General features: G+C 45.9%; 3 protein-coding genes and 1 long non-coding RNA gene across 5 annotated transcripts in view; 2 read left to right on the forward strand and 2 right to left on the reverse strand.

Moving 5' to 3' along the window:
• The window catches only part of LOC311605674 (actin-like protein 9), a 2,034-nt gene extending 1,690 nt beyond the window's left edge, over window positions 1-344 (forward strand). Inside the window, exon 1 of the mRNA XM_084796381.1 lies at window positions 1-344. This exon is cut by the window's left edge and continues 1,690 nt beyond it. Within this exon, the coding sequence (XP_084652507.1) occupies window positions 1-304 (304 nt within the window). The 3' untranslated portion in view covers window positions 305-344.
• Window positions 345-14,449: 14,105 nt separating this feature from the next.
• NFILZ (NFIL3 like basic leucine zipper) lies at window positions 14,450-15,359 on the reverse strand (the record flags this gene model as incomplete). Its single annotated transcript, XM_084794665.1, has 1 exon — window positions 14,450-15,359. One exon carries the CDS (start codon window positions 15,357-15,359, stop codon window positions 14,523-14,525), a length of 837 nt encoding a protein of 278 aa, XP_084650791.1. The 3' UTR covers window positions 14,450-14,522.
• A 413-nt stretch (window positions 15,360-15,772) lies between these two features.
• LOC311605100 lies at window positions 15,773-44,310 on the reverse strand. The gene is made up of 3 exons (XR_014781791.1): window positions 44,264-44,310; window positions 41,527-41,652; window positions 15,773-15,851 (listed from the first exon to the last, which is right to left on the reverse strand). It is a non-coding gene; the product is annotated as an uncharacterized lncRNA (long non-coding RNA).
• Window positions 44,311-66,819: 22,509 nt separating this feature from the next.
• The window catches only part of ADAMTS10 (ADAM metallopeptidase with thrombospondin type 1 motif 10), a 30,632-nt gene continuing 25,362 nt past the window's right edge, over window positions 66,820-72,089 (forward strand). Inside the window, exons 1-2 of one of the 2 annotated variants that reach the window (XM_084797028.1) lie at window positions 66,820-67,128; window positions 71,979-72,089. The exon at window positions 71,979-72,089 is cut by the window's right edge and continues 76 nt beyond it. In XM_084797028.1, coding sequence (XP_084653154.1) covers window positions 72,078-72,089 — 12 coding nt within the window. In that variant the 5' untranslated portion in view covers window positions 66,820-67,128; window positions 71,979-72,077. The remainder of the gene's footprint in view (window positions 67,129-71,978) is intronic. The other variant, XM_084797027.1, reaches the window with a different exon arrangement.

Here is a 72,089-nt window from a genome sequence, read left to right on the forward strand (position 1 = left end):
GGCTATGGCTGAACAGAGCCTCCTCAAGGTGCCTCCGGAGCTGCGGACCCACGTGGCCCAGAACGTACTCCTGTGTGGAGGCTCTTCACTCTTCACCGGGCTGGAGGGTCGCTTCAGGGCAGAGCTACTGCGCTCTCTGCCCCCCGAGGACCACGTGGTGGTGATGGCACAGCCCAACAGGAATTTCTCCGTGTGGATCGGGGGCTCCATTCTGGCTTCCTTACAGGCTTTCCAGTCCTGCTGGGTCCTGCGGGAACACTACGAAGAAAGTGGACCCCAGGTCGTGTACCAAAAATGCTACTAACATGGGAAAAAGTGGGAAGGGCTAGGGGAAGTAAAGCTTTCTTGCCAAAAAAAATTCAGTTCTGTTATCTTTCAGTTCTGTCTCATGTTCTAGGGCCCACCCAGATGAGTCGTGTTTTCACTAAACCACTAGCCCACCACCAACTTACTTTTCAACCCCAACCCCTTATCTTCAAACCCTCATGCCCCTGATATTCTCTCCTCCAAACATCGCTGGCTTGAAACTACCCTAAAGAATCCATGACCTTTCCATCAATACACTAATTCGAATCCCTTTACTATACTCTCCTCATTTAAAAAAAAAATCTAAAACCATATCTATTTTTTCAGTTCTGTCAATCCACCTTCTAGGTATCTTTAGCCTTTCCACTATCTATGGCACCATCCTTGGGTTGGGGAAAACACACATTTCCAAGATAACCTCAGAATCTGACATACAGAGAAAGAGAGAAAGGGAGAGCCCTCCTTAAACATCTATGGTCTCTTAAGAGGCCTTAAATCATCCTCCTTGATATAATTCCTCAGCCCCTCCAAACCATTAGCCCAAAAAATCTCCATAAAATGTTCTACAAGCCACACCCCAGAACTTTTCCAGGAATACTCCAACTCTACTCACCTTCCATAACTGAAACCTCACTTTTTATCCTTTCAAACACACCCCTAATAGTCTTTTTTTTCTTTAATTAGTTCTTCGAGAATTTCATACATGTATACAATATGTCTTCATTTTACCTGAGTGTGCACATGCACGCACACACACACACACACACACACACACACACACACACACACAGATACCACCCCATTTCCTCTTCAGTGCCCCTATACCACACTTTTCTTCCAACCTTATGACTTCTTTTTGTAGCCTTCTGAGTCCACTCAGTCAGTACTGGCCATGTGTGCATGAGTGTAGAGCCATCCACCGTCACACAGGCATTCCAACAGGGGACACCTCTCTGTAGAAAACTCACTCTCCCTATCCAAAGCTACATGAGGCCCCTCTTCCATCTATGCTGAAATACTGAATGGCTTGGTCTTGCACACAACCACAGCTGCTGTGCATTCACAAATGCGGCGGTCCTGGTATGTCCTGAAGACTATTTCCTGGCAGTCCTCCCAAACTGCTGGTTTTTAAGATCTTTCCGCCCCCTCTTCTGCAAAGTTCCCTGAGTCATGTGAGGAACAGTGTGATATAGATGTCTCATTGAAGGCTGAGAACACCACATTTACTCAGTCTCTGCACTCTGGCCATCTGCAGGGTCTCTCTATTGATTGCCATTCACGGCACAGCGAATCTTCTCTGATGAGGGGCAAAAGCTGCATGGATCTACCAGCACTAGAAGACAGGAGGGGTGGCAGGAGTGTGGGCCACACACTCTTGGCTACCCAAATACAGACCCTCCCCCTTGGTGTTCTCCAGACCCCACACATGAATACTAAATCTCCACCACCCTCAAAAGTCTTCCTTAAATGGCCTCTAACAGATCCCCTCTCATCCAAAACTCATCCCTGAAACTATGTTCTTGCTGTGCCTGGAGTGGAAACCTAGCACCTCCCATGAGGCCCCTGGAGGCCTATAGGACCTTCTGTGCCAAGTCTGCAGTACATACTGTGGGACATCAGGACCCCAGCCAGAAATGGGGAACATGCGTGTCAATTGTTGTTACAATAAACAGATTTCCCTGGAGTTTTTTCAAGGCTGCTATCCCAGGCCTTCTTACCCCTGAGCTTAAAGTGTCATTCTGTCATGGGCCACTCTCTAGATGCTCGCATATATATACCTTGTGTCTCTGCCTACATCCCTGACAGCTTTTGTATTGTGCTGTGATTGTGTGTGCATGTGTATGTGTGGGGTACATGCACATATGTATACATGGATTACAGGAGGATGTCCTTCTCTGTTGTTCTGTCCTTTGTTCCTTTGAGTCAGGGTCTCACTGAACCTGGAGTGAGATTGGCAGCTAGCAAGTTGTAGTGGCTCTTCCTGTCTCCCCATACACACCCACAGCACTGAGGTTGTACACCTAACGTTTTACATGAATCATGGTATTTTTGTTTTGTTTTTTTATTTTTGCTTTTCTTTCCTAAACAGGATTGCTCTCTGTAGCCCTGGCTGTCCTAGAACTCACTGTTTAGCCTAGGCTAGCCTCAAACTTGGAAATCTGCCTGCTACTGCCCCCTGAGTGCTAGGATTAAAGGTGTGTGCCATCATGACCAGCTATACGGAGTATTTAACATAGACCGCTACATATACTGAGCAAGCATTCTTACTCACTGAGCCACCTCCCTAAGTGCTGTGCCATTTTTAAAGAGGGGGGGGCCTCTCGTATTGTCCGGGATGCTCTGGAACTCCTGGCCTCAAGGGATCATTGTGTACCAGCTTTTCACATACATGTGTATATAGGTGTGTACCACTTCCAGACGCTCTTGATTTTGTTTTGTTTTGTTTTGTTTTAAGATTTATTTCTTTTATGTATGAATGTTCTATCTGCATGTACACCTGCAGGCAAGAAGAGGGCATCAGATCCCAGTATAGGTGGTTGAGAGCCACCATGTGGTTGCTGGCAATTGAACTCAGAACCTCTGGAAGAGCAGAGCAGACAGTGTTCTTAAAGCTGAGCCATCTCTCCAGCTCTTTTTTTTTCTTTTTTTTTTTTTTCTTTTTCAACTTACAACTTGATCACTATTTCACCTCCCTAACTCTTCCCAGTTCCTTCCCACCTTTCTACAAGTATATTCTCTTTCAAAACAAACAAAATATCAGTATGGCAAAAAAAAAAAAAAAAACAACTCCAAAATGAAACAAAAAGTGCACAAAAAGTTCCTTTCTAAACTTCTATCTCTGTGTTTCCCTGAACCATTCTCTACCTAACATAGATCATAGACAGCAGATCACACATACACACAGATACACACATACAATAACACATACATCACACACACACAGATATTACAAACTCACACACAGCACACACTTTACATTTACACATACACACACACACCAGACACAAAAATACACACACAGAGATACTCTCATACACACAACACACTCACACACACACACTCACACATAAGACACAACCACATACATCATACTCAAATACAATCACACATACATCACACATTCACATGCATTAAACACACACATATTGCACACATATCACACAGTCACATCACACACATATATATCACACATACACATCACACACATACACTTGTACAAATCACATTCACACACATCACATACTCACACTTATACTCACACACGTCACACTGAATCACACACATCGCACTAAACCACATACATATCACACATCACACACAAACACTTCACATACACACACTCACACTCATACATACCATACACCTATCACACACACATTCACACATGTGTATACACACACACATACACACACACACACACACACACACACACACACACACACCTTTCCTCTCTCCCAGCATCAATCTTACACGATAATTTCCTGAGAGTATGAAAGTGCTTATTTGGGGAGCGCTCTACCTTAGCCCACAAGCCTGCCATCAGAAAACAGGGGTGCACAAGAGAGAACTCTAAATATTTGTCTTTATCAGTATGGGTTATCTCACTTAGTGTGTTTTCCAGTTTTACACATTTCACTACAAATTTCACAGTTTTATTTTTATGGTTGAATAAAAGATTACATACAGGTAAGAAAGAAAGGAGACAGGAGGGGAATCAACCAAAACTAAACATAAAAGCACCCTGAGGAAATATGTTACTTTGTATGCTATTTTTTCTTTTTCCTTCCCTTCCCTTTTATTAAAAATAGACTCTTTTCTCGTGTATCCTGATTACAGCTTCTCCTCCCTCTACTCACAGTTCCTCACCGTCTCCCCCCCCCATCCAGATCTGCACCCTTTCTGTCTCCCATTAGAAAAGAACAAGCTTCTAAGAGGTAACAACAAAACATAGGGGAAATAAAATATAATAAGCTAAAATGTATGCTTGGTTTTTAATGAAAACAAGATGTCGAATGAATTTTTAAGAGGAAAATGAAAGGAACAGGAGAAGAGAGGAGGAAGGGAAGGAGGGAGGAATGGAGGGAAAAGGGAGAGAAGGAGAAGGCAGGACCAGGCTAACTATATGTTCTAGCTAAGGCTTGAGGTCCACCCTAAATCTGCCTCAAGCAGAAAGCAGGCACTTTTTGTTCTGCCCACCAGGGGGCAGCACCTTCCAGTTTCCAGTTTTAGAGACCAAGCTAGCTTTGATTTAGCATGGTGGTTCTCAACCCTCCTAAAGCTGAAGCCCTGGGCCACTCAAGTTGTAGTGACTCCCAACTATTAAAAAAAAAATTTTCCTTGCTACTTCATAACTTTAATGTTGCTACTGTGATGAATTGTGATATAAATATCTGTGTTTTCCAATGGTCTTAAAGCTATACCTGTGAAAGGGTCACTGGACCCCGAAAGGGGACTTTAAAGCCAAAGGTTCAAAGGCAAGGATGGTAACATCAGGAGGAAATTCTTCCAGATGAGAAGTGGGTGGAGAGTGAGAAAAGAGAGAATCTATATGGGGGAGGGAGAGGAGGGAGAGGAAGAGGGAGGTGGGGGCAGCGTGTCACAGGGGAAGGCATTGAAAGCCAGTACTGAAGTTGGGAGGGTCTAGGAAAAACGGGAGGTGAAGGAGTGTGTGGATTTCACCAAAACATGTGTGTCTGAAATCATCGGACAATGAAAACAGGCTGTCCCTGCGGCCACTAGAAGTGGGGAATGCTCAGAAAACCCACTTTCCCCCAGCGTGCTGGGACACCAACAGGGTCCTCCTTTAAACTAAGCTGAGATTCCCCCAATGCTCATAATTGCCTGGGTTAGAAGATTCATCTTACGCCCTCCTAGACACGGAGCATTCCCGTTGACATTCTCCTGGTGGTGAAGAGTTCACGGCTGAGCACTAGTAGAACTCTCACCCCCTCGTGTGAATCGTTAGGCGCCACACCAGACCCTAGCCCTGTTTATCTAGAACCCTGAAGACTGTCACATCTGCCCACACACACGCACCCTAGACCCCATGTGCTCTCGGTCCCAGAGTGCCTCATCCCCTCAATGTATCATTAAAGTCATTCACAAACATACGTTCACCACACATAGCGATCTAAAGTCAAGACATGGGGGGGGGATCTCTGCCTTCCAAGTCCTTGCGTCAGAGACAGACAAATTCTATCACTTTTAGACCAGTTTTCTCCAACTTCCGGTGAGCTAGCATCTGTCCCTTCCAGAGATCCCCAAGGCCACTTATTCTGAAGACACAAGAATCCATCCTCTAACGCAGCTTCTAATCCCAACCCAGTTCTTTGTCCTATAGGAAGCATTAAGAGTGTGATGTGTGTGTGTGTGTGAGTGAGTGTGAGTGAGTGTGTGTAAGTGTGTGTGTGTGAGTGTGTGTGTGTCTGTGACTGTGAGTGAGTGTGTGTAAGTGTGTGTGAGTGTGAGTGAGTGTGTGAGTGTGAGTAAGCATGTGTGAGTGTGTGTGTAAGTGTGAGTGAGTGTGTGTAAGTGTGTGTGTGTGAGTGAGTGTGTGTGTAAGTGTGAGTGAGTGTGTGTAAGTGTGTGAGTGTGTGTGTAAGTGTGAGTGAGTGTGTGTAAGTATGTGTGTGTGTGTGTGAGTGTCTGTGTGTTATGAATGTGCAGGTGGAGGGTACACACACTTGTAAATTTGTGTAGAGGCCAAAGACGTCCTGATTTACTTCCACTACTTTACCCTCTTCACTTGAAACAGGGTCTCTTGATGAATCTGAAGTCTGCCATTTCTGCTAGGCTGGCTAGCCAGTGAGTTCCCAGGATCTGGCCATCTCCTGTGTCCCAGTGCTGGGGTCACCGACACGCACAGCCATGCACAGCCCTTACATGGGTACTGAGGCTCCAAACGCAGTCTGCTGTGCATGCATAGTAAGCACTCCTATGCACTGAGACACCTTTGCAGCTCTCTTAGGACTCCGATCACTTCAAGGGGACCATATCAAAGGACTTAGAAATCCTAAGTCAGAACATCCTGTTCCCTGCTCAGAACTTTCTGGTGATGTTTTATAAGACGCAGACCCAGTTCTGCCCATCTTTCCACACCTCTCTTTAGCTGTCCTTCCCATTTCCCTCTGCTTAGCCATGCTTGCTCTTATTTCATTTAGTATATAGGGCGTGTGCCCCACTCCAATTTATTTTGGAACCTTCACCCTCAGGACCTGTGAAGGTGACCTTTTGAAATATGGTTAAATGAGAGCACAAGGGTGGGCCCTAGTTCAATCTGGCTGTCAGGAAACCTAACAAAAGATTAGGCTGGGTGTCATTGTGTAGTTCAGGATAGATGGAGGCAGGAGAGTCAGAGTTCAAAGTCATCCTTCCCTATCCAGTCTAAGACCAGCCTGGGCACAAAGGGGGGTGGGGAGCAGTTCGAGAAAGGCCTCAGTCTCTAAATACTTGCCTGCAAAGAGAGAGAGAGAGAGAGAGAGAGAGAGAGAGAGAGAGAGAGAGAGAGAGAAGAGAGGTGAAAGAAGGAGAGAAAGAGAGGGGGAGAGAGTAAAAGAGAGTGAGGGAGAGAGAAGAGAGGGAGGGGTGGGGAGGAGGGAGGGAGGGAAGAAAGGAGGGAGGTGAAAAGAAAGAGGAGGTAGACAGAGTAGCATATGATGTCATGCCCCTGTCATCTTGGCACTATCGAGATAGAAGGAGAAAAATGTGGAACCTTGGAAATTCCTGGTCTACATGGCAAAGTTCCAGGCCAAACAGAAAACACAGAGAGCGCTTAAAGTCCTGAAGGTTTTCCTCTACCTTCACACAAGTACAGTGCATTGCATGTAAGCACTCACACACACAAACGCACAGAGACCCACACTAAAATTAATGAGGAAATCAGTTCTGGGGAGAAAGCCCAGTGGGTAAGACTGCTTGCTATTCTTCCAAAGGAACTGCGTTTGTTTCCTAGCACCCACATCAAGTGGTCCACAACCGCCAGAGGATCTGACACCATATTATTATCTCTCAGCACCCCATGCCCCACATATGTGTTCATATGCATTCACTTAAAATTGAATAGTTTTAAAAGATTGCTGGCTGTGTTCTCCTCATGCCAGTCTCTCCTTTCACCTCCCCTGTCTTTCCCCACCCCCTTCCCTTCGCAGAGAAGGGGAGACCTCCATGGGTGTTAACCTGATTTGGCATTTCCTGTTAGAATGGGCCAATCTTCTTCTATTGAGGCTAGAAAAGGATGTCCCATTAGGGGAAAGGAATCTAAAAGCAGGCAACGGAGTCAGGGACAGCCTCTGCTCCTGCTGTTAGAGATCCCGTGAGGACCAAGCTGTTACATATGTGGGGGGGGGGGGGGGCGCCTAGATCCATCCCATAGATGCTCTCTGGTTGGTAGTTCAGTCTCTGTGAGGTCCAGGTTGGTTGATTTTGTGGGTTTTCTTGTGGAATCCTTGACCTCTCTAGCTCTTTCAATCCTTCCTCCCCTTCTTCCATAAGATTCCTGGATCTCTGCCTGATGTTTGTCTGTGGATCTCAGCATCTGTTTCCATCAGCTGCTGGGTGAAACCACTCAGATGCCTGTTATGCTGGCCTCCTGTCTGCAAGTATAGCAGAAGATTACTAATAGTGTGAGTGATAAGCATTCTCTCGTGGCATAAAACTTAAGTTGGTCCAGTAATTCGTTGGATAGGTGGAAAGTTTTATGTGTGGCTTGGTGTCCCCCTCCCTCTACCTGAAGTTCCACTTGGCTACAAGAGGTTGCCCCTTCTGGTTCCATATCACCTGCTCCTAGGAGTCTCAGCTAAAGTCACCATCATATACTCTTGGGAGCCTCCCTGTCACAGAGGACACACACACACACACACACACACACACACACACACACACACAGACTTCAAGGCCACTGACCTTTGCCCTGAAATGCCTGTGAGATCCTCTGCTGTGGGATAAGAATAGGATAATGTGTTCCTGCTGTGAAGTAATTAACCAGCCCAACTCTTGCTTCTCTAACAACTGATGGGAGTAAAGCAATTTTCTCCAGCCTCTATGGACTCCATAAAGCATGAGATAAGTGTAATGTGCACTATTACACACCTTTGATATCCACACTTATAAACCTTTAAACTCCCTTTGGCACTGCATGACTTTTGGGTCTAAGGACATAGTCTTTCTGCTAGCAGTGATAATCAATTCATTTAATTAAAATTTGAATTGAATCTAAGTCTATGGTCTTTCCCAATGAATTTGAACAACACAACACATGCATCATGCCACATTTGTGTGTGTGAACAGGTGGGCATGGACACACTCATGCACATGCATGTGGGCAAATGTGCACACACACACACAAGGTAAAAACATAATTTAAAATTTAAACAAGCAAGTGTTTGAAAAATCTGTGGAAATTTTGAGAATTCAAATTTGTTTCTCATTCAAAAGGAATGTCCATTGGAATTCTACTCTGCACGGCATTTTGACAATACCTAGAGTGAAAACTAGCACCCCTAAAACACAACCTAGAGTGAAAACTAGCACCCCTAAAACCCAACCTAGAGTGAAGACTAGCACCCCTAAAGCCCACAGTTATACTCCAGAATGTCCAGCCCAGAGTAACATCAACACACTACGTCCCACAGGATAAACCTGGCTGCATTTTTAATAATGCTTCTTTTTAACATATACATTTTATATTATTACACATGAGTAAAATAAACTACATACGGTAGGAAGAACCACAAGATAATCAGGAATTATATAAATGTTGCATTCATAGTGATTTAGCTATGTGTATTTGGCAAACTTGAAGTAAACATCTTTCCTCTCTTGTTGGATCTAAATTTCTGAATGGAGATTAATATGTATCATATCTCATCTCTGTTAACTTATAACGTCTGTCTTGATCTAAAAACCTCTTAGCCCCTAACCTACTAAGCTTAATTGAAAGATTAAACTGTCTGGTCTTCAAACCCATCAGAGACTTGAGAAGGGATAAAACTTAAATACCTGAGTGGACCAGGAGTTCAGGTTAGCAGCTTCCAAAATGGAAAAATGACTGAGACAGTTTACTACCTGAACAGTCACTCTCTATAATGTTGGAGCATCATTCAGCCTTCTGGCCCACTATATCTGACAGACATATTTATGATGCAGGAACTATTGAAGACTTGCTTACCCTGTCTTGGCAAAGTTTGGCGGTCAACTCTGCCTGCATCTAAACATGCCCATTTTTAGGGAGAATTCTGTCTGTGGCAGAAACGAGAACACTTTGCCCAGTGGCTTGTTTGCCACATTCGTAGCCAACTTCATAAGGAGGTTCTTCGATGCTCCTCATCTTCTTTGAGGCAGGCTGGGTGTTGCCAGGAGTTAACTTGTCTGGTTTTCAGAACAAAAGAACTGGACACCAATGCTGATCAGACCTGACAGGACTCATTCCTCTCAGCAAGCTGGACGCTGACATCCTGCACCCTCCATGTTCCAGCCCCAGGTGTCTCAGTTGCTGTTACCCATCTGAACTGGACAGCTTCCAGGACAACATTGTAGAAAGCTTCTGATCCCAATTGGTCCAGCCACTCTGACTGTCCCACACAGGACTCTTATTAAGCCTGGAATTCCACAAAATTGGAAAAATGGACTACAAACACTATATACCTGGCTAACTTAACAGTTTTCCCCAATATTTTTGGGAGGCCTTCAAAGGTATTATTTGCCTTAAATCAGCCTGAAGAAACCTTAAGAGAATGAAGTCCCATTTCCTTTAAGTGAGGTTGGATAAGTTTCTGTTTGCTCTCTTGGTCCACAGATGCTTATTTTCATTGGGAGTTGATTATAAGTATTATTGGTCCTTTACAGAGAGGAAACTAGGTTTGGCACAGGCATGTATCTCTTTTCCTTTCTCTTTCTTTTGTAGGTAAGGAGATAGGAGTTGAAAAGAAAGAAAGGGGGATATAGCAATACGGAGGGAGAATAGGACAAAAGGTAGATTACTGAATCCACTCCTCATCTTCAGGCCCTAAATGTTACTCACAAATAAGGTTACTTTTTTAATTCAATGGTATTAAATTTTGTATATTGATGCAAATCATGCTCATGTCAAAAACTAGCCGAATTTTATCACAAGAATATATATTCTAGATAGCTAAATAAGGTCTTCAAAAACCTCAGAGACTGACAGAATATGGCATTTAGAGATATTTTTATTACTCTAAAGATTCTTTGCAATCTTTAGATTGCAATTTTAAAAAGTTGTATTTGAACAGATTTTTCCCAGCCTGTTTATTTTGTAAGTGTTTGAGAGGTGGTTGTTATTTAAGGTTGTTATTTGTTGTAGGACAGGCTGGCCTTAAACTCACTATATATCCAAGGATGATTTTAAACTTAATGATCCTCCAGTCACTACATCCACAGCGCTGGGATGAAAGGCATGTGCCACATGCCCAGTTTTTGTGGCGCTGGGATGAAACCCAGAGCTTTGTGTATGATACTCTGCCTGTTTATATGCTATACCTGTCATTGCTACAGTGACAGCTGAGGCTGTCTGTACTGCAAAATCAAATTTTGACTAATGTCTACCCTAGATCCCTGCTTCTCTCACTGTAATGAGCATACAAATCACCTAGAGATTTATTCAAAAGCAAATTCTGGGCCAGCTATATGGCACAGGCCTGTATTTTCAGCACTCAGTGGATTGAGGAAGGAGGACATGAAGTTCAAAGTCATGCTTGGCTACAGAGCCAAGTTGGAGCATGCATGTATGTGCATATACATGTGAAGGTCAGAAGATAACGTAATTGTCATTTCTTTGGCACCTCCCACCTTTTATTTGAGACAGGTCTGGAACTGGGCCACAGTTGTCTGGCCAGTGAGCTCCAGGTATTTGCCTGTCTCCTCTTCCCATCTCCCCATCGCAGCAAGGACCAACACACTGGCTCTTCACATGAGCTGTGAGCATCCAACTTCAGGTCCTCACACTTATGAGACAAGCTCTTCTCCTGACCTCTCCACAGATTAGAAAGCAAATTCTGATTAAGCAACTGTGGAAGGGGTTCCTGAATGATGGGGATATGGCAGCCTGAGGATTCCAATGTGAGAGAAGAGAAACCAGACGAGGGCTGAGGAGATGACTCAGCGGGCAAAGGGCTTACTGCGCAAGCATGAAGACCTGAGTTCTGATCCCCAGCAGCAGGTAAGTACTGGATAGGTGTGGTAGCCTGCCTGTCATCCTGACTCCTGGCAAGTGGAGACAAGGAATTCCAGAGCAAGAGGGATAGCTAGACTGAGTGAGTCAGAGAACTGTACATTCAAGTGAGAGAGCTAGCTCCAGAATATAAGATGGAGAGTGGTCAAGGAATACACCAGACTTTAAGCTCTGGACTTTACATAAATACACACACACACACACACACACACACACACACACACACACATACACACATACACACACACACAGAGTCTCACACACATACACACAGTCACACACACACACACATACACACCACACACACACACACACACACATACACACACACACATACACACACACACACACACACACACACACACACAGCTTTTAATGGGAAAATGGAAGTGGGGCAGAAGTAGAGGAGAAAGCCCTGGGGACTCACTCCAATCCAGAGAGGTAGTAACTGGGTCCTGGCCTTGTTGAATTAGGGTGACTGAGAACTAGCCCAGCCTCCACGTCTAAGGCACAGCTGTTTCCCGACAGCTGATGGCCCTACTACCCAGGACCATCCAGAACTCAGCCACAGAACCAGAAGAGAGGAGCCTCCTGTCTCCACTAGCTCTCCCCACAATTGTAGTTAGGGCCCTACCACACCAAACTTAATAGAAAATCCCTTCCTGAGTGAAAACTGAAGAGGGTATGGCCTCTGGCATTTAGGAGAGAGCCTTTTGTTGTGTGTTTATTTCTTCTGGCCAGTTGGGGGTGTATCTATCTTGTCCTCAGGGTCAGCAATAAGCTAGGGAGAGGGAGACCCATGGGGGGGGGGGGTAGGGAGGGGGAGTACAGGAAAAATATGCCTGAAAACACAAATTCACACAAACCTACATACAAACACACATGCAAACACAACATACACCAATACATACCTAAAGATTGCTAACCTTTTCCAGCAGTATGGGACACTGATCAAAGACACAGAGAAGTCATCTTCACAGGGTACATCATCCCCTATCCAGACGGTAAGCAAAGCCCCCATATGACTTCCAAGTGTTCAGGATTCAGACACCCTGACACATTATTTTCTCTGCTGGTATGGCTCACACTTACCTCTAAGCTGGGCACAGAGGGAAGGCCCAAGAGATCATGAGTGAGTTGGGAAGGAGATAGCGAACTGTTTAAAAAAAAAAGATAGCAGATGAATGGAGGCAGAACAAATGAATAGGAATTACTGATTAAATGCATAAGAAGTAAAAGGAGGATGGATAGATGAAAAGTTGGAAAACAGGAGTAAAGATGTGGACAGAAGGAGGGATGAATAAAACTGAAGGATGAACAGATGGATAGATAAGATGAATGGTGAGTAAACAGATTGGCATGTGGGTGAAAAGATGCATCAGTGGATAGAGTAATAGATGAGATGGTTTGTAAGAAGAAAAAGTAATGGACAGATCAATGCGTAGATGAATGAACTCATAGAAAATGATTAAACCGACAACCAAATGGGCAGGAAGCTTGATGGAAGGCTGGATGGAGGATGAATGGATGGATGGATGGAGAAATATATATATATATATATATATATATATATATATATATATATATATAGAGAGAGAGAGAGAGAGAGAGAGAGAGAGAGAGAGAGATAGACAAACTCTTAAGGATTCTATTGCTGTTATGAAACATCATAGCCATAAATATTTTTCTTTAAAATCTTTATTATTATCATATATTTAAACATATGAATGAATAAATGATAAAAGATAGATATAGAGCCTTACAGATTCTATTGCTGTGATAAAACATAATAGCCATAAGCAAGTTGAGAAGGAAAGGTTTGGTTTCAGCTTACAATTCTTAGGTCATGCTCCATTGCTAAGGGAAGTCAAGGCAGGAATTAAAATAAGGCAGGAACCTTGAAGTGGGAGCTGAGGGTGAGGCCATGGAGGAATGCTTCTAGCTGGTTTGGTTGCTTCTCATGATTTGATCACCCTGCTCTCTTATAACAGGACCGCCTTTCCAGGGTAGCGTCACCCACAGTGAGATGGGCTCTCCTACCTCAATCATCAAGAAAATGTACTGCAGGCTTGCCCACAGGCCAATCTGTACAGACATTTTCTCAGTTGAGATTCCCTCTTCCAAAATAACTCTGTCTTATTTCAAGTTGACATAAAAGCTAATCAGCACAGATGATAGATAGATAGATAGATAGATAGATAGATAGATAGATAGATAGATGATAGATAGAGGCAGGGAGGTGAGTGGGAAGATAGATTGTTCAGATGTTGAAAAGATGAAGGTTGTGAAGAATCGTCTGATGGATCAATAGGTGGGTATGTGGATGGACGAATGGATGAGTGGATAGATGGATGGATGGGGTGGATAATTAGGTGAGTGGATGGATGGATGGATGGATGAATGGATGAATAGATGGATGGATGGATAGATGGATGGATGGATGGATGGATAGATGGATGGATGGGGTGGATAATTAGGTGAGTGGATGGATGGATGGATGGATAGATGGATGGATGGATGGATGGGTAAATGAGTAGGAAGATGAGTGAATAGATAGAAGAATGGATAAAAAGACATGGGTGAGTGAATGAAAAGTAAACACATATAAAAGATAAGTAAACAGATGGGCAAAAGGTGGTAAGATGAGTTGAGTGTCACAAAGATGGGTGGAAAGATGAAGGATGAATGGATGGATGGATGGATGGGTGGAAACAATCATTGGATGGACTGATGGGTGGGTGGGTGTTGATGAGTGAGGAGATGAAGAGATGAGGATAAATTCAGATTTTAGGGCTATATGATCCAATACGGGACTTCATCCCCTCTCTTCTTAGAGCTTGTCTAGGCATCAGAAGGTGGAACCACCCAGTGAGGGCAACTTCCTGCTGGATTTGTCCAATCCTAGTAACTAGTCAAAGTCAAACTGCCCATCCTTTACAGAAACATGTGCTCAATTCTGATCACCCCTTTGCAGGTCTGGGCCTTGCCAGGGGCAGCTCTCAGGGCTTCCCTGGCCAACCTGTCAACCTCAACATAGACCGTTTGAGGCCTGGGATTTGATGCGCAGCTTGTGAGGCAGGGAAGTCTGAGCTAGACCTTCAGACCTGTCACTTGGGACAGAGCTGGTCATACCAGGAGAAACCCCCATGGAATTCTCCGAGGATGTCATTGATATATCTAAGGACGCTGGGGCAATGGATCCAGTGGGCATAGATGACCACAGGCCACAACAAGGCTTGAGCTCTGGTCTAATTCCCACATGCCCGTCTAGGAAATGACAACCAAAGACAGCAGCTGGGAAGGCAGTGTGAAAGGTCCTGTCAACTATCCGGGGAATCAGAGGTTCTGACTCCTGCAAGAACCTGGAGGAAGCGGATAAGCCGGCCCACCCTTGAGCCACCAGACAGCCTGAGCAGCCTGAAATCCCAGAATCCACAGCATATGATTTGAACAGGCAGCCATGGGCACCGGGCAAAGGTAAGAATGAGTCAGCCCTTGAATGGGAGTCCCCAGGACTGGAAGATTTCCATAGCAACGCCTGCAAGGGCAACATCCTGGAACCACATACTGAAGGCAAAAGGCCAAATCGAAGTTTGAGTGCTTGCAGCTCAGCCCTTAGTATAGCGTTCTCCTCCAGCAGCACGGCCAGCCTGCTCTCGATAGCCACATCATTAAGACGTCGCTTTTCCCGGGACCGCTTGGCTGCCTCGTTATTCTTTCTCCGTTTCTCCCAGTAAGTTGTGTCCTTCTTCTCTTCTGGCATAAACTCCCTCTGCCGGCGCATGGCTGGACCCCTGCGAGTGACTCGTAGTACTTTGCTGGGCCCCTGAGATATGTTGGGGAGGCCCAAGCTATCCACATCCATGGTTGCCTCCGCACCTGGGGAAGATTTAAAAAAAAAAAAAAGCTTGTACCAGAGACCGGATGCTGACCCAAATGACTCCCATTCTTCTAATTGGCTGTGTCTACCAGCTCCACGGGAGGGTCTGATGGACCAAGGATTGGGCTGATGACAAGGACAGATCTATAGAGGGAAGTGATGAAGAGAAAGGGGCTGAGGGGAGAGGGGCACTGCGGAATGAGGCTGAGAACATCCCAGTCATCATAGAGAGGGAGGGAGGGTGGGAACAGGAAGATACAAGCAACAGGATAGCAATCAGGATGTAATATGAATAAATTATAATTAATTAATTAATTAATTTTTTTTTTAAAAAAGATGCTTGAGAGATGTCCCCTCAGAGGACACAAGTTCCTTCCAAAGCGTTTTCCTTACCCCGGAGAAGATCAGCTTATACAAGAGCCGTGTTGAGCCGTGTAATAATCTCAGATCCAGAGGAAGACAGGAGGAAGGATGTACCTAGAAAGAGAGAATGTGTGACCATAGAATTCCACTGGCCGAACCGTGGCTCAGAAAATGGCCTGGTATGGGCTGAGGAGCTGGCAAGGCTCTTAAAGAGCTTGCTGCGCAAACATGAGGGCCTGAGTTTGAATCTCTAGACCCCACATTCACGAAGCACAGTAGCACGTGTGTTTAATCCTAGTGCTCCTGTGGAGATAGGAAACAGGAGAATCCCTGGATGGTCCCAGGCCAGGTAGCCTAGCAGACACAGGGGCAGGACAACAAAAAGACCCCATCTCAAACAAAATGAAAGGTGAAGACCAACACTCAAGCCTGACCTCTTACGACCACAAGTGCACCATGGCAAATATGTGCGCTCGCTCGCTCTCTCTCTCTCTCTCTCTCTCTCTCTCTCTCTCTCTCTCTCTCTCTCTCACACACACACACACACACACACACACACACCACACACACACACAAATTATATCACACACAAAAAACATTCAAAATAAAATAATAAAAACAGTAATAAAAAATAATAATAACAAATGAATTATGTGAATTATGTCCAGATTGTAACTCACCATCCGTGGCCAGATTTTGACACCTGTCCACCCACCCAAAAACCCGTCTGTATATCAGGTCCTCCCCCACAACTGTCCATTCACTACCCATCACCTCACTTGTCACTCTCACCTCTCCACCTCCCAGGCATCCATTGTGCTTTACACGGGTATGTGTGTACATATATTTGTGTATGTGCATGTGCACATGTGGGCACATAGGCACATGTGTGTGTGGAGGCTAGAGGTCAACCTGGAGTTTTCCATCTTTATTTATTGAGGTTTTTTCTTTTAAAATGGTTAATTTTGTTTAATGTTGTGTATGTATGTGTGTCTATATGTGCATACGTGGATGGGTGCAGGTGCCAGCTGAGTCCAGAAGCGTCGGATCTCCCTGGAGCGAGAATGACAGGCAGTCGTGAGTCTCTAGACATAGGTGTCCTCGGTGAGAGTAATATATGGTCTGAACTGCTGAGTCATTTTTAAAGATTTGTTTTTATTGTTATTTGCATGTGTGTATCTGTGCATTTGTATGTGGAGGCCAGAAGTTATTACATGTCTTCTTCCATCACTCATCAACTATTCCTCTGAGACAGGAGCTCTCCCTGAACTTGGAGTTAGTGTCTCTGATGCTGAAAGCCAACCAGCCCTAGAATCCACATGCTGGAAGGAGATGAACCAACTCCTACTAGTTGTCCTATGACCGCCACATGTGAACTTTGGCATGTGAGTGCACACACACACACACACACACACACACACACAGAGAGAGAGAGAGAGAGAGAGAGAGAGAGAGAGAGATGTAATTTTTCTTTTTTCTTTTTCTTTTTTTTTTTCTTTTTCTTTTCTTTTTTTTTTTTTTTTTTTTTTTTTTTTTTTTTTTTTTTTTTGGTTTTTCGAGACAGGGATTCTCTGTGTAGCCTTGGCTATCCTGAACCCATTTTGTAGACCAGGCTGGCCTCGAACTCACAGTGAACCACCTGCCTCTGCCTCCCGAGTGCTGGAATTAAAGGCATGAGCCACCACGCCCGGCCAGGTGTAATTTTTAAAAAAAACATTTTAAGAAGAAAAAGGGAAAGAGAAAGAAACACACAGACTGTTATATTGGTGTACACCTACACTCTCAGCTTCTTGGGAGACTGGGGTGTGAAGATCACTTCAGCCCTAGAATTTGAATCCAGCCTGAGAGTCACAGCCAAAAGAACATCTCAAAAAACAAAATAGCCGGGTGTTTGGGGCACACAGTATGACTGTAACTCCCCACTGGTGAGGGAGAGCCAAAGTAGGCTGGTGATGAGTTTGAGGGCACCATGAGTAGCACAGTGAGACCTTGCCTGAAATAATCCTAGTAGGAAAGGAATCGGGGAGGTGGAAGAGGAGGGAAAGGAGGCAGAAGAAGGTGAGGGCGAAAGAAGAGAAAAGGGAGTAGCAGGAAGAGCAGGATGGAAGGGTAAGGAAGGAGAGAGAGAGAAGAAAGATGGGAGGCAGGCAGAGAGGGAGGGAGGGAAGGAAGGAGGGGGAAGAGAGAAGGAGAAAAAGGAGGTGGGGGAAGGGGACTGGAGGAGGGAAAGGGAAGAAGGGAGGAAGGAAGAAGAGAAGGGGGAGAAGATGAAGGGAAAGGAAAGAAGGAGGAGAGAAGAGAAGAAGGGAAGCAATAGAAAGCAGAAGGAAAGGGGAGGAAAGAAAGGGAGAAGTTTCAAAATACAAAAGGCAGCCAGACCCAGCACATGTTCCTTTAAGAAGCTGAACGTGAGAAGGTAGTCACACCGCAGACATGGGGACACTGTCAGGCAAGCTGAGCTGAGCAGTGGGCTCTCATACAAGCAAGCCATGAGGCAGGACAGAGCTCCATCTCACTGCTACGTCTGTCCCCTGCCTGAGTGCCTCCTAGCTGGGGATTGATCTGAGTCCTCAACCATTGGTCCTTCCGCCTCCACAGGAACCCAGATGCGGACAGCAGATAGCTAGACCCTTGTGCTTATTTAGAGAAAACGCAGTGTGGGTTGGGCCTTCCTGTGGTCATAGCAGGGGAACTAACAGAGAAGGACTGACCTGAGTTCAAGCCCCAAGACCTACACGGTGTGGAAGGAAAGAACTAACTCCCACAGGTAGCACATGCACACTATGGCTCACATGCGTGTGTGCATACACTTAAGTATTCAGTAATGTGATTTTTAGTATTTAAATATACTAGAATGGCATAGTGTTTTACAGAAAAAAAATAGGGTAGCTGTGCAGTGGTGATGCATGCCTTTAATACCAGAACTTGGGAGGCAGAGGCAAGTAGAGAGGCCAGCCTGGTCTACAGAGTGAGTTTCAGGACAAAGAAACCCTGTCTGAAAGAGAAAAACAAAAAACAAACAAAAAAAATGTAGGGTAATGGCGAGAACAACAGAATAATATATGTAATTGAATGTTCATTGACAATACTTAGTTAACAGGTAGTTGAGTATTTAAAAACAGCTAGTAGAAAAGATTTTAAACGTTTACAACACAAAGAAAGGATGAAAGTAGGGCCAGAGCTATGTGATCTTGTGGGTATGTGTGAGAGCCTGAGTTCGGAATTCAGAAAAGCTAGGTGGTAGCTACACACACACACACACACACACACACACACACACACACACACACGTAACCCAAGCACAGGATGAAGGCAAGAGAATCATCGCTGGGGCTTGCTGACTCTCAGCCTCCTTCTAGGTTCAGTGAGAGACCCTGTCTCAAAGCAGGAAGGGAAGGAAGGAGGGAGCAGGACAGCCAGCATCCTCTAGACTCTACACATGCACCTGCAGGCACACCACATACGTGAGTAGGCACCTACGTGTGCCCACATCCGCACAGGTGCACATGGGTGTGACAACAACCCCAAATAGATCATTACATAATGTGACACATGACTCGGTGGGTAATGGCACTTGCTGCCAAGCCTGATGACCCGAGTTCAATCCCTGAGGCCCACATGGTAGAAGGAAAAGAACCAACTCCCTCAAGTTGTCCTCTGGCTTCCACACACGTGCTGTAGCACATGCACACAAGCAGACACACACTAAATAAATATAATTTTAAAAGTGCAGTATACTCCACAGCATGCATAATTATTATTACCCATAAAGCACATACTTACTACACATCGATTTAAATATTTTTAATGTTTTATTACCTTTTCATTATTTTATGTGTATGGGTGCTTTGCCTACATTTAAGCCTGTATACCCCATGCTTCCCTGGTACGCATGAAGGCCAGAAGAGGGCATTGGATCATCTGGAACTGGAGATTTTACAGATGGCTATGAGCTGCCATGTGGGTACTAGGAACTGAGCCTAGATTGTCTAGAAGGGCAGCCAGTGGTCTGAACCACTGAGCCATCTCTCCAGCTCCTCAATTTAAATTTTTGATTCAAAGGAGAAGCAACTGATTCAGCCAGATCCGTGTTCTCTTAGCTGGGTGTTCGAAGGAAAGTCGGTCACCTCGGGTGTTTCCAAAGCCTTATATGCAAAATGGGAGAAACAGCAGTCCCAAAGCCACTGATTATATTCTATAATAAAATAGAAATATGTCTTAAAAGCCAGCATAGGCACTCACCTTAGTGGAGAACGTAATACTGCTGTTTTGATAAAAGATCATGTTGTGAAACCCTCTTCTAAATATTTATGTTTATACATAGAGTAGTGGGGCTCTCAGCCTTGGCAAATAAAGCTTTTTTTTTTTCAGTAAGCCACAATTAATTCGGAGTCTCGTAACTGACTAAACTGATGAGACTATGTCACCATTCAGTGCCAGCTTTAAAAGGGACATCTGTATCACACCACCACCAACACCACTGCCGCCAAGGCTCAGAGAATATTGCCAAAGAAGGGACCACAGGAATAAGAGAATACATAAGAGGGCTGAGAAGCTCTGCCTTCTGGGCGTGGCGAGGCAGCTGTGGTTCCCTGCACACGATCCAGCCAGTCAACATGACAGGATGGACAGGAGAGAGGCGCCTGAGGCCAGTCCCTTCCTGAGGAGCAGCAGGCAGTTAATGATGAATGGGAGAGGAAAAGTCGTTTCTTCAGTGTTGTAGCCACTGGTGAGCTACCATGAGCTAGTAAACACCTAACATCCAAGTTCATGCAAACAACCCTAATGAAGCTTAGTGAGTCATTTTTTTTTAAGGAGAAGAAAAGGAAAGGGGGAAAAAAAGACAGGAAGATGGCTCAGTGGGTTAAAACACTTACTAAAAACAGTTCAGTCCAACTCCACAAAGTAGGCCCCTACTTGTGCACCATTGTACACATGTGCACACATACCAAAAAAAAAACAGCAGTAAATAAATATTGCAAGACTGGTATTGGGCTGTAAAGTAATTAAATTTAAAAAAATAGAAAAAGAACAAAGAAAATGCATTTCTAAATTCCTGTTCCCAGACTCTTGTGTTATCTGTATATGGAATCAGGTATGCAGAGAGCTGGAGATGGGGAGGATAGAAATCAGTGAAGGAAAATAAATAAATAAATAAAAAGAAATCAGTGAAGAGGCATCTCTGGGACAGGGAAGGCTTCTGGGAGTCTATGGGAGTGACCCTGGCTGAGACTTCTAGAAGTGGGGAGTTAAGGAGCCTAAAGTCACCACCTCCTGTAGCTAGGTGGGACTTCCAGTAGAGGAAGGGAGACGCCAACCCATCCACAAAACTTTCAACCCAAAATGTGTCTTGCCTACAAGAAGTGTAGGGATAAAGATGGAGCAGAGATTGAGGGAATGGCAAACCAATGCCTGGTCCAACTTGAGACACCCCCCCCCCCGGGGGAGAGAACCAACCCCTGACACTATTAATGAAACTCTGTTATGCTTGCAGACAGGTGCCTAGCATAACTGTCTTCTGAGAGCCATCATCCAGCAGCTGATGGAAACAGATGCAGAGACCCACCGCTGAGCTCAGGGAGTTCTTTGGAAGAGTGGGGAGAAGGATAGGAGGAACCAGAGAGATCCAGGACCCCCCACAAGAAGCCCTACAGAGTAAACTAACCTGGGCCCAGAGAGACACAGAGTCTGAACCACCAATCAAAGAGCTAGGACTGGGCCTAGACCCCTTACACATATGTAGCAAATATGCAGCATGGTCAACATGTGGGTCCCCTAACAATGGGAGTAGGGCTGTCGCTGACTCTGTTGCCTGACACTGGATCCCTTTCCCTTGGCTGGGCTGCCTTGTCAGACCCTAGTAGGGGAGGATGCTCTTAGTCCTGCTGAGACTTGAGATGCCAGAGTGGGTTGGTACTTCTTAGGGTTCTCCTCTTCTCTGAGAAGGAGAGGGGGGGAATGAGAGGAATAGGGCATGAAGGTGGAACTGGGAGTAGAGAAGGGAGGGGGCTGGAATCGGGCTGTAAAGTGATTAAATGTAAAAGAAGAAAAAGAAAAAATATCTGTGGGTATCCTTGGAGATAGTACAACACAACTGTAACCATTCACAAGGAAGAGTCTGGAGTTCTGGTAAGGATGGCGAACCAAGCACACACTCAAACGCTCCATTCTCCTAGCACTGAAAACTCCTTAGAAAAGCCAATCTGAACTGGAGACCAAAGTTAAACCCATTCCCTATTACTCAAGGAAATGTGGGATACTCTGATACCCAGCGCATAAAGGACACAAACTCAGAAGACTCTAATCATCAAGAAATAACCTGGAGAAGACGACAGCTTCCTAGCTATATCATGAAGTTTCCACAAGCTCCCCAGCTGGAAGAATTTACATCCAAGGAAATACAGAATATCAGCCAGTCTTCAACGAACCTTACAATGTATCTATTAAGTAATTTAGAAAGACAAAGAAGGGTACAATAAAATGGATAAAGGGATAAAGGTGTTTTACCATGCAAGCCTGATGATCTGAATTCAATTCCTGGAACCCACCCAGAGGCAGAAAAAGAAATATTCTGACTTCCGTATGTATGCTATAGCAAGTGTGTTCACACATATAAATGTACACTCAAAACCAAATATTTCTAAAGGTAAAGGAAGAGCCACAGAGATGGTCCAGCAGTTAAGAGCACTTGCTGCTTTTACAGAGAACTTTAGTTCAGTTTTCAGCACCTTTGTTAGGTGGCTCCCGCTGCCTAGAACTTCAGCTCGAGAATATCAACACATTTTTCTGGCTCCTATGAGTACTCACACACATATGCATGTAAATGTAAAATTTCTTAAATATATCATTGGAAACAAACACTAAACAAGAACTGATAATTATGAAACAAAAATAGGAGAAACATTACACGGACAAAAGGAACCCATCAGGGTTCAAATAGCAAACATGACCTGATTAGCAAAAGAGAAAAACTGAGGCCCAGGATTATAGAAGTTTCCAAAATCACTAAGGGATTTTAGTTGTAAAGAAAGTACTAAAATCCTATGGGACCCATAGGTTGGCAACCGGGAGCCAAAACTTAACTCAAGGGCTGAGCCTTGAAGCCTTTCACTACACTCTAAGATTTATATTTTATAGTCGTTTTTTTTTTATTTGTGTGTGTGTGTGTGTGTGTGTGTGTGTGTGTGTGTGTGTGTGTGTGTGTGCACGCTACCGTGCTTGTGTGGGTTTCAGAGGACTGTCTGCTGAAATCAGGTCTCTCCTTCCACCAACCTGTGTCCTGGGGGAGCAAACAGATCATCGGATTTAGCAGCAAGTGCACTTACCTGCTGAGCCATCTCTCCAGCCTCTAAGATTTTTTAAAATGTAATTTTGACTCCCTCTTTTCTGATTCCTTCTCTTTCCTAGCTCTATAAGGTATTCTGGATGACTTCCAGAGGTCGGGGGTGGAGTGGCTGGCTCAGAAGCTAAGAGCACTGGTCCTTGCAGGGTCCCTGGGTTTGACTCCCAGCGCTGCCCACTTGGCATTCACAAGCATCTGTAACTCTAGATCCCGGGGCTCTAACACCCTCTTCTGACCTCAGAGGGCACCATGAACATATATTTAGTACACAAAACCTATACACAGACAAAACATTCATACACACAGAATAAAAGCAAACAAACAAATTAAGTGAACTCACCATCTACGTCCAAGACCTATACAAGATCAAACTAGCCAAAATCCTGGCTTCGATAGGGGAGGTACTCTAGGACTCTGGGAGAGAAAACTTGTTCTTTTTTTTTTTTTTTAACGTATTGCCACTTTAATTTCCCATGATCCAATGGGATCCATACGCATACGCATATGGGAAGCACTATGTATATTTAATGATTTATCAAAAAAAATTAAGTTTGGAAGGGCTCTATTTTGGGGATATTTAGGGAGAGTTTAAGGGGAGAGGTGGGCGTAGATATGATCATGATCATTGTATACATGTATAAAAATCTCAAAAAAAAAACTATTAAAAATGGGTTCCCACACAGGCGTTTTGAGAATAAAATGATGACCTGAATACGAGGGTGGTCTCCCGTGGAACACCTTAGAACATCCCAACCCACCTTTTTTCAGGTAAGGTCTCTTGTATCTCAAGCCAACCTCAAATGCTCTGTGCAGCTGAGGATCACCTTGCTGTCTTGATCCTGCTTCCGCCTCCCCATCCTGGGCTCACAGATGTTCACCTCCACAACTAGTTTAAGAGATACTTGGGCCGGAACCCTGAGATGTTGTACATTTGGGGCAAGCTCTCTGCCCACTGAACTCTATGGCCCATCCCCAAACTCTCTTCTTTGAGTCCAAAAGACTCAAAGGCAAGCATGAGGCTAGACGTCGTCCTTAGAAACCAAGTGGTCAACAGAAGAGAAGTTAAAACATTACACGGACAGAAACTTGAGAAAACTGTAGATGAATCAAATGACAGGAAGTGGGCTACCTCATGAATTCCCCACCCACATGTCCAAACAACAGCCACAGACGATGTCTGTGCTAAATCAGAGAGGAGTAGAAATGACCACAAACTCCCGTGGGTGGAAGATACCAGAACACAAGCACGGGGGTCGCTTGCAAGCCAAGACACATGTTCACAGTGTTGTGCACCTGTTGTCCCAGCAATGGGAAGGTGGAGGCGAGGAAAGTCAGGAGTTCATGTTCATTCACAGCACAACCCACAGCAGAACCAAGCCAGCCTGGGCGACGTGAGACCGTATCTCTGAGAGAGAGGCCCAAGAGAGAGAGGCTCAAGCAATCATATAGGAAACAGGCTCGCCCTTTGTCATGAACAAAAGAAATATCCGTTGGCACCATGAGATAACAAATTTTCCCACTGAAATCGGCAAAGATTTAGAAAATCGATAAAACGCGTTGCTATGAAGGATGCGGTGAGATGGGCACCAGGGGGGACTTAGACGGTGGCGATATAAATCACTTCCTGGCAAAGCAATCAAGAAATATGAAATAAGGCAGGGGAGATGGCTCCATGGATAAAGTGCTTGCTGTGTAAGCTTGAGTGACTGGGTAAGTGTGCGTCACTGTGTAAGCGTGAGTTCAATACCCAGCACCCACTTAAGATCCCAGCTTAGTAGTAGTATGTGCTCATAACCTTAGCACCAAGGAGGTGGAGGGATCCAAGGTGGGATCCCTGGAGCCCATTGGCCAGCCAGCCTAGCCAAATTGTCAAACTCCAGGTCGGTAAGAGACCCTATCTCAAAAACAATGTGGAGGGCTTAGCAAGATGGCTCTGTGGGTAAAGGGTTTTTTGGTTTTTTTTTTTTTAATCTAACCTGATAACCTGAGTTCAATCCCTGGGACTCCCACATGGGAAAAAAAAAAGGAAAGAACAGAGTTCCACAAATTCTCCTCTGATCTCCACACAAGCATCGTTGCACACTTGCCGTGACGTTCACGCCCCCCCATACATACACACACCAAAGACAAAAAAACATAAATGTGGATTTTTATATAGAAAATGTACCTTTATGGGGAGATGAGGAAAACGCTTGATATGTACCTCCAGCACCACACACAAATATGTGCACAAGCACATACCCTCCCCCCCAAAAAATAAACCTTCCACACACATGCACACACACACACACAGGTGTACATACATACATACATACACACATAATCAACAAATAAAATGTTTTGCAAAAAAAAACTTAACCTGAGCTTAAATATCATCTTCTACAGATAACATATAAAGACTGGCTCAGGTACCCAGATACCTATTCTAGCCTCCAAGAGAGTAACCAACTTCAGCTGTCACGTCAGCTTCACCCTAAGTCTGTCCCTCATCTCCACAGATCTACAGAGGAGGCACTGGGATACAGAGAAATACGGAAGGCACGAACTATCTGAAGAATGGAGGGCATACTGGGTGGGTGCTGATGCAGACGAAAGCTGCTTGCAGGGTCTGCCAGACTTTCCCAACTCCACTCACTAAAGCTGACCGAGACCAATGACTTCAAGAGATCAATACCTGCCTTCACAGCCAGCGTGCCAGCAGGGGTTGGAGTCCATCCTGACTCCCTGCCAGACTCAGGGGAAACAGGAAGGAAAAAGCCATCCCTTTCCTGACCCACTGTGTGGATCTTTCCAGAAGATAAGGGAGCCACAGGGGCTTATTCTCACGGCAATGGCCAGCCCAGCCCATTCCCTGGAAAAGCCTCAGAGCCCCCACAAAGACTGCACTCTCACAGGGTTCAACGAGCCTTGCTAGAAGCTCAGGGCCCTGCACTCTCGCAATGAGTGAGCCCCTGGCTTCACAAGAGCCTTCATCAAAACCCGATCTCTAAAACCGAGAGGGCTTGGTGGGAACTTAGATTTCAAGACGAAAATGCAAAGCACTGTGATACCTGGAAGAACCAACCTTCTTCTCTTCTCCCCTCCCTGCCCTTCACCCCACCACTACCAACCACCCAGAGGCCGGAAGTTGGTACCGCCTATGCCCAACAACCCACAAGCCCAGCTGAAGTCCTGAGTGCCAGGAACAGGCTCATGGGCAGGAAGTGGGGGTGAGCATGGGTGTCTTGTCAGACTCACAGCCCAATCCCTGCCTTGTCAGTGGCACACTTGGGCACAAGCCTGTGCACTTTGGAGCCTCAATTATTGCACCTGTTTTAAAAAAAAAAAAAAGGTGCAGGATTTATGCAAAAGTTAACCTGAAGCCAGGCAGTGTCCAGCCTGCGATCACAGCATTCGCTTCCTTATTTGTTGCAATGCTGAGATTTGAAAGCAGGACCTGTACATTCCAGGAGAGCACTGTAGGACCCAGCTATCTCCTAAACCTTGTTTTTGTAGTTCATTTTTCTCTCATTTTAAAAATGTATGTGTGACAAAAAATAATAATAATAATAAATAAATAAATTTTTAAAATTAAAAAAAAAAACTTCAACCCAAAATTTACCCTGCCTACAAGATGTTCAGGGATAAAGATAGCACAGATAGATTAGAGATCGAGGGAATGTCCAACCTGGCCCAACTCAAGACCCACCCCATGGGAGAGAGCCAACCCCTGACACTATTAATGATACTCTGCTGTGCTTGCAGACAGGAGCCTAGCAGAGTTGTCCTCTGAGAGGCTCCGCCCAGCAGTGTCTCAAAACAGATGCAGAGACTCACAGCCAAACAGGAGGGAGCCTTGTGGAAAAGTGGGGGGGAAGGAAAAAAAAGGACCTGGAGGTGACAAGAGCTCCACAAGGAGACCAACACAGCTAACTAACCAGGGCCCAGAGGGACTTGCTGAGACTAAAGCGACAGCCAAGGACCACGCATGGACTGGACCAAGGTCCTCTAGATGTAGCCGACGGGCAGCTCGGGCTTCATGTGGGTCCACTAGCAAGGGGAGAGGGGGCTGTCTCTGATATGGACTCTTCTGCCAGCTTTTCGATCACATCTCCCTTGCCAGGCCAAAGGAGAAGAGGACGAGCTCAGTGCTGATGGGACTTGATAAGCTGGGGTGGGTGGATGAGGGGGCTCCCCTTTTCTGAGGAATAGGGGAGGGGTTAGGAGGGGACTGAGAGGGGAGGAGAGAGAGGGCAACAACCAGGATATAAAGTGAATACATTAATTAATTAAAAATGTGTGTGAACGTCATAGTGTGTGTGTACGTCATAGTGTGTGTGTATACACATTTATGAGGGTGCCTCCCTCTCTCACTTCCCACCTGACTCCCTGGAGACAGAGTCTGTCACGTCACAGAGCACACAACACATCATTTTTCTGCCTGGCAGGTGAACAACAAGCCTCCAACACACCACAGTACTGGGGTTACAGGCACAAACACCTACGCCAAAATTTTTTACTGAGGAGTCAGACTCAGGTCTTCCTGCCTCCTCAACGCTAGGGTGTTTTTGTTTTTGTTTTACTTTTGGTTTGTTTTGGGGGGGTTTGTTTTGTGGGGGGGTTGTTTTAGTTTTTGAGACAATGTCTAACTCTGGCTGGCCTAAACCTGGCTCTGTAGAACAGGCTGGCCTTGAACTCACAGAGTTCTACCAGTCTCTGCCTCCGGAGTGCTGAGATTGAAGCCATGTACCACCACAGCCAACAATAAATGTATTTGTTAGTTTATAGCGGGGGGGGGGGGGGGGAAGCCATTTATTGGAAACAGAAGGAACTAGAGATTGTCAAGTTAAGAGAAACAAGCGGAGGCAGAAGAGATGTCTTAGTGGACGCATGTGCTCGGCAAGCAAGTGCCAGGACATGAGTTTGAATCCCCTGCACCCCCAACCTTGCGCATGTTCATAACTATCACTTTAGGGCCATCTTCAGGGGCTTTGGCTGCCAGCCAAGCTCCAGGTTCAGTAAGAAACCCTGTTGAGGGGAATAATGCAGAGAGTAATAGAGCAGGACACCCGAGGTCACCCTCCAGCCTCCGTGCGTACACCACACACCCCACACAAGCACAGAGAGAGGAAGAAGCCAGACTCAGAAAGAGAAGCACTTACTCAGCGTGCTTCCCCTCACACATGATCTCTGGATGTAGACGTATACATGGTATAAAAGAAGAAGAGGGAGACTGTGAGGGATGAGTATGGTGAGATATATATCCCAGGATTGTTGGTATGCCAAGGTCTCAGTGAAACCCACTGATTTGTTTCCTTTTGAGTTTGCTTCTAATTTCATTTCTTAGTACGCATGGGGCGGGGCGGGGAGGGTGGGCATATGAATGCATGTGGAGGTCAGAGAACAATTTTGTGGGGTTGGTTGTGTCCTTCCACTTGCAGATGTGTTTTGAGGAGCACACTCGGGCTTGTGCTTTGCACGCGCCTTCACCCGCTGAGCCATATAACTGGCTTTTGTTTTGTTTTGACATAGGTAGCCCAGTCTAGCCTCAAACTCACTATGCATCTGAAGATGACCTTGAATTCCCGATCCTCCTGTTTCTACCTCCTGAGTGTTTATGTAATGGGCATGATTTTTGAAGCCCATTATTTGGTACAATGAATATGCACTAATAAAAGAAAGTGTGGTGTATATGCAGAAAGGAATGCTATGCAGCCTCAAACAAAGGCTCGAGCCTTGTCATTGTGACATACTTATTTAATGTATTTTTCTGCCATGATAACTCTAAGGTCTGAGGACAAGACTGATTCCCCTGTGCCCTCAATGTGCCTGGCACACAGTAGGTGCCCAATAAGTATTTAATGGATGAGTGAGTGAGGGGGCTGAGAATATTTGGCTCTCACGGCACGCCTAAGACACGTGTCTAAGAAGAGAGGATCCCAGAGGTGCAGTGATTCGGGGTCACACCATTCATTGCAGCTGGGTTTGGAGTACAGTCAGCTGATACTCTCTTACAACTAATGTTAGGCTAGATCTGGGAGCAATTCCCCAAGAGCACTTTCAAGGCCAGAACACAATGCAAATGAGAGACTGTCTCAGGCTCTGGGACAGGGTTTTCAGGGTACAAGTCTAGAGCCCTGGCATGGCCTCAGGTGAGCACATGTCAAGGTCCTCCACTTTTAGATTGGGAGTCTGGAATGACAGGAAGACAGGGACAGAGTGGCTGTCCTAACCCCTGGGCTGCCTATGGGGTTAAATAAGTGGCCACGTGGTAGGTCAGGATTCAGTGCCCAGAAAGCCTTAGAACCTCAGCCTCCCTCCAATGAAACAGACTCAGGGGCCAGAGAGTTCCCTGTAGTCCCCAGTGCTTGCAATCATCCTTCCTTCCTCCCTTGCCCTCAAAATGATGCTCAGAAAAAGACTACCTCCCATTCCCTGCCCTCCCATGGAGAAGGGGGTTGCAGAAGGGATGACATCGTCATTCCTGCAGAGAAGCCTAGCTGTGCAACCAGGAACCTCAGAGAACAGCACCTGGACTCTGTGACCATCCCCCACACCCCAACATGCCTGCTGACGTCATCCAAGCCTTTTCTGGGTGCCTGGCACCACCTGTACTCAGAATTTTGCCGGCCTCTATCTGCCAGAGGGATCTTTACATATGCAATCAGATCGTGCCACTTTCCTGCTTAAAACCTTCAACGCATCAAAAATGTATTCGCACGCCCCATGTATGGGGCACCTCCAGGAATCAGATGGAGATAATTCTGGCCATGCTCCACCCATCCGGTTCCCCCTCACCCGTGCCAGCACAGCAAGTCACACAGGGCCTTTGCACATGCCGCTATGCGGCCTGCAATGCTCTTTCCCCCTTCCCTCATCCCCTATTCCCAGTTTCTGGTTACAGTTTTGCTAAGAAACCCTCCCTGACAGTCTAGGATAAATCCAGTGCCTCTAATAGACACTGACTGAATGCCAATTTTTTCTGCATTTTAATGACATTTTATTCAGGGGGAGGGGAAGCACGCAAAGCCAGAGGACAATTTGCAGAAGCCAATTCTCTCCTTCCAGCATCTGGGACCCAGAAATCAAATTCAGGTCATGAGCCTTGGCGGCAAGCCCCTTTACCCACAGAGCCATCTCATCAGCACGATTTTTCTGCTTCTTACCTCCAGTGCCATGGTCATTTTATATTTGTTTGTATAAATATTTTACTAATAGTTGTGTGCCTCTCCTCATGCTGTATCAGCATTAAAGGATCCGGTACATCATAGATGAGTGGGCACACTTGCTCAAGCATAAATGAATTATTTAGGTCAGGACTCGTGTCCGTAAACCCTGGAACTTCAAGCATCCTTTCTGTGAAATGGGCTCAGGAAGCAGGAGAGTTCCCTGAGTGAGGTCAGCCTCCAGCTTTTGGGGGCATGCCACTCTGTCCCTGTCTTCCTGTCATTTCAGGCTGCCGATCTATAAGTAGAGGACCGTGACACTTGCTCACATGAGGTTATAGCAGCTCTCTAGACCCTGTCCCAGAGCCCTCAGGAAGTCTCCCATCTTCCCTCCAGATTTTAGATTGTGACTCTAACCCCATGTGACATCTGACAATATCTAGGGATCTACCTGGTTATTGCAGTTTGGAGACACAAGAGGAATCTAGTGACTAGGGTTAAAGGCTACCACTAAAGGTCATATAACACAGATCCCCAATACAGAGTATTATTAAGTCAAATATCAATAATGTGCAGAAGAAAGGTTCTGCTTTAGAGAAAGGACGCCTAAAGTAAGGTTGACTGCCTGGAGCCTAGTGCAGCTTGATGAGAGGTAATGGTTGTAACGTTCTTTCCCAGAATGCACGGCATTCTGCGTTCCATCAAGGAGGAAGAGAAAGGAAAAGAGAAGGAGGAAAAAGAGAGGGAAAGGATAAGGAAGAGGAAGTGGAGAGGAGGAGAAAAAAGAAAAAGAGGAGAGGAGACCAAGAGGAAGAAGAGGAGAGAAAAGAGAAAAAGGAGATGGAGATGAGGAGGAAGAGGAAAAGGTAGAGGAGACGGAGATGAGGAGAAGAGAATGAGGTGAGGAGGAAGGAGAGGAAGATGAGAGGACGAGGAAAGAAGGGAGGAAGAAAGGAAGAGGAGTTGAAGGAGGAGAGGAAGATAAGGAGGAACCGCATGTTGTGTGCCGCATTTCTACTGTCTCCCTTGCTCACTCTGTTCAATCACATACCACACGGGATAGTGGCTGTTCTTCCAGCATGCTAGGCACACGCCTGGCTCAGGGCCTTTGTAGTGGCTGTTCCCTCTGTCAGGAATGCCCTCCGCTCAGTGTTGGCTGGTACCCTTTGCCACCATTTACCGTATTATCATGCTCTGGTCACAAAAAGAAGAAGAAGAAGAAAAAGAAGAAGGAGGAGGAGGAGGAAGAAGAAGAAGGAAGGAAGGAAGGAAGGAAGGAGGAAGGGAGGGAGGGAGGGAAGGAAAAGGAAGGGAAGGAAGAGAAGAGAATAAGAAAAAAATAGGAAATGAAAAAACCAACTCCTTATACTTACATAAGACTCCATGCCTGCCTTATCTACCACACTCCACAGTTAGCCTTGCAGTCCAGGGAGCAAACCCAGGCCACAGGTTTGTCTCAAATAACCAGATTTTTTTTTTTGCCCCACCTAACCAATGACTCTCATTCCAAGCACTGCCTCTTCTGCCCACTGGCACAGGGTCCAGGTGACTGAAACAGCCAAATGCTAGGCACATCGTGCTTCCCTAGTGAATGAGCCGGGGAGCTGCTATGTATGTTTGACGTGACTCTCACGGTGTAGCCCAGAATGGCCTGGCTTTTGCAATTCCATTCGTACCTAAGCACTGTATTTACATCACTTCCACTCCACACTCTCCTCTATACAATTCTTCCCATGCCTCACCCAACTCCCTCTCAAATTCATGACCTCTCCTTTAATTATTATTGATGTGTGTGTGCTGTTTGTGTGTGTGTGTGTGTGTGTGTGTGTGTGTGTGTGTGTGTGCATTTGTATGTAAATGCAGCCTTCTGAGTCCATTTAGTGTTGTTTATATGTAAGCGTGTTTAAGGCTGACCACCTGGGATTGGATAACCTATCAGGGCTTGTTTCTAGAAAAGCTGACTCTCTCCCTCCCTTAACGGTATGGTTAAGACTTCATGGTGGCACTGGAGAAATAGCTCAGCAGTTAACAACACTTTTTGCTCTTACAGAGAACCCAGGATCGGTTCCCAACACCTACATATGCCTCACGACCATCTTTTAGTAGAGTTCTAGGAGATCCAACAACCTCTTCTAACCTCCATGGGCACCAGGCACAGATGAGGTGGGAAAAGCATGCATACATACATAAGTCTAAAAACATAAATTAAAAGAAAAGATTTCCAGGCGCAGCTCCAGGTCAAATACAGAAGGCACCATCTGCATCAGCCCCCCCCCCCCAAGAGCTGGGACCACAGACATGCTCCACCACGTCAACGGCAACAAAAGCTCAAATGAAAATTCACTGTGGTGCTGGGGGGATGGCCCAGTGGGCAAAAGCACTGGTGGCACAAGCGTGAGAGCCAGAGCTTGAATCTGTACCCACATAAAAGCCAGGTGTATAGCATGTAATCTGTAATCCCAGTAGGGCTAGAGGGATCCCAGCAGATCCCAGGCCAACTATCTAACATGCAGGGGCAAGGGAGCAAAAAGACCCCGCCTAAAACAAGAACTGACGCCTGCCATTACCCTCTGACCTCCATCTATACATGTGCCTTGGTACACACAGAGAGAGAGAGAGAGAGAGAGAGAGAGAGAGAGAGAGAGAGAGAAGAGAGAAGAGAGAAGAGAGAAGAGAGAAGAGAGAGAAAAGAGAGAGAGAGAGAGAGAGAGAGAGAGAGAGAGGCAGGCAGGCAAACAGACAGATAGACCAACACACACACACACACACACACACACACACATACACTTGCCTTCCCAAACACAAGTGTGCATATACATATATCATGGGGGGGGAGAGAAAGGGGGAGACAGACAGACACACACACACACTTGCCTTCCCAAATACAAGTGTGCATATACATATGTCATGGCGGTGGGGGGGTGGAGAAAGGGGAGAGACAGACAGACAGACAGACAGACAGACAGACACACACACACACACACACACACACACACACTTGCCTTCCCAAACACAAGTGTGCATATACATATATCACGGGGGGGGGGGGGGGGGGGAGACAGACAGACAGACAGAAATATACACTTGCCTTCCCAAACACAAGTGTGTATATACATATATCATGGGGGGGGGGGGAGAGAAAGAGAGACAGAGACAGAGAGACAGAGAGACAGAGAGACAGAGACAGAGACAGAGAGACAGAGAGAGAGAGAACCAGATAAAGCAGAAAGGGCAGAATGGGAAGGAGAGGACTGGGAGAGGGGAAGGAAAAGGAGCGAGGACTGAAGTGAGTTCAATTCCTAGGCACCACAGGAGAAAAGGAGAAAAATGACTCCTGAAAGTGTCATCGACCACTTCCTATGTGTGCTGTGCTATGGTGCACACACCCCCTCTATACCCAAAGTAATGTTTTTAAAGATAAACTGCGCATAGTAGCACAATCTGTAATCCCAGCCTTCAGAAGGTCCAGGCTTGAGACAGAGTCAATACTGAGTTGGAGACCAGCCAGGCCTACATGGAATCCTGTCTCAAAGTAAAAAGAAAACAGAAGAGGAAAGGGAAAGATGTCGAGCTTGACTGAGGAAGACAGCCTACACTCACCTCTGGCCTTCATACCATTCAATACTGTTACATACAAACCTATTTAAAAATTGATCTAATCTGACCTCTGGACTGTGTGGACATAAAACACAGAAATTTTTGCACGACTAGAATTCCACCCCGCCCACAACATAGACATTATGTCTATGCGAATATTCCCAAGTCTTGGGGAAGGAAATCTTATGGTCCCAAGAATTTGAGCTAAGAGTTGTTGAACTTAGATCAAATCTTTGGGACACCCAGATTTCCACTGAGAGTCTACTAAGCCTCCTGAGCAGCAGGTCATAGAACAAAGCTGGATTTTACAACAATTCCTTCATCAAATTCCCAAGAATAACTTCCCTGGACCCTCACAGCAACCAGACCCACAGATCATCTTCAGGAGGCCTCCATTGCCCCACTCCTCCTACCCCACCCTGCGACCAAGCACACAGAGTCAGAGCCCCAAAAGACCAAGGACTCAGTGGTGTTTCCTGAGTTGTCTGGCACCTATGCTTGCTCAGTTGCTGGTGTTACTAAGGCTGCTTGGTGGTGGTGAACAGGAGGCACACACACAGCTTCACTGCAGAGGGCTGGGTATGGGAAATATACCTATGGGAAAGGTAAAGACACGACATGAAAGGCCAGATCTCCTCTGAGAAAAAGCGGGGTGAGAAATGAGAATGTGGAGACTGTAGAGAGACTGTGGGCTGTGGGTAGAAACTGGCTGGAAGAGAAAGCAGGATGGAGAAGGAGGACTTGTAGAAGGTAGGCAGGCTCTGTGGAAGACAGGCTGGAGAAACTGGACTACTGAGAGAAGATGGGTTGTGAGGAGAATGTGGGCTTTAGGAAGAAGGAGGGATGAGGGGAAGACAGACTGAGAGAAGAAGGTAGGCTGAAGGGAAGGTGGGCTGAGGAGAAAGTGAGCTGAGGGGAAGGTGGGCAGAGGGCAGGTGTGTTGAGAGGAAGGTGGGCTGAGTGGAAGGTGGACTCAGAGGAAGGTGGGCTAAGGGGAAGATGGGCTGAGAGGACAGTAGGCTGAGGAGAAAGTGGGCTGAGGAGAAGGTGGGCTGAGGAGAAGGTGGGCTGAGGAGAAGGTGGGCTGAGGAGAAGGTGGGCTGAGGGGGAGGCGGGCTGAGGGGAAGGTGGGCTGAGGAGAAAGTGAGCTGAGGAGAAGGTGGGCTGAGGAGAAGGTGGGCTGAAGGGAAGGAGGGCTGAGGGGAAGGTGGGCTGAGGAGAAGGTGGGCTGAGGAGAAAGTGGGCTGAAGGGAAGGCGGGCTGAGGAGAAAGTGGGCTGAGGAGAAGGTGGGCTGAAGGGAAGGCGGGCTGAGGAGAAAGTGGGCTGAGGAGAAGGTGGGCTGAGGAGAAAGTGGGCTGAAGGGAAGGCGGGCTGAGGAGAAAGTGGGCTGAAGGGAAGGCGGGCTAAGGGGAAAGTGAGCTGAGGGGAAGGTGGGCTGAGGGGAGAAGGTGGGATAAGGAGATAGTGAGCTGAAGAAAAAGCATAGGGGTGGTGGTCTAAGGAGAAACTGGGCTGTGTGCTGAATATCCTCCTTCTCTGGGACTGAGGTATCAGGAAAACACAACCTAAGAAGACAAAGGAGGGACTGTATGAACAGTAAGAGCCTGTGCACCACTGCGTGCCAGAAGCAAGGGTTTTTTGGAGCCTTAAAGACACTGGCAGACAGAAACAGAGAATAAGGGAGAGACAGAAAGACACAATTAGATAGGGAGATATACCAAGAAAGAGAGCCAGAAATTGGGAAAGATTAACAGACCCACCACTCCCAAAACCTAGAAAGAGAGAGATGGTGGTCAGGGAGAGAGAGAGAGAGATTTTGAGAAACTAAGGAAGAGATAAAACAAGTGGGAAATTCTAAGAGCCAAAAGTATCCAGACCCAGAGAGCATGTAAGAGTCCAAAGCAGTGGGGGGAGGGGGAGCACAGGGAAGAGCTGAATCTGACTGAGAAGGAGCCAAGGTAGGGGGTGAGAGATTGCATGTGAGCCCCACCAAGGACCCCACCCCTGCCTGAAACTGACCACCCTAGCAGGGCCTTTAGCTGTTTGGGACTCACCTCAGCCTGGTCACCACTTCCCCTGCGAGTATTGTATGAGCCACATCAGCCACATAAAAACTTTCAAACTCTGCGGTAGAGTTACTGATGCTTACGTCAAAGGTGACACCCCCGTCCCCAGCCTGAAGCTGGTAGCTTTCCTGCCAAGGCTGTCCCCTCCCTGATGTCTGTAGGAAGAGTCCTGGAATCACACAGCCCTTTGAGGAGGACACATGTGGAAGGACAGATGTTGTTCAGACCATTTAGGCCTGCCAAAAGCTAGAGACTCTCATTGCAACAACTTAGGATTTTTCTAGAAGGGAAAAGACAGAATCCTTTTTTTCTCCTTATAAAAGGAGGCTACTCTCCAGATGAAACATCCTCTACACCACGCAGTGCCTTTCATAATTTCTGAGAGTGCTGCTGCTGCTGTTGAATTTCCCATGGGTAATAGGCCTCCATTCCCAATGTGTTCAGTGTTAGGGATCAAACCCAGGACTTCATGCACACTGGACAGGCACTTTACAAAAAAAAAAATACATTCACTTTCTCATTGTTCACCTTGAACTTGCCCTGTATATACCTTCAATGTCTAATCTACCCAAGGGAGAAAACTGAGGCACAAAACAAGAAAGTAATGTGTCTCTCAGGATAAGCTGAGCCCGTGCCCTTTATGTGCAATATTTGTTCTCCTTATGGTTAGCAGGAAATAGGAAGAAGGTCTAACAGTCAAGAGAGAAAGGCTGAAGAGGTAGCACTCAGTGGATGAATCACTTGCCACACAAGTGTGAAGACCCAAGTTCAAATCCCCAGAGCCACATAAAGCCGGACATGATAGTCTGGGCATCTATGATCCCAACACTCAAATGAAGAGATAGGAGATAGAGACAGAATTATCAAGCCTGACATACATCACAGAAAGAAAAACAAACAATCAGAAGCCCATGTTTTCAAACACATGACCAATACCCTACCTCTACACAGGACTTCCTAAATTCACACACACACACATACACACACACACACACACACACACACACACACCATACATACACACGTACAATATACATAAAATTAATTTTATCCAGGCATGCTGGTGTATGCCTTTAATTTCAGCACTCAGGAAGCAAAGGTAGACAGACCTCTGTGAGTTCAAAACCAGCCAGGACTACATAATGAAACCCTGACTCAAAAGTAATTATTTTAGTTTTTAACAGTGAGCAGAGAGATATCTGAGGATCCCTGTTAGAAGTTAGAGCAGCATTCTTCACCAATGAGTGGGATCAAAACACCCTTTCACAGGGGTCGCATATCAGATAAACTGCGTATCATACATTTATATTACAATTTATAACAGTAACTAATAATTGTATGGTTGTGGGTCATCACAGCATGACGAGTTGTATTAAAAGGTGGCAGAATTAAGAAGATTGAGAATCACTGAGTTAGAGGAACCCGACCTGAGGTGTTTGGGGGTAAATCTCCCACCTGGGCTATGTGTAAACACACTGGAGACCAAGGATGAGATGCTGAGGACACAAAAGGGAGCCTGAGGACCGCAGACAGGGATTTGGACATTAACTGTAGTGAAACTGGGCCCAGTTTGATTTATAAACAGCTACCCCTGGTGGGCAAGGCCTAGAACTGCACCCTTCCTTGCATTGGGTTCGCTAAGGAACTAAATCTCTCTCCCAACCTCTACCCACTCTGGGATGGCACTCAGGGCCCCCAAACCGCAGCTCCATCCCCACTTCATCTGTTTTCTATGGCTACAACAGCAGAGATGGAGTACTACTTCTTCTTCTTCTTCTTCTTCTTCTTCTTCTTCTTCTTCTTCTTCTTCTTCTTCTTCTTCCTCCTCCTCCTCCTCCTCCTCCTCCTCCTCCTCCTCCTCTTCCTCCTCCTCCTTACTGCTCCTCCTCCTCCTCTTCTTCTTCTTCTTCTAGAAATATAAAGGAGGGGTGGTATTTCGGTACCTTTGTTTTCTGGGCTGTTGTTACTGGTTAAGACTCCCCTGCCACTTTAGCAGGAAGAGAAAGGACAAACCTGGTTGAGAGCCAGGGGGGCAGGGCAGGAAGGAAAGGGAACTGAATGGGAAGGGAAGAGAGGGGTAAGGGAAGGGAAGAAGGAAAAAAAAGGAAGAAGGGAAGGGAGAAAGAAAAGAGGAGAAGGGAGGGGAGGGGAGGGGAAAGGAAGGGCCCAATAAGAGGGCTCTGCAGGTAAAGAGCATGCCACCAAGCCTGAAGATCTGAGTTCAAACCTAGGACCCACATGGTAGAGGGAGAGAAGACGCCAGACTTGGGTTACTCTCTCACCTACACTCACACACTGTGGCATGTACACACACATACACACACACACACACACACACACACACACACACACACACGTGCACATACAATGCACTAAATAGATTGCAAATTAATTAGTTAAGAGAGGAAAAAGTATTAATCTACATCTGTATCTAATCTACATCCGTAACACAACATCATCCAAAAGCCTCCAGATCCAAATACTGCTGCACTGACACATAAGAGCCCCAACACGTAGAGTTGGGGGACCTCCTCAAAATACAGCACTAAGGGATGGGATATGGGAGGAAGCTGATAAGAAATTCAATAATTTCAAAACAGATTGGGTTTTTTATTTTTAAGAGAAGATCTGTGTGGCTCGTAACTGTCCTGGAACTCAATATGTAAACCAGGTTGGTCTTGAACTCACAGAGATTTACCTGCCTCTGCCTCCTGAGTGACAGGAGTCACTTTCTTTTCTTTTTCTTGTCTTTCTTTCTTTCTTTTAACTAAAAAAAAAAAATGCAGCCAGACGTGGTGGTGCAGGCTTTTAATCCTAGCATTCAGGGAGGCAGAAGCAGGTGGATCACTATGAGTTCCAGGCCAGCCTGGTCTACAAAGCAAGTCTAGGGCAGCCAAGGCTACACAAAGAAACCCTGTGTGGGGCAGGGGGGAGTGCATACAGTGTTTTTTTTTTATCGCATTCCTCCCCTCTCTTAATTCCTCTCAGTTCCTTTCACTCAACTTCTAGTATCTTGTTCTCTCTCTCTCTCTCTCTCTCTCTCTCTCTCTCTCTCTCTCTCTCTCCCTCCCTCCCTCTCTCCTTATCTCAGAAAAAAATCAAAAATGAAATTCAAAACAGACAAAAATAAGTAAATAATAATAATAACAACAACAACAACAATCAAATCGAACAACAACCAAAAAAAAAATTTCCCATCCAATCTACTTTGTGTGAGTCAGCTACTTCTTCTGGACTATGGCTGATACGCCCAGTAACACTCCATCTGAGAAAACTAATTTCCCCTCTCACAGCACACAGTCACTCTTAAGCATGCATGTTTTGGAGAGGCCCTTTCTACTCTTCCCACACAGACCACGCCTTGAAGAGTTTCTAACTACAGAAGAGGCTTTTTCAGACGGTGACCATTTAACCTCAGACGCCACTAAGTAGGAGTGATGGGGCACAGAAATAGTCACTGATGGGTCCGTAGAGTTAGCTAAGCAGATCAGAGCACTTGCTATGCAAGCAAGAGGACCTGAGTTTAAACCCAGAAAAAACTATGTACAAAGCCAGGCATGGCCGCTAGCACCTGTAACCAGCAATGAGACAAAGGCCGAGGCTTGCTGGCTGCCGGCCTCACTTCAGTTTCGGTGATAGACTCTGTCTCAGGGGGATAAGTCAGAGCATAACAGAGCAGGACACCCAATATTACCCTCTTGCAGATATAAGTGAGTATATACCATTTGAGTCTTTCTGCTTCTGGGTTAACCCACTCATTATGATCATTTCTAGCTCAAGCCACTTGTCCACAAATTTCGGGAATTCCTTGTTTTTAATAGCTGAGTAGTATTCCATAGTGTATATGTACTACAGTTGCTTTATCCATTCTTCTACTGAGGGACACTCAGGCTGTTTCCACGTTCTGGCTATTATGAATAAGGCTGCTATGAACATGTATTTGACCATGTCCCCTGGAGGGGGAGACCTGGCGGCACTCAGAGGAAGGATAGCAGGCTACCAAGAAGAGGCTTGATACCCTATGAGCATATACAGGGGGAGGAGGTCCCCCTCAGTCACAGTCATAGGGGAGGGGAATAAGCAGAAAATGGGAGGGAGGGAGGAATGGGAGGATACAAGGGATGAGATAACAATTGAGATGTAACAAGAATAAATTAATTAAAAAAATTTTTTTTTAATTACCCTCTTGCCATGACACATGCTAACAGTCACATGCACCCAGACACACAAGTGCATATACACCTCACACAAACACACCATGGATGAATACATATGTACATTTTTAATATTTTCCTTTTATTGAGGAGACATTACTCTCACACAGTATATCCTCATTGTGGTTTCCCTTCCCTCTTTTCCTTTCAGTTCCGCCGCATTTCTCCTCCCTCTCGGAATTACTCCCTTTCTGCCTCTCATTAGAAAACAAGCTGGCCTCGAAGGGAAGATAATAAGATATAATATAATAAGATAAAACAAAAACTAACACATTGGAACTGAACAAACCAGGAGGAAAGAAGCCCAAGGGAAGGTGCAAGAGTCAGAGGCCCACTCATTCACACACTCAAGAATTCCATCAAAACACTGAACCACGGGCTGGAGAGATGGCTCAGAGGTTAAGAGCACTGTCTGTTCTTCCATAATGGTCCTGAGTTCAATTCCCAGCAACCACATGGTGACTCACAACCATCTATAATGAGATCTGGTGTCCTCCTGTGGAGTGCAGGCACACATGCAGGCAAATACTGTATAAATAATAAATAAATAAATCTTTTTTTTTTTAATCAAACACTAAACCGGAAGCTCTAATACGTACACACAAAGGACCTGATGCAGGTCCTGGGCTTTCTGCTTTGGTCTCTGTGAATTCAGATGAGCTTTGATTACGTTCATTTAGAAGGCCTTGGGTTTTTTTTTGTTGTTGTTTTGTTTTGTTTTGTTTTTTGGTGTCCACCTTTCCCTCTGCCTCTTGCACTCTTTCTGCCTCCTCTTCTGAAGGGTTCATGGAGGCCTGAGGGGAAGGTTTTGGTGGGGACATCCCATTTAGTGCTAAGTTTTCCAAGATCTCTCATTCTTTACATAATGTCTGGCTGTGGGTCACACAAGCAATACCCACAATAAATAATAAACAGTCAATAAATAAATAAATAAATAAGCAAGCATACACATAATGAATATGTATTTTGAATTTTTTCCTTTTATAGAAAACTAACTTTTTCTCACAAAATATATCTTCATTACATTCTTTTTATGTCCTCACGTTCTCATTACAATAGAAAAAAATCTATTTTCAATGAAAGAAAAAAATTTAAATAGACATTTTTATTTATGTATTTTGTTCATCTGTTTACTATTTATTGTGGGTATTTGTTTTCAACTGCTACAGGATGATAGCTGAGAAAGACGCTGATCTATAACCATAGCAGAATGTCACCAGGAGTCATTTTATCCTTGTATTTATTTTTTTTTTAGAACAGTAGTATTTGGTTTTACCCTAGGTCACTTGGCTATCTGCTTTCAGGTTCTTGGTCACCCAAGCAGTGTCGGGTATGGGTTCCATCTCATGGAGTAGGTCTTACGTCAGGTGGGATATTAGTTGGTTACTCTTCCCACAAGATTGTGCCGCCTTGCGCTAGCATACCTTGCAGGCAGGACAGCACTGTAGAGCTAAGGGATCTGTGGCTGCGTTGGTGTTTACACGTCTCCTTCGGTAGCATGCAGAGTATCTTCCTCCACCAAAAATGCCGGGATGTAGGGTGTGAAGACTCTGTGGAGGCACAAGTTTGACTTCATATTTCAATCAGTTCTGCAGACCCTGTCTTCGAACAATGGGGCCTTACTGTCAGCTTGTGGACAGCAACCTATAGTCCTGGCAATAGCCTGCGTGGTTTGGGAATCTCCAGGAAACCCCGTTAACCAACAACCTCAAAATGGAACTCGGTCCGTGTGCTGGACACCTCATTTGGCAACATTTGGGGCTCTGTTTCCCCATTATTTGGCGACTTCATTTAGGTCCCCTTCATATATGTATATATTTTAGAAAGCTTCGACTATACTAGGTTTCCATACTGCCTCTCAAATAGCCCTAGTTTTGTCTCTCTCCATATTTCCTCCCTCACCACCTCATTCCTCCCCCTCCCCATCTGATCCTCCCACTCCAGCCTCCCCTATCCAATCATAACCATTTATTCTGTTGTCCTTTTCTACTGAGACCTGTTTCCCCTAGTCCCTTACTCTAGACCTAATCTCTATGATTCTATGGAATTACTTGATTATTAATGCTTTAAGAGCTAATGGTGAGGCCAAGAATTCTGGGGACACTGCCTAGCAAAGTTCCTGCGCCCCAACAACCAGGTGTCCTTAAGGCCTGCCTGACAAACTTCCAGTCCCTGGATGCCCTGGATTGACCCTTCGCTGTGCAAATTCCTCACTGTTAGAGGCTTCTCTCCAAAGGCTAGAACTGGAGATTAGTAAAAAGCTGATGTTAATAAAAGAACTAATAAAGTTATTGGTGATTCCCTGGGAAAATACAGCTGTGCAGGAAATTGAGTCACCTATAGAATTTATTCAGATTCATTGTTAGATTATTAATAAATGATTTTGGTACATGATGTAGAGGATTTTAGAAGAATTAGTAAAGAAGAAAGTTTAGGGAAACTTTGAAAGCTGACAAGCTGTAATTAAAATCACTAGGTCTTTATGCTCAGCTTCAGAAACAAGGAACTAGTTTAGAAGGAGAGAGATTTTGATTATGCCATTATCAACAGACCTTGGTGCCTGCCTAAAAGCAAAAGAAAACAGTTTTCAAATTCTAATATTCCTTTACAGGATTATAATATAGATAGAAATTTTATTGAAGTAAAAGTTCACGATGAGGTTAAAGGAAGACGTTGGAGACAGTCCTAAAGTCCTAACAGTTTTCTATTCTTTACAAAACTACAGTAAAGATAGAAATTGTATTGATACAGGAGTTCAAGACAAAGTCAGAGAGACAGGCATGTTGGCTCAGTGAGCTGCCTGCCCTTTTGAATAAACTTGACAGGCCAGGACTTTTATGATGTTTTGGAAAGACAAAAGGACAAGCCGCCTCTAAGTAAAAAGGTTATATGATATTTTTAAATGATAGGTTTATTTTAAATATAAAAAAGGAAAAGAAAGGATCAACTAAAAGTCAGGAAGACAAGTTTAGGGTATGAGGTGGAGGGATTGATCTTTGATCTGTTAATTACCTGCCAATTTAACTCAACATGCCAACAAACTCAAATAGAGTCATTTTGTTTAATATCTTTTGTAGCTGTTAGGCTTTATGATACCAATAATAAGGAAGAAATTTTTAAATTAAAAGAAAGCTGATTTTATCCTAAAGTTAATTTTCATTTCTCAGGAAATTTGCTGTTTGCTTGCTTTGTTCCCCCTTGTCCCTATATACTTATGTAACCAAAAAAGATTTCAAGCTGTGTAACCAATGATTAAAGTCTTTAAGGAAATGATATTGTGTATAAATAAAGCTTACAAGAGACACAAGTTGTCAGAAGAGGTAAAGCCAGTAGGGCTTCCTCTCTGGCCCATCTCTCATCAAAAGAAATTGAGCGGTGTTCTGAGTCTGATTCTTCCTTCCCTCATCGCTCTTGCATTCACTCTTCTTGGGCCCGACCCTCATCCAGAGCTGAGATCTGGCAAGCTAATATTCATATACGAGTGTATACACATCTTATTTGTCTTCCTGGGTCTGGGATACCTCACTCAGGATAATCTTTTCCAGTTCCATCAATTTACCTGTGAATTTCATAACTTCATTTTTTTAACTGCTGTGTAATAAATACTTGATTACATAAATGTACTGTCAGATCCAAAGGAAGCCCCCCCCCCAAAAAAAAAAAAACTCTGGAGACTGTTTCTCTCTATCAAAGTGGAAACTGTTTATCAAAGGAGCCATTTCCTTATCTGTCAGAAGAGACAACTAGCTAGCTGTGGTACCTATTAGCATACCAAGTGTATTCTGGCCTCCAGGGCCAGTGCCTATGGCTCCTCTTAGCATTTCTTACCCTGTGGCACACCTATCCTAAACTTCTCCACCAACCCCCCAGATTTTCATATACATAGACTTGTAACCATATAATTCCAGCCACATGGTCTCTTGGTCCTCTCTTTTGTCTTTCTCTCTTGCCCCTTTCTCTCGGTGTCTCTTTCTCTTCGTCTCCCATGCTTGCCCCACCCCTCTCCTCTCATGACCCATTCAATCTACTGAAAATAAAAATGGTTGAAGTCTGCTGGCCATTTTCAGTGCCCTACTTTCTCTGCCTGCTCTGAACTCATCCAGAGGCCTGTGGCAGTACTGTCCCTCATATCTGCAATAAAAACCTTTCCCTCAACCATACCTTAGAGTGGTGATGTCCTCAGTGTGTACATGCGCCACACTGTGTTTATCCATTCTTCTGTTCCCAGGCTTTTTCCTATGTCTGGCTTATTATAAAAAGAGCAGCGATGAGCAAGGCTGAGCAAATATCTCTGTGGTAGGTTAAAGCATCCTTTGGGTACATGCCGAAGAATTGTATAGCTGGATGTTGAGATAGATTGATTCCCGTCTTCTTGAGGGGCCACCATATTGATTTCTATAGTGATTGTGTAAGTTTGCACTCAACATACCCACCAGCACGTGCTGCCACTTCTTCTACTAATCTTAGCCATTTCTGGGTTTTTGTTTGTTTGCTGTATCCATGAAGAGACTACTTACGGAACTGTTTTGGTTTGGTTTTAAAAGTCACCAAAACAAAAAACCATGGATGAGTGCACATGTTGCTGAGATTTCATCACTGTGGACAGCCTAAAAAGACACATTCAAACAAACACAAGGGGGCTGGAGCGATGGCAGCAGGTTAGATAATACCACTGTGATGTTTACAGGGCTTAATAATAACATTGCTAGCTATTTTTTATATTCTCTACAACAGAGTTCAGCTCCCTAATATTCATATAAAAAGCCAAGTGTAACCTGACAAGACGCGACCACTGGTTATGGGAGGAGCTGTTGAAGCATTGCAAATATTTAATATTGATTCATATAATTATTAAGTTGGCAGTTATTCCTTAACCTGCTATTACGTAAATAAAGGACACAAAAACATGTGAGAGTTTTGATAAGCCTTAATACCCTGGGGCTGGGCAGATAGTAACCTTTTAAGCTAGCTACCTTGTCTACTTCCCAATGCAAAACCTTCATAAACACTTGTACCTGTTTCCCATCTGGGCTGCTTCTCTCTGTCATGCCAGTCGTCAGAGCCAGCTTCTCCCTGCCACGCATTCCTAGTTCAGAGTAATCCATGGCGACCTGCTCCTTCCTTCCTCCTCCTTCCTCTCTCCTCCTTGCGGTCCTTCTCCAACACCCCAAAGGCCTTAAACCTAGGCTCCACCTACTCTTGCCTGCCCAGCCCAGGTGTAGGCAACTTCATTCGCCAAACAGGAACAATTTGGGAGGCAAGGCTTACATCGATCATTTCGGATAAGTGTCAATTGGCTTGTAAGGATCATGGGGAGCAAGCAGTTTGAATACATAGTAGCCCCAGACCAACCCCCAACAAGTAGGCAACCATTTTCTGATTGGACTTCTCCATGAGATGGACTCCAACACAGCACTGTTAATGAGGCCAATAACCTGGGCCTAGATAGGTCCTTGGCCCTGGTACTATTACTCTGTGACGGCGTGAACGTGGGAGAGTGGGGCCTAAAAATGAGGAAGACTAAATTAACATGCAATAGCCAATTTTATTCAGAAAAAATCAGGAAATGTATACTCCTAGGGTTAAGAATAATCGCATGAGTAAGGTGTTCAATCAACAAGAAGAAGCCATGCATGACACCTTCACACAGACACACATGCAGACAAAACACCCAATGCACATAAAATAAATGTTGTTTAACTGTGTTATTCCCCCATAGAGCCACTAGGTGGCAAGCGTTCTTTAGTCCAGTCTTAACATCTGAGCTACACCGTAGCTGCTACAGGCTGAGCAATCAATTTATGCGTCCAATGTTTAAACAATAGGAACCTACGTTGACTGCCCTCTCCCAGAGACTCTGACTCCGTTCCTAGCACATAACAACGAAGGAAACCCAAGGAATCTGCTGTCCTGCTCACATGGTACCCAGACATACATTAAAGCAAACCCCTCATAAAATAATTAAGTTGTTTTCTGTTTTTCTTAACTCAAGTGTGGCAGCATGTACCCAGAATTCCATCTACTACAGTCCTGAGGCAGAAAGGTCATTTGACTCCAAGAGTTCAAGGCCAGTCTAGGCAATACAAAGGGAGTCCCTCCCTAAAAAAATAAAATAAAATAAAATAAAAAACTTTGATGAAAGTAAGAATTTATGAAAGAACTAATTCTACATGATTTACCCTCATCTACATAGAATTCCTACAGTGTGGGCACCATGGCTTTAACTTCTAGGTCTAACTAGATGTCTCAAACCCCGGCTGTGCTTGAGGTCAGGTTGTAAGGAGCCAGGCACTTAGCAGTCACCAAAGATCAACCTGAGATTGTGCCTGAGTTTGCTGTCTCTCACCAGTGAAGCGTAAAGGGGCAACTCTGTTGAGAGTATACAAGGCAGACGCAAGCCTTAGGAAGGAGAATTACAGGCCGGTGTAGTAGTGCGCATACCTCTTTTATCCCAGCACTCTGGAGGCAGAGTCGAGCAGATCTCTGTGAGTTTAAGGCCAGTCTGGTCTACATTGGGAGTTACAGGTCAGCCAAGACTGTAGAGAGAGAGAGAGAGACCCTGTCTCAAAAACCCAAAATGAGCAAATGAAATTTTTAAAAAAATAGAAGGATTACAGAAAACTAAGACATGGAAGAAAGGTGAGAAATTAAGGAAAGATGGAGCAAACTCCTGAGAGCAGCAGTTTTCAAGAGAGAGAAAAGCCATTGATCTTCTCTGTCTATAGATTTGATAGGTTCATAGCAAAGAGTGGACAGGGGACTGAGATGGCAAGTGTGAGGTTGGTAAGTTCTCTCAGCTGAGGCAATGCAGGGCCCACATGACCTGTGCACCAGGCAGGAAGGTGACTGTACACAGTTGGTGCAGTACGCTGCCCACCCAGTTAGCGCAGGCTGGAGGCCGCTCTCCTTCAGGAGCTACTGAGCTTGACTCTGTGAGCTGTTAGTCACTGGCCAGAGTTGCTACCTACTACACACTTGCCCATGTCTCTGATGTTCTTTGTTCTCACGCTTACGTGACCTCCTTGTCATTTTACCACGGCAGTGAAATCGCCTGTCACAGCCACCAAGCTGTGGAAGCTGTCTCTGGTTAGCTCCTTGTCTCTACGTGTTCTGGAGCAGTCTCCTAAAGTAAGCATAGGCTTTCTTAAATGCTACCTATACTTAATATGCTACAGCTGCATTAGGAGCCAGGCTTTGTGAAAGGACAAGAGTGGCTTAGATGTCTCTCAAAGGCTTCAGGGGTTCTGCAGAAGCCAGCCTGTCATCCCTGGCCCAGAATCCTCTCCCTCCTCTTATGCGGTTAAACTGTTTATCTCATATCAGCCACCAGCCTTCTTCCTCAGGGTTCCAGACTCTGTCACTTTAACCTTCAGTCCTCCTTTTAACCCCGCTTCTATTCTCACTGCAAAACAATTCTCAGTTTTCATCACGGGCCCTTGACCCTTTCTGCTCACGGATACCCGGCTCCAGCCTCAGCATCGTTATCCCCATTTTACAGATGAGGAAAATAGGGCCCAAGAACATTACATTCTTCTCAGATTTACACATCTGATTCTAGCTGAATAGCCATGTTGGACTGATGCCAGTGCTGCCCTGGTTATCTGTGTGGCCCTGAGCAAGGCTTTAGGCATTTGTATCTCTTTCCTCACTTGTAAAGCATACAAACCTAACTAAATTAGAAGTTCTTAACTCAAGGGTGTGTCATGGTTCCAAGGCTACACAGAGAAACCCTGTCATGTAAAAACAAACATATATATATAAATCTGTGTGTATGTGTATATATATATATATATATATATATATATATATCTGTGTGTGTGTGTGTGTGTGTGTGTGTGTGTGTGTGTGTGTGTATTTCAGATCAATATATTTTAAATATACTTGAGGATCCAAAGAATTAGATTTTGGTGGATTCCAATATAAGAGTTGAGCCTGAAACATTAAAGAAAAGCCAAAAGGGGGTGGGAATCAAGCTGAGGCAGAGGATTTGCCTAGTGTAGTTCAATCTATCCCAAAAGCATACCCACACACACACCAAAAAATCAATTGATACATCTGCCAAACCTCCTAGCATGATAGGGCACGGGAGAAGAAAGAAAGGAAGAGAGGAGGAGACGGGGTGGAAAAGGAGGGGGTAGAAATGGAAGGAAAAGACAGGGGAAGGAGGGGAAGAAGGAAGGAAGGAAGGAGAAGAAACAGAGGCAGGCCTTCTGGTCTCAAATGGCCCTTGCCCATACCAAGCTTCCATTCAAATTCATACCAAATGCTATTACACACTGCGCAGGAAGCAAGCAAGCCTTTCTATGAAGCAGACTTAGGTACAGTTCAGTCCATATTACTGAGATATGTTCACATTCATTAGAACACCGCCTGTCTTCCAGACTTGAGTGTTATATAGCTCTCTAAGACACCTCACACCCTCATCCTAGACCTGGACCAATTCTGAGCTCGTCCAACTCATCCTGACCAACCCAGGGATGCTTCAATCTCATGAAAATTCCAGTTGCTGTAACTTCAGCCTGTGATCCCTGGTGGGCTACACCCTGAGGAGCCGGCCTGTGATGACAAGAACCAGAAGTTCGATGCGTTAACGTGTTCTAGCAGCTGTAGCCCCTGTCTAATTTTCTAGAAGCCTTGATTCACATGGCTGCCACTTATGAGGCAGAATTGAAAGACACCAAAGGGAGCTAGAGCCTTAGCTCAGCAGTTAAGAATGCTGCCTGCTCTCCCAGAGTACCCAGGCTCAGTTCCTAGTTCCCAAATGGAGGCTCACAGCCATCTGAAACCCCAGTCTCAGAGCATCCCAGGGCACCAGACCCACATGTAAACAAAACATTCATATGCATAAAATAAGATTTAAAAAAAAGAAAAGAAAGACGTAGGAATTATGGGGATATTTAAAAAAGCAAAGGAACTGGATCCCTCACTCCATTTGTGAAAGCAGAATCCCATCACAGTATTTGGTGTTAAGGCTAATGGCCTAGAGTTAAATTGCTTTCATACACAGAGATTGGCTTAATTCCTAAATACACACAAGCTTGGCCAGGGCTCCATTCTTTTCCCCAGACATTGCTTAGGAATCTAAACAAAAACAAAACAAAACAAGCAAACAAAAACATTAACTTTGCTTGCAGTTAAAAAACATCCCTGTGAGCTAGACTTTACCTTATCAATTATAATACTGGCAGATATCTCCTAGGGGGGGCCCACAGCTATAGCCTCTTCAGCAATCCTTTAAAGGCAGTGACATCAAATTCGAACTGTGGCCAGACATGGTGGCGCACACCTTTCAGCCCAGCACTCAGGAGGCAGAGTCAGGTGGATTTCTGTGAGATCCAGGACAGATGGAGCCAGTGAGAAATCTGTCTCAAAGACAAAACAAAGCAACGGTTAGCTAACACTCCCTAGTGAGAAGCCCATATCCACCTTTCGGTGAGTCATACTTTTTGTTGACTCTTCTTTGAGTAGCTGCACCCACACTCTCAGGTGTATCTTACTGTCTTCTGGATGTTTCTCTTCCTCTTAAGCCTCATGTGTGAGTCTATCTATTAAGGCATCCAGGGCTGGCAAAAATGGCTCAGTGGGTAAAGGGGCTTGCAGCCAAGCCTGACATCCTGGGTTGAAAACCTAGAGTCCACATGATAAGAGGCCGACGGACTCCGTGGGAGTTGTCCTCCGGTCTCCACATGCGTGCTACCCACTAACAAAATAACCCATTAACAAAATAAATTTTAAAATAAATAAATAAGTAAAACCTTTACACATATACCTTTATTAGTTTGTTACTTTTACGGTGTGGGTGAGAGAATCAGAGAGACAGAGACGGAGAGAGGGGAAGGTACACATAAGGAGGTCAGAGGACGGCTTTGTGGGGTTAGTTTTTGCCTTCTGCCTTTCTGTGGGTCCCAGAAATTGAACTCAGCAAGGCAGGCTTGGCCACAAGCACCTTCACTAACAGAGCCAGCTCACCAGCCCATATATATATATATATATTTTTTTTTTTAAAATTAAATCCAAACTCTGCTATATAAACTGGCTAGTCCTAACATTCTTTTCTGTTCTGCAGCCACCAATCTCAGTTTGGCCTGAGTGGAAGTCCCTGACGTCTATGAAAACTCCTCGGTGTACTGAGGCTAACCGCCTCACAACACTGACGGCTGATCCTTTGATACCGAGCTGGGATTAACTGCTCCCCTCATGTCCTCATGTCGCTAACTCAATCTGACAGCCAGCCTCAGTGTCAGGCCTAGACCAGCTCCTGTACCCGCAGACTGGACTCCCAGCCTCAGTCTTACACCAGCTTGCCAAGGAAAACGCCTGTCCAGTGTCCTCACGCAGCCATTGACCTTGGGTGTCCTCAGCAAGCTTTCACCTTCTCTCAACAGCCTGTTTAGCTCTAAGCCAGTCATAACACTCTTGGCTCTGTTATGCAAGAACTGTGCAAGTTTTTCCTGCCAGCACTGGAATTCTTTGTCAGGCACGATCTTACTGGAGGAAGCTAACCGATGTCAGAACCTTTGGAATGGTGGAATCTCGGGGAGGGCGCAGTGTTTTGAAAAGAGAGTTATGGACTTGCAAGCAATCAGATGCAGTCACAAGGCTGGTCTGGGGCAAGAAGGAACAAACAGGGCTGGTTTCCCCGCAAGAAGGACAGCCCCCCAGGATGGGGCAGCAGGCAGGAACTCAAGCCAAGATGCAACCATGAGAACAGAGGCCCTGGGAATTCACAGACATCTCAGGGAGGGCACTGGGCTCCCTTGCAGGCCGTGGGAGAGAGGCAGGAGCCAACTCTCCAATTGACCCTGGCTTGACATCTGGGTAACATCTGTTATACAAAAGATCTGCCCCAAGCCAGAAAGCCACAACCTCAGCAAGCCTTTCAAACACCCAGCAAGGAAGGTGGGGGTTAAATAGTGTTAGATTCTTTCCTAGAGCCCTGGGCTCGCCTACATATCAGACACACACAAGTCTACCACACATAATGATAACCTAATATCTAATGCACGTTCAGTATGCATGACAGTGAACCATCACTTCATTTTTTATACTTATTTATTTATGTGGGGTGTGTATGTGTGTGCATATGTGTGTGTGTGTGTGTGTGTGTGTGTGTGTGTGTGTGTGTGTGTGTGTACCCATGCACATACACATGCCACAGTGCATGTGTGGAAGTCAGAGGACAATGTAGGGAAGTTGGCTCTCCTTCCACCTTCTACATTACAGGGATCAAACTCAAGTCATTAGGTTGGCAGCAAGCACCCTTATTCACTAACCCTCTAACCAACCTTACATATTAATCTATACAGACTAAACATTCTGCGTAAGAGTTATTAACATAGCAGCTTAAGGGTTAAGGACTTGGATGTGGGTGGTGCACATCTTTAATCCCAGCGCTCAGGAGGCAGAGGCAGGCAGATGGTTGTGAGTTCGAGGCCAGCCTGGTCTACAAAATGAGTCTAGGACAGCCAAGGCTACACGAAGAAACCGTGTCTCAAAAAACCAAAACCAAAACCAAAAAAAAAAAAAAAAAAAGAACTTGGGTACTATGCCTATAAGATGAGGCCCAACAGGGAAAGACACTGCCACCAAGAAAGACAAACTGAGTTCTATCCTAAACCCACACTGTGGGGGGGGAGAACTACACTTGAAAATTGTGTGTCTCTGTGTGCGTGTTTCTGTGTGCATGTCTCTTTCTGTCTTTCTCTATGTCTGTCATTTTATGTTATTCAGTGTCTCCCTCTGTGTTTGTCTCTGTGATTTTGTGTCTCTATATGTCTCTCTATCTTTTTCTGTGTTTCCCTGTTTATCTCTCCATGTGATTCTCTCTGTGTGTATCTGTGCGTCTTTGTGTGTATGTCTCTTTCTGTCTCTATATCTAAGTGCTCCTTGGTCTCTGCGTGTGTGTCTGTCTCTATGTGTCTGCCTTTGTGTGTGTGTCTATGTCTCTCTGTGTCTGTCTGCCCCTCTCCCCCCCCACCCCCTGCCCCCGTGTGTGTGTGTGTGTGTGTGTGTGTGTGTGTGTGTGTGTGTGTGTGTGTGTTGTATGTAGGTGTTTATACAGACATGTGTCCTGGTTGTTATCTTTGTCTACTTGATCCAAGCTAGAGTTATCTGGGAAGAGGAACCTTAAATGAGAAAATGCCTCCATCAGATGTCCTGTATACAAGTCTGTGGCACATTTTCTTGATTAATAATTGATATGGGTGGGCTCATATCACCCATAGCATGAAGGCTTGACCCAGGACACAGTTGAATCAGAGTAACTGACCTAATTTTGGTTTTGGTGATAGTAGTAATGGTAAGGGTTGTTTATTTGTTGGTTTGTTTGTTTGTTTGTTTGTTTGTTGAGACAGGGTTTCTCTGTGTAACCTAGGCTGTCCTGGACTCAATTTGTACACCAGGCTGGCCTTGAACTCACAGAGATGCTAAGTGTTAGGATTACAGCTCTCAGCTCAAATGACCTTATCTTTAGAGCAGGAATTTAAGTCAGGATACAAATTTCAGTATCATCAGAGGACACTGCTTTATGAGGGCTGTGGAAACATCCCAGGAAGCATGAAAAATTAGGAGAACACGGGAAGATAAAGGAGTCCCTCACCTGCAGTCTGATCAAAGTCTTACCAGCTGGATTGTAAACATAGTCAAAACCCATGGCTCAGGAGGTCATGGTCCCTAGACAGAGCTTACTCCAGTTACTTAGCTAAACTGACATGGTGCCAAACCGCCCCATAAATATTTATATCTATAGACAAATTCTACTCTCAACTTTAATCAGAGAAGCTTCCCTATGAATGCAGAGATGCATGGCTGCTCAAGGCACCGAGAAACGACAGTTGAGTGATCAGCCCTTAACATGGCTTAACAAGATACTATATCCCTCCCTATAAAGCTCAGGGACTGCCCTGGTTGGTTTTGCTTTTGTATTTTGGGGTTGTTTTATTGGGGGGAAGGTTGTCAGCTTGACATGCCTGGAAAGCAAGCTACCAGTAAGCAGTGACTTCCCTCAGTGATGGAGCGTAACCTGAACTTTGTAAGCTGAAATAAATCTTTTCCTCCCCAGTTTGCTTTTTTTCAAAGATATATTTATTTATTATTATGTACAGTATTCTGCCTGCAAGTACCCTTGCAGGCCAGAAGAGGGCATCAGATCTCATTACAGATGGCTGTGAGCCACCATGTGGTTGCTGGGAATTGAACCCAGGACTTCTGGAAGATGAGCCAGTGCTCTTAACCGCTGAGCCATCTCTCCAGCCCCCGCCCCCAGCTTGCTTTTGATCGTGGTGCTTTATCACAGCAACAGAAACAATCATTAAGACAAGAACCATCAAGGAAGAGGAGATGGAAAGAATGTAATATCTAGAAGGTATCTGGGTATGATACAGATGTTGCACGCGTAATCTCAAAGCACTAGACTGGGCCTGCCATCTGTGAATCCCAAAATGGGGAGAAGTCCACGGGGGTTCGCCTCATCCTGCTGAACATTTGTGCACTGGTGGATTCTGGGGAAGTGGCAGTCACTGTCTTCAGTCGTGAGCTCACTGGTGAGCTCACCGGGCTCTAGTGGTGTCTTAGTTGGGGGTCTTCATTGCTGTGAAGAGATACCATGACCAAGGAAACTCTTGTAGAGGACAACATCCAATTGGACTGGCTTACAGTTTCAGAGTGTTCAGTCCATGACCATCATGGCAGGAAGCATGGCAGCATGCAGGCCGACATGGTGCTGGAGCCAAGAGTTCCACATCTTGACCCAAAGGCAGCCAGGAAGAGGTTTTCATTTCACGCTGGGTGGAGCATGAGCGTAGGAAACGTCAAAGCTCCCAGTGATGCTCTTCCTCTAACGAGGCCACACCCACTCCAACGAGGCCACACCCCCTAAATAGTGCCACTCCCTATCGGCCAAGCATTCAAACCCATGAGTCTATGGGGGTCAAACCTATTCAAACCACCACAAATGGATACTTCAAAGGCCGTGAGGAAACAGTTGGCCCTGGTTAATCTCAGTGGGTCACAGGACACAACAAAAGGTACTGTGTTAGAATGAGACTTGTGAGGAAGAGGGGCTGCTATGTCCCAAAGACAAAGGAGAGAAAAGAGTCAATGGGTGTGAGAGCAACCAGTATGCATTATACGCATAGATCAAACTGTCAAAAGAACAATTTAATAAAATTGTTTTGTTTTGTTTTGTTTTAGGAAAGAAATATTGGGGATGGACAGATGGTTCAATGGATAGACCACTAACTGTCCTTACAGAGGACCCAGGTTTGGTTCCCAGTACCCATGTGACAGCTAATAACAGTATGTAACTCCAGTTCCAAGGGATCTAACACCCTCTTCCAGCCTCTCAGTATACCAGGCACGCTTACATACATGCGGGCAAAATTATCATCCTCATAAAATTAAAAGTAAATGAGTATTTTTTAAAGGATAGAGAGAAAATATTTGACACAATTAACATTTTCTGTAAAGTTTGCCTACATAGTGATGTTATCTCTTTTACATAAAGATATTTCAAATGCAAATCTTAAAATAGCAATGACCTATTCTCCTTTCCCAGCTATAAAGCTTCAGTTTTCTAGGAACCTCACCAGGAACTCCACTTTCAATAAAAGACATATGTTAGCCCCTTGTTAAAGCAACCTTTGTGAGCAAGAATACGACCATATCCAAAATACCTCTCATAACTTTCTTTTTTAAATTTACTTATTTTTTTATTTTGTGTGCTTTGGTGCTTAGCCGGCATGTATGTCTGTGTGAGGGTGTCAGATCTTGGAGTTTTAGACAGTTGTGAGCTGCCATGTGGGTGCTGGACATTGAACCCAGGTCCTCTGGAAGAGCAGTTGGTGTTCTTAACCACTGAGCCATCTCTCCAGCTCCATAACTTCCTTTCTCAGGGGGAAAAATATAATCAAGTTCCCTATCAACCCTTTGAGATGCAGGATGAAAGTCACCAAAATCCCAAGTATGGGCATTGTTACAACAGTTGAGTTCAATGGTGTGCCATAAACAAGACATCTCTCTTTTCTTGCTTACTTTGTTATTGTTGTTGGGGTTTCTGTTTGTTCGTTTGTTTGTTTGTCTTTCTTTTCAGAGACAGGGCTTCTCTGTGTAGCCAGGCTGTTTTGGAATGCTCTCTATAGACCAGGCTGGCCTCAAACCCACAGAGATCTACCTGCCTCTGCCTCCCACGTGCTGAGATTAAAAGCATATGCCACCACTGCCCAGTGACACCTCTCTTTTCTACTACGCCACTGCTTAGTCCTTTGCTTTCTTCCTAAATAAACTCATATTATGGGTTGTAATGGCTTGCCTGAAATTCCATGGCCAAGCCAAGAATCCCATCTTCATCTATGGAGGTCTGTGAAAAGAACTCCTTACGTCACAGCAAGCGGGCAACATGGAACTGTGTCTCTGGCCTATGCCACCAGTTCTGACAATCCCAACACTTAAGACGCTGAAACAGGACAAGATCTGCCTGGTGAGAGGAGATAGAGGTAGAAGAGGAAGAGAAACAGGAAGAAGAGGAGGAGAGAGGACAGAAGAATGGGGGGGCGGGGAAGAGGAGGAGGAGGTGGCAACGCCGACCCCATTCACTCTCAACTTTTTCCCAGATTCCCTTCCTTCTTTCCAATAACAACAGCAATGATGGCAGCCACCCGTACTTCATACGAGGGACAGGAAGTCCTGCATCCCTCTCAGTTTCCCCGAGTCTTTCTAGAATGCCGGGAGAGTAAAGCCAGGACTGATCAAATCCCCAGGGTGCCCTCCCTTCTTCTCCACAACGAAGTTATCGCGAGTGTCCAGGGGTGGGTGGACTGGAGGAGGCTGAGACGTTGGAACTCAAGAGGGAGGGGGAAACTGAGCAAGAGGCTGGCAGCTGGTACGGATGGACGGAAGCCAAGAAGAGATGGTGTTGTGTTTCCGTTCAAAAGAGTGGGGCTATCTGCAGTTTCCCACTGTGACCCCCAAACTGGGGAAGGACAGAGGAGCAGGAAAAGTAATCAAATATTTCTCTGTTGAGCTAACCCCGGGACTTTATCCCAGGGGACTCCACGGCCCTTCCCAGAAGACCCGCCTGCCTTGGGACACCGTCCACCCCCAATCTCAGATCAAAGGATGCAATCCAAGGGCTGAAACAGAACTGCAGTTCAGGGTGCCCCTCTCTGTCTCCATCAGCCCCTTCTTCCCCAGCCCAGGCTCCATCCACTTTGGCCCTGACCGTGAGCAATCTTCCCCTGAGCTCCTAATTTGGCCTGTCCAGAGTTTGCAACCCCACTGGGCTACCCCAGAGAGAGCTATGGGACGCCAGCCTTGTTCTCAGTGCCCAGGTCCTCAGAGGAGAATAACCAAGAAGAAACCTTTGATGTTCGGCCAGAAGTCTGTGCCTGCCTGAAATTCCGTATTCAAGCTTCCATTTGGGCTAAGGCACCACTTCCAGTATTACTTGCAAAAAAAAAAAACCCCGGTGCCCTTAAAAGATTATTCCAATGGGGTTGGGGTGTAGTCTTTAATAAGGTACAAACTGGAAAGCTGTGCAAAGCACCGGAGTATATTAAAGGCTGTAGCAAAAACTGCACGAAGTAGTCCTATCACCTCTTTTAACCACAGTTCCATGGAACAACACCCTGACCAACCATGGCCCAAACTGATTGGACATCAGGTGAGCTCAAAGGGGAGATGGAGGCAGTCAGACCCAGACGCACATGACTGCACCTGGTCATAACCATCTCTTGCCTCTTCTTCGTCCTTGTTCCTGTCATGTGGCCTAGGTATTTGGGCACATCCTGCTTACCAACAATGGCATCTGCCGCCACATTCTGACCAGACATGCAAACTTCACATCCATATACTCACACGAGACCCTGCAGAGGCTACGAGAGCTACGTTGTTCTTGTTCAACTCATTGGGGCTTTTTTTTTTTTTTTTTTTTTAGGGTTTGTTTTGTTGTTTGGTTGGTTTGGTTCGGTTTGGTTTTTGGTTTTTCAAGACAGGGTTTCTCTGTGTAGCCTTGGCTGTTCTCACTTTGTAGACCACGCTGACCTCTAAGTCACAGAAAGTCTCCTGCCTCTGCCTCCCAGAGTGCTGGGATTACAGGCACGTACCACTGCACTCATCTTCATTGTTATTTTTGTTTGTTTGTTGGGTTCTTTTGTGGTACATGGAGGAGGGTGTTATTGTTTTGAGGTTTTGTTGTTGTTGTTTGTTTTGTCGATTAATTTGTGTGCACGCACGCGCACGCGCACGCGAGCACACACACACACACACACACACACACACACACACACACACAAAAGCGCAGGTGCCTACAGAAGCCAGAAGAGGGTGCTAGATCCACTGGTGACAGCTACGGGTAGTTGTGAGCCGTGATTTGGTATACAGCCTCACCAAGCTACTAGGCTTATTTTTCCATATAAGAAACTACCGAGAAATTAAATAATAGGAAAGGGTAGGATTCAAGCCCATGGCTTGTGGTCTCATTTGCTATGACAAAATACGTGACAGAAGCAATTTAAGGGAGAGAGGTTTGTTTTGACTCACAGGTTCTAAAGGCCATCATGGCCTCAGGAAGATGAGGCAGCTGCTCCTCTTACATTGGAAGATCAGAAAGCTGAGGCCTCTGGCCAGAAATCAGAAGTGGGTAACACCTTCAAGGCCCACCAAGAGACCCACTTCTACAAACTAAGCCATGGTCCCAAAGATTCAATGGGTGGGCTTGAAAGAGGCCCACCAGATAGAAACCAAGTGTTCACATACATGAGGAGACAATGGGGCACACCTCATATTCAAACCATAGCAGCTAGTAAAATCTTCATACATATATCTTATTTTTAAGATAAGGTCTCACATAGCCCAGGCTGGCCTCACACTCGTTATGCATCCCAAGACAGACCTTGAGCTTCTGATCCCTTGCCTCTGCTTCTTGAATTCGGGATCCATTGGTGTATAAGCCACATTCGGTTTATGCAGTGACGGAGATGGAGCCCAAGGCTTTGCCCATGCTAGGCAAACAACTCTAACCACTGAGCAATTGCCTCAGTCTAGAGAATGGAATCTTTGTTAAAAAAAAATAAAATAAAATATATATATATCACCCACTGGAGGACCAACTACAGAGACTAGACCAAAGGAAAGTCCCAAGGATGAGGGGACAAAAAAGAGGGATGCAGGCTGGAGAGATGGCTCAGAGGTTAAGAGCACTGGCTACTTTTTCGAAGGTCCTGAGTTCAATTCCCTGCAAACAAATGGTGGCTCACAACCATCTACAATGAGATCTGGTGCCCTCTTCTGGCCTGCAGGAGTATGTGCAGGCAGAACACTATACATAATAATAAATAAATAAATCTTTTTTTTTTTAAAGAGGTTTGCACGTGTGGTGGACATCAAATATCTTCTATCACTCCCCACTTTATCTCTTACTTTTTACTGTATCTTTATATATATGTGTGTGCATATGTGTATGTGTACATGTATGTGTACGTGTACAACGTGCATGCAGGTAACCTCAGAGGCCAAAAGAGAACATCAGATCCCCTGACACTGGAATTACAGGTGGTTGTGAGCTGCCTGATGAGGGTGCTGGGAATCAAATTTGGGTTCCTTGCAAGAGTAGCTGGCTAGTGAATTCCAGGGATCCATCATTTCTGCTCCCCAGTATGGCCCCCTTACGTTGGGGTCATAAACATGTGCAAATATGTCCCAGCTTTTATGTGAGCCGGCGCTAGGGATCCAAATCCCGTTCCTCATGCTTGCAAAGTTGGTGCCTGGCCAAGTGGCCAAGTTCAGTCATCTCCTGAGCCCAGGAAGAGTTATTTTCAGAGACTGTTACTCAAGGGAAGATGGGACTATTAATTTTTTGGCAGAAAATAATTTCAGGGGCCAGGTGCGGCAGTACACACCTATAATCGCAGCACTCAGGGGAGGCAGAAGCAGGTTGGTCTCTGAGTTTGAGTCCAGCCTGATCTACATAGTGAGTTACAGGACAGCCAGGGCTACATGGTGAGACACTGTCTCAAAACAAAACAAAAGAGAAAACAACAACAAAAATAAGGACAAGCCAGTATAAAGCACGGTAAAAGTTTACTTGGAAGAGGGCATAATACACTTATAAGCACAGGCTGCTCAGGAAAAGGGTAAGACATCTACTGTGGTGTGTGGACTTCTCAAATATCTTTAACATTCGCTGTATATACAATTCCAGTAGCTCAAAGCCACTTTGGGAGGCAGAGGCAGCCAGATCTCTATGAGTTCGAGGCCAGCCTGGTCTACAAAGCGAGTCCAGAACAGCCAAGGCTACTCAGAGAAACCCTGTCTCAAAAAAAAAAAAAAAAAAAAAAACACAGAAAAAATTCTAGAAAGGCAAAGGCTTACAGCTTGGAAAGGAAGTCTCAATACATTTTAGCCTTAAGCATGGCTCCCAGCTAATTTGACATTCCTCTCTAAAACATCCCTGTACAAAAGGAGTGTCTGTGTAAGCAAACTTCACAGCAAAGGATGGGATTCTTTCTGTGTTTGTGTGAACATATATATGCAGGTCAGAGGTCAACATCAAGTACCTTCTTTAATCATTTTCTACATTTATTTTTGAAACACAGTTTCTCTACGTAGACTTGACTTGTCTTGGAACTCAGTATTTATAGACCAAGCCAGCCTTGTACTCACAGAGAGTCACCTGCCTCTGCTTCCCAAGTGCTAAGATTAAAGACGTGCACCATAGCACAGAGCCTTCTATAAACTTTTTTAAAGACATATTTATTTTTTATGTGTATGAGTATTTTGCCTGCGTATATGTACATGTACCACAAGCATGCCCACAGAAGCCATAAGGAACTTCAAACCCCTGGATTATAGGTGGTTGTGAGTCACCATTTGGATGCTGGGGCCCAAGCACAGGTCCTCTGCAAGAGCAGCGAGTGTTCTTACTTTTCTTTTTCTTTTAGTCTCCTGTATCCTAGGTGTGTTTCAGACTCATGTAGTTGATGACCTTGATTGAACTTTTAAAATCACCTTCCATTGTATTTGTTTACTTATTTTAGTGTGTGTGTTTAAGCATGTGGGGGTTCAGAGAGCAACTTTCAGGAACTGTTGCTCTCTTTCCCTGATGTGGGTTCTGGGCCTCAGATTCAAGTTGTGAGGTTTAGCAGCAAGCCCCCCCTTTGCACACTGAGCAATCTCACAGGCTCATGACCTTGAATCCTGCCTCCTCCTCCCAAGAGGAGACGGATCACAGCTGTGTCCCATTATGCCCAGTTTTATGCACTGCTAAAGATCAAACCCAGAGTGCACTGCATGCTAAAGAACACACTCTCCCAACACAACTCGGTTTCCTTGTGTTATTTTGCGAGACGGTGTATCTCCTTGAACCTAGAGTTCACTGATTGGACTATACTGGTTGGCCAGTAAGCCCCAAGAATCCTCCTGTCTCTGCCTCCCCACTTCGGGGATCACATCATAGGTGTGTGCCACTGCATTTGGCTTTTTTTACATTAAGTGCTGGAGCCCAACTCAAGTCCGATAAATCTTTCAATATATATTCATGCCATCAGTCTGTTCCTTAAGAGAGCCTGACTAATATAAGACTGAGCTGTGTCAACACATCTATGCTCCTGGAATATCCTCTAAACAGAATGGCAGTAGGGTTTTTTTGTTGTTGTTGTTTTGTTTTGTTTTGTTTTGTTTTAGTAACTCACCTGATCCATTTAGCAGATACAATTTGTCTCAAGACTTAAGAGGCCTCTAAGCCATCTTGAAAAATCACCTGGCAAATGATCTAGGGAGGACATAGGAGTCCTGGCCATTGGAAAGGGGCGTCCCTCCTCAGAACCTCACTTCCAGAGGCCTCTGGGAGTCTCTCTAAGTGTCTTGAGCATCAGAGCCCACCTTCCTTCCCTCTGGTGGCCAGTCAAGTGGCTTATGGAAATGTGACCACAACAGTCACTGACCCTCTTTGTGCCTCTGTTTCTTCGTGTGGAAAATGGGCAGTGTCTACCCCCATGAGGTTGGTGTGAAGTTAAGGCTGGGAAGAGCTAGGTAAGCATGAGAGGCTGCCGTTGAGTCTGAGCACACAGGCAAAATGCCACCTATGGTGCTACATCCTTACAATCCAGGTTCTGGGGAGCAGAGCCAGGACACTTCCCTGAGGCCTCACTGCCCTGACAATCTAGCCTAACCAGTGACAGGGATCCTGGCTCAAAACACAAGGTGAGAGCTGAGGCACAGCTCAGTAGGGAAAGTGCACGCATGAAGCCCTAGGTTGGATTCCCAGCACTGCATAAACCAGTTATGGTGGCACATGCCTGTCATTCCAGCACTTGAGGGGCAGAGGCTGGAGAAACAAGATGTTTAAAGTCATCCTCAGCTACACAGGGAGTTGAAAGACAGCCTGAAATATATAAGACCTTGTCTTTTTTTATTTTTTAAATGCTCTGGTAGTGGGACAGGCCTTTAATCTCAGCACTTGGGAGGCAGAGGGGGGCAGATCTCTGAGTTCAAGGTAAGCCTGGTCTACAGAGCTAGTTCAAGGACAGCCAGGACTGTGCGGAAAAACCTTATCTCAAAAAAAAAAAAAAATCAAAAAATATGGGGCTGGAGAGATGGCTCAGCAGTTAAGAGTAAGACTCTTGCAGTGGGCACAAGTTCATTTTCCGAGCTCACAGTCACCTGTCAACTCCAAGGGAAGCCAACATTCTCTTCTGACCTTTACAGGCACCTACCTACACCCATGTGCATATACACTCACACCCACACACATATACACATAATTTAACATAAAATAAACCTTTTTTAAAAAACAATTAAAAAAGCAGAATGGACAGAGGCCAAAGGTTGACCTCAGACCTCCATCTGTACACACACACACACACACACACTAAACATGCACACACAGGACTGAAATATAAAGCCTAACATATTGTTATTAACCACTCAATCTTTTGCCATATTCTGAAACCCTAAAGTAACAATGGGATTTTACTGCATGCTCAGGGGGCAGCCCTGCAGTGCAATCCCTTAGGATTCTAAACACCCACTGTAAATTAAATCTTCTCCCAAGAGTTTTTTAAAGTCAGTCCAAGCTGGCTTAAAACATTGTTAGTCACATGTGCTTTGCCCTTCCTGGGTCCTTGTCCTAGAACAAATTTGTTGTTGTTGTTGTTGTTTTTGGTTTTTCGAGACAGGGTTTCTCTGTGTAGCTGTGGTTATCCTGGAGTTGCTTTGCAGACCAGGCTGGCCTCAAACCCACAGCAATCTGTCTGCCTCTGCCTCCTGAGTGCTGGGATTAAAGATGTGCACCACCACATCCAAGTTCTTAACCCTTAAGATGCTATGTTAATAACTCTCATGCAGAATGTATGGTCTGGAATTAAAGGCATATGCCACCCTGCCTAGACCAAATTCTTAACATTCAAACTATGTCATCAGGACATGGTGCCCCAGGGTGGCCTTCCAGCTCTTGGGAGGTAGAGGCTGGAGGATCTGGAGTTCAAGGTCATTCTCAACTCAACAAGGTCAACACCAGCCTGGGTTATATGAGACCCTGTCTCAAAAAACCAAAACCAACCAACCAAACAAAAACACCACTAGCTTTTTTTTTTTTTTTTTTTTTTTTTTTTTTTTTTTTTGGATTTTCAAGACAGGGTCTCTATATGTAGCCTTGGCTGTCCCGGGCTCATTTTGTAGTTCAGGCCAGCCTCAAACTCACAGCAATCCACCTTCCTCTGCCTCCTCAGTGCTGGGACTAAAGGCATGTGCCACCATGCTCAGCTTCATTCTTTCAATAGTATTATTTATTCAACAATGTTTGAGACTCTAGAAGATATTTCTGTGAGCCACAGAGATGAAAAAGAAAACCACCCTCCCTCTCACAAATAAGGGTAGTTCTTGCCCCTCGTTAAGGAAACGTCTCTTTGCAACAGAGAACAGTACAAAAAAAAAAATCACCAACAATCAAAATGCAGCGTTGTGGAGCCCAATTCCAGTGGATGAATCCACAAAACATTCACTCCCACACTGAAGGCTCAGAGACCATTTTGGAATGGAAGAAGGGGCAGAAAGATAGTAAAAGCCAGGACTTCAAGGAGTTTGCTGTAAGATTGTGTCTCCTACTAATATCAAAGTTAAATCCCATAACATCTTATAAACATGACTGCCTAAACATGACCTGAACAAGGACTAACATGGAATTGGGGAAATCTCATAGACTGCAACCTCAGAAAAAGAATTACAGGTGGGCTGGAGAGATGGCTCAGAGGTTAAGAGCACTGTCTGCTCTTCCTGAGTTCAATTCCCAGCAACCACATGGTGGCTCACAATCATCTATAATGAGATCTGGTGCCCTCTTCTGGTGGGGAGGCACACATGCAGACAGAACATTGTATACATAATAAATATTAAAAAAAAAAAAAAAAGAAAGAGAAAGAAAGAAAGAAAGAACTGCAGGCAACCGAAGAATGCAAAGAAAGGGAGAAACGGTCTTTCCCAAGAAGAGCACAATTTGTTACCCAATACCAAATGGTCATCCCTGAAAACATACCTAAACAAACCCTATTTGGACTGAGGAGGTTGCATTATTAATAAATATATATACACACACACATACATCTGAAAAAGAGGAAAATGAGGCCATGTATTTGAGAGAGGTGGGTAGGAGAGCTACGTGGAATATGTTGGAAAGAAAGGAAAAGAGGGGAACGATAGAATTTTATTATAATCCCCCAAAATTAAAAAATATATTTGAAAAAAATACATATATATAAATAGAAGGGAAAAAATCTTTCCCTCATGAACCTGGTCTTTTGGTGGACAAGACAGAATATCAATAAAAACAAACAAGCATTCTCTAAAGCGGATTAGCTGGTGACTTCTGGCAAGAGTAAAATAAACCAGGAAATGGGAACGGGGATGTGTGAGACTGTGACACTGAAGTGTGAGGTCAGGACAGGCTTGCTGAGGGATGACGTCTGAGTTGAGACCAGAAAAAAAACAAAATAGACTTGATACTCCTATCCAAACAAGTGACAGTAGGAAGAGCAAATTCATAGGCCCCCGAGGCAGAATATGTCTCCCATGGAATGGAAACTTGCCCCTGAGGTTTTGTGCTCACAGTACTAAGAAAGAAACCTTGGCACAAACTAGTGATCAATACAGATGGGGTATATCAGTGAAGGTCCAACTGTGGCTTTCAGGAACAACTGCACTCAGAGCTCAGACAACGATGGCTTTGGAGGCACTGTCGCCTTCACCTGCTACTTTCATGTTGGAAGAGGCCTCCTGCTCTATGGTATGTAACCTGTCTCGGGGGCTCAGGAGAGTGAGGGAGGAGTGATGGTTGAGCACAGAAGTTCCCAGCCAACACGGTCAACACAGTGAGACCTGACTATTAAAAAAATAACAGAGAGGGTTTGAAAGGTATCTCGGTGCCTAAGAACACTGATCACTCGTCCAGAGAGCCTGAGGGTGCTCTCCAACACCCATACGGCACCTCACAGCCTTCCCTAACTCCAGTCCCAGGGATCCGATGGCCTCTTCTGGCTTCCCAGACACTGAATGCATATGGCGTGCTGCCATAAAAAGCAGACAAAAAAACACCCTCACCTATAAAAGAAAAAATAAATAAATATTTTTAAAAGATGAATAAATCAAATTAAAAGGCCAGGAAGATGGTTCCAAGGATGAAGCGCTCGCTGTCTGAACCCAAGAACTTGTGTTCAGGGTTTCAGCGTCCTTAGTGAACCCCACCCCCACCCCCACCCCACTCTGCTTTGCTGGGGGGGTCTTTTTCTCTATGCTCCTTGCTGTGTGTGTGTGTATTTCCTCAACCCTAATTTAATAATTTTTTTAAAAAGCCCTTCTTTATCACACAAAAGAAAACAAACAAACAAACAACAACAACAAAAATCCTCAGCTCAAATCTTCTGAAGCCATGGAAAAGCCAGGCAGGACCCGCAGCAGGCAGGGAACGCCTGGGGTAAGCTGGCTAGCTAGGCTAAGTGAACCAGAGAGCTTGCGGTTCATCTAGAGATCTGCTTCAGTAAATAAAACTGAGGAGCAATTGAGAAAGAAATCCATCACTCTCTGTCCTCTTCGTGCACCCCCCCCAAACACATGCTCCCAACATCACAGACACGTGTATATGCGAAAGTTATAATAATTAAGTTAAAAATACATACTAAGCAAAAGTCCCAAGGTGGCTCACTGAGGATAAGACATCATATGCACTCCCACCGCCCTCCAGCTGCTGAAGCCATATGTCCCACCCTTATGGGAAAAGGTGGGCCCCCAAAAAACTTCTGGCGCAGTAATAGAAAGGGGATTTGAAGGGAGGGGAAGCCAAGGTTTCACGTTTATTAATTGAGGGAAGAGACTCCAAAGCTAGTAAGTAGCAGGACCTGGAATGGCCTAGTTCAAAGCTACCCCACTCAAAATGGCCCTGAAAATAGTCCCACTGTGAGTCTGAGAGCCATCCCCAGACTGGGGACAGGTGGCTGGAATCGCCTTCAGCACCAGTACAACCTGAAAAAAGCAAAAAAAAAAAAAAACCCGCCAGGGATGGGTGGGGGTTCTAAGGACTGTAGAGGTGTAAAGGTTAGCAGTCCCTCTGGTCTCTACACGGTGTCCAGAGAAGTTGGGCAGGAAAGGGAGGGTTCAAGCAGCATAGGAGTTGTTTGTGCAGTGCATGCTCTATGCGTGAGCCCTAACATGCCATTTCCAAGTTTAAGACGAAGTTCAGAATAGAGACAGCGCGCTACCTGTATCCCTAGCTGAACTCGGAGCAGAGTGCATGTTTGTGGTTGACATTCCCCTGCTCCCTCCCACGATCACCCTTCTTCCTCCCCTCCTCCCTACAAAGGCTGTCATTACCCCATTTCTAAGGATAAGTAAACCTAGAATCAAAGACAGTCAAGGCCAAGGCCAAAGCTCTCTCTGGGGACCATGGCTGGAATTCTGAGGCCAAGGGTAACACACAATCAGGCCTGGGATGAAGCTGGCTGAATCTCAGCCTTGCTCCGCTATATTGGTCATCTCCTTCATATAGGAACTACTCATCGACTTAAACACTGTGCCCCAAAGATAGCTAGCCTTATTTTTTTCCTATCTGTAAAATGGGACTGGCTAGGCTCACTTCACAGCTAGAGAGTTAAAGCAGTGAACTCAAGGGCAAAGCCAAAGCAGATCAAAGCCCCCAGACGGGAGCTTTGTGAAGGCTGGGACCCAACTGAGATTTATTCACTCACACACACACTCCTCACCCAACCTCCCCCCCCCCCGCCCGCTCCCCACCACCCCCCGCTCCCCACCCCCACCCCTGCACCGCGCCTGGCACACGGGGAGGCGCCCAATAAATGTTTGCTTGAGCATGGACCAGCCCTCAATAAATAACAGCTGTTGTTGACGCCGCTGATGGAGGCGAGGCAGTGGGTTCTCCCCTTGTCCCACCCCCCTCCCAACCGCCCCACCCCCCACCCCGCACTCCACCTCCGACTACCCTCCAACTCAATTTTGCCCCTTCTTCCTTGCCCCCACTTCCACCTCTTTCTATTCAAACTCTCCTCCCCCATTCATCTCCGCCTCCCCCCCCCATCCAAGCCTGTCGGTCTCCCCGCCCATCCCCCACCACCACCGTGTGCGTCCTCTCCTCCCCCACTCTCCATCTCATTCCCTTAACCCCCCCCCTCCGCCTTCTATCCCCTCCCCTAGCCTCCTCCCCCAACCTTCCCCAACTCCTCATCCCAACCCCCAACCCAAGTTCCTCCCTAGCATCTCCACCCGCGCAGGGCGCCCTTCGCGAGGCGGGGTAATCCGGGCTCCGGGGTCCTTGGCTTGGATCCAGCCTGAGGCCCTGGGCGGCGGCGGCGGCAGCGGCGGGCGGGGTTTGGGGGTTTTTTATAACCCTGGCAAGCTGCTCAGGAAGTGAGTGCCTTCCCGCGCCCCCTCCCCCGGCCACGCCGCCGCGCGCTCGCTTTGCTCCCTCCCTTCCTGAGCGCCGGGCGGTGAGACTGTGCGGCTACAGCGGACCGGAGACTCCCGGCACGCAGGTACTGGCCATCTGGGGGACCCTGTTGGGCAACGCAATCCCCCGTATGCAGTGTGACTCTAAGTCACTCTGTGTGTCTCGGGACGAGATGTGCTGGGTGGATCTCGGTGTGCTTGTGTTGTGTTGGTGCGGAATGTGTCCTCAAGTGTGCGGATACAGAACGCCAGTTTGTGTCTGGGGTCGGTGCGAATCCAAAAAGTTGTGCTTCGGCGGATTGTGTGCCCTGTGGCTGTCAGCATCCGGGAGCGGCTGTGCGGGGAGATTGTTGAGGTGTGTTGAGTGTTTGCCTAAGTGATGGTAAGTTGGCGTTTGCACTCAGAAAAGTGCCTGTCATGTGTGTAAATGCCAAGTGTGTCTGTCTCTGGATATTTGCACTTTTTTTCTGGAGTGGTATTAGTGGAAATGTCTGTGTTTATGTGTCTGAGTTTGTAGAATTTGAGTTGGTCGCCCCTGCTGTGAATGTGCAGACGTGTGTGTGTGTGTGTGTGTGTGTGTGTGTGTGTGTGTGTGTGTGTTGGCTTTCTGTGTTAAAAGAGTGTGGATAGGCCCCTAGGCTTGTGGAGTGTCTGGGATTGTGTAACTGTGTGCACATAGGCCTCTGCCGTACATGTTTGTCTGGGTTTGTGGGCTGTGGAGAAGTCCATGTGGAAATACGTGTTTGTGTATAACACAGGGTCCAGGAGTATGCAGTTGTGTGTTGTTTGGGTGTAGTGAACCAGGCCTTCCAGCTATACAGGTGTGGTTGTCCTTTAAACTGTGTGTGTGTGTGTGTGTGTGTGTGTGTGTGTGTGTGCGCGCCTGCCTGTGAGAGTGGACCTGGGGCTGCCACTTCCCCTTTGTTGGTCATCTATAGGTCACAAGTACACTGAGGCAGGGTGTCTCCCAACTAAGGGGAGACACCTTTTAATTAGCAGCTGGTTGGTGGTACTAGGGGTAGTGACCAGCGCAGCCCCCTCCCCCACAGGCCTCCTCTCTCTGGCTGGGCATTTTGTCTGTCTGCTCACTGCAGCCAGGCCAGATGTGCAATGGCTGAGAGAGCCTGTTGGCCGACTGTTCCTGGCCAAAGAGGCTCTGGCCTCCACTGGGAAGCCTCTGGCCTCTTCAGCAGGGTTTCCCCCACAGCCTGGCCTTACAGAAGTCTTCGGAGCGGTGCGGTGTGTGGAGTGCTGGTCCCTCCAGGATCCCTGGGATGGGATGGAGCCATAGTTTCCGGGAGGCATTTCCTCCTCCAGCACTTACCCCCCTCCCCCAAACTGGTGGCCTTTCTCCAGCCTGCTGGAGGTGGGGCCTGAGGAGAAAGGGCCAAGCCTAGGTACAGGGACACACACACACACACACACACACACACACACACACACACACACACAAAGAGACAAGCATGTATACATACCCGTAGTGTATGTATACCTTCTGTGGTCTTGTGCTCAGCCAAACATGAGACCCCTCTCAGTTGCCGCCCATCTTGTCTGTCCCAGACCTGCTAACTTGTTTGTGCTCTCACCCATGGCCCTGTAGTTGTGCCAGGTTGTGCCACTCCTATCAGTAGTTGTTACCCTATGGGCAGCTGACACCCCCCATCCCCCCCCACACACACACACTCCTCCATCAGTTACTAACCCAGTAAAGTCCTTCTACCCTGCCTCTGATAGCCCACCTGATACCCAGCCAGAAGCGTTAGCTGGCCTGTGCAGTTACAGGAGGATTGTGTCGAGGTGGGGTTCATCACAAAGGCACCACAGCTTTAGGTTCCACTCCTGGTAGGGCTAGAAAAGGGGGAAGGGGCAGAGCTCGGGAGGCTGGGTCCCCTACCATTGCATTGAGACTGCTGCTACCTTGAGTGGAAGTGGGATATTTAAGGCCCTGGGGATCATGATCAGTCTTTTTAAAAATTAAATCTATTTGAAACATGTATTTACTGATATAAATGTATACGTGTATGTGTTGGCATGAATTTATGTGTGCCATGTATGTGTAGGTGCCCACGGAGGCCAGAAGAGGGCATCAGATCCTCTGGAATCAGGTTTATAAGTGGTTATGATCTGCCTAACGTGGGTGCTGGGAGGGAACAAAGCTGAAGTCCTCTCTAAGAGCCTCAAGCGTTCTTAAGGACAGAGCCGTCTCGCCAACCTCCCGAGGTAATTTCAGATCTTGCTGAGGTCTCCACATGGAGGGAGTGTTTGGAAAGAGGCGGGAAGAAAAAGAAAGAAGGGCTTTGGAGGGAGTGAGAGATATTAATTTAAGAACTGAGGGAGGATGAAGGCCAAGAGGATTTTTACCAAGCCCAAGGAAAGAGTCAGAAGCTTCGCCAGATTCAACTCCTGAAATTCATCTCAAGGAGGCTGGGAATGTAGCTCCATCAGTAGAGGGTGTGAGGCCTGGGCTCCATCCCCAATGTTGTGTAAACTGGGTATGGTGGCATACACTTGCCTCCTCAGCACATAGAAAGAAGAAACAAGAGGATAAGAAATTCAAGTTCTTAGCTACATAAAAAGTTTGAGGTGAACTTGGGATGTGTGAGATCTTGTCTCAAAAAGACAAAAAAACAAAAAAACAAAAACAAAAACAAAAAAACTTAGTTTGGGGTTGAAGAACAACCTGCTTTCCCTTTGTACCCATTCTGGTTGGGTTCCCTGCCCCGGGCCAACTGACAGAAGACTCCACACACAAGGGTTCAGCATTGTACTAACTAGTGAGCCCCCCCCCAAAAAAAACGGGCCTGAGAGCAAGAGTAAAGGAACCTGCCACTCAGCCAAGGGTACACAGCCTAGCTGAACATACAGCAGTGTCTCAAAATATCTGTGAGAGAGCCGCCTGTTACCAGAGGGTTCCAAGCAGAAGTAGGGAATGTGGCTTTCTCTGCTAGCATCTTGGAGAAATTCCGGCTTCTCTCTCTTCTGCCAAACTGCCCTGTTTGGGGATCGACTCTCAGACTTGGCTGAAATGCAAAGAAAACAAGACAGTGTGTGATTAAGGGGGGCTTGGATTTGTACAGGAGAAGAGGTGGAGGGTGGAGACCAGAGGGCAGGGAAGGGGCTTGGCAGAGTGGTGAGCCCGAAGTAGTGTCTCCAGCAGACTAGCCTGGGGCAGATGCCTGAGAAACAGGCCTGCGGCAGGATTAACTCAGACTAAGAAGAAAGGATCTGAGAGCAAAAAGCAGGATAAAGAGTAAGGCTAGAGGGCAAGGGAAGTGACTCAGTGGGTAAAGGAGCTTGCTGCCAAGCCTGCTGACCTGAGAGCCATCCTCTGGCTGCACATGGCAGGAGAGAACCAACTCCCAGAAGTTGTTCTCCGACCTCCACACACACAAAAATAAGGGAACATAATTTTTAGAAAATTAACAAGCGAGGCTAGAAATGTAGGGTGAAGATAAAGCCCCTGGGAACGTGTGATCACACTGTGGAAAGGTAACAATGTCCCTGTGATCCAGGCACCAGGGAGGCAGAAGCAGGTGGATCTCTGAGTTCAAGGCCTGTCTGGTTTTACAGGGTAACCAAAACAGCCAGAGCTGCTCAGAGAGACCTTGTCTGGAAAACTAAAGGCGGGGATGGGGGGGGGGGAGGTGGAAATACCTGTAGCCAGGGATCCAAAGCCTGCTTTGACTTTAGTTATGGGCTGGCAATTCTCCCTGACTGTTGCCCCAGCTTTCAAGTAACCTGAGGGGTTTTTGTTTTTGTTTTGTTTTACAGATTGGTTCCTTTGCTTGCTTTGTTTTTTAAATTACATTTCTCTCTCTCTCTCTCTCTCTCTCTCTCTCTCTCTCTCTCTCTCTCTCTCTCTCTCTCTGTGTGTGTGTGTGTGTGTGTGTGTCTGTGTGTGTGTGTCTGTGTGTGTGTGTCTGTGAGTCTATATCCTAGGACATAAGGTTTGGTGTTGAGCCAAGATGAATTTTGCAGGATCTCCAAGGTTTTTATTCTTCTGTTTTATTATTGATGTGTGTGGGTGTGGGTGCATGAGTACCACCCTGTGCCTATGGAAGTCAAAGGGTATTTATTTATTAGTTTTTGGGGGGGGGCGGTCAGAGGTCAACTTTGAGGCATCTGTTCTTTTTTCCGTACAAGATCTGGGGTCAGGCAAGCTTCGTAGCAAACGCTTTCACCTGCTGAGCCAACTCACTGTCCACTCTCCCCCAGCCAGACTTGTGACTTTGCAGTCCGTGCTCCCATCCCCCCCCACCCCCCCCACCCCCCCCATGATCCATCCTCTCCTCCCCACGATTGGTTATTTTTGTCCTTCAAACACCCAGCTTCCCAGCGTCCCAACTGGGTTCTCTAGAGAACACGTCACAGTCTGAGGCGCCTTCCTTTCTCTACATTGATGTGCAAAGCTTCAGGAGGATAGAAGACAGCACTGCTGTCAACGTGGGGAGCCATGACATCATCTCCTCTGCCCCCCCCCCCAGTCCACACCAGCCCAGGCACACAACACAACACAAATGTAGAAGTCAGAGGATAGCTATAAAGAGTCCGTTCCTCCCGTTGCCTGTGTGGGGTAGGGGAGAGAGGCGTTAAACTCAGGGTATCAGTTTTGCTTGCACTACCTCCCTTATTCTTGCTGTGCAGGATCCCTTGCACCGGAATTGGTCCCACCCATTATTAGCCTGGGTCTTCTTCCCACCTCACTGAACCCAATCAGCACCTTCAGAGGGGTCCCGGTCCCTGTCCCCTCTGATTGTGGAGGGAGGATGTGGGGGATGGGAACCAATACCAAGGCTGTTCCGGAACTTTCTGATAGAAGTACCTTGGTCATGGAGAAGGCTACAGGATCCCGCTTTCGGTCTAGCAAGGAACCTTGGCACTGGCGATGCTGGGGCAGTGTGACCAGGTCCCCTCCTGACTCAGTCTCTCTTCCCAGGAGACCAGTGATGCTGCGCAGACTGTGAACAGGGGAGGCAGCACTGTAGGGGCTGCCAGCAGCCGGGGCTGGGGAGAGACATGTGGACACGTAGCCCCTATGGCTTCTGCC

Source organism: Acomys minous (genome assembly GCF_964271855.1).
Source record: "Acomys minous genome assembly, chromosome: 9".
Lineage (NCBI taxonomy): Eukaryota > Metazoa > Chordata > Mammalia > Rodentia > Muridae > Acomys > Acomys minous.